Source organism: Camellia sinensis, chromosome 10 (assembly GCF_055761805.1).
Source record: "Camellia sinensis isolate YWXY chromosome 10, ASM5576180v1, whole genome shotgun sequence".
Classification (NCBI taxonomy): domain Eukaryota; kingdom Viridiplantae; phylum Streptophyta; class Magnoliopsida; order Ericales; family Theaceae; genus Camellia; species Camellia sinensis.
In genome coordinates, this window is record NC_138970.1 from 168180998 (window position 1) to 168253086 (window position 72089).

A 72089-nucleotide genomic window follows, 5' to 3' on the forward strand; every position below is an offset into this window, starting at 1 on the left:
GCTAGTCAAAGGTAGGAGGTCTTTAGCTGGTTGATGGATTTGATGTACGAACTTCTGACATTGCTCGCATTGTTTGACATACTTCTCTGCGTCTGCTTGCATGTATGGCCACCAATACTCCTGTGAAATAGCTCGGTAGGCCAGAGATCTCCCTCTTTGGTGGCTTCCGCAAATGCCCTCATGATTTTTGAATAGGAATGCCTCGATCTTTCTAGGATGGACACACTTAAAGTAAGGTCTTGTGAAAGTGCTAGCAATGGAGAGAGCCAAAATCGCTGCAACTTCGCCTTAAGCTTGTAGGTCTCTTTCTTGTTCTCTGAAAAAATGCTATCTTTTAAGAACACAACGATGGGGTCCATTTAAGTGGGACCTTGCTTGGCGCAACATACCTCAACTGCTTCAAGTTCCTCAATGCTCGGTCTTGGCAGGAAGTCTACTAGCAATGAGTGTGGGATAGATGTGTCTACCATCAACGCAAAACCAGCCAGTTCATCTGCCTTGCTATTTTTTTCTCGGCTGATTTGCTCTATTCTCTCACGACTTCGAACTTCATGATCTCCTTTCTGTCTAACTCTTGGTACTTGACCATTCTATCATTCTTCACTTCATAGTCGCCTAATATTTGGTTGACTGCTAGTTAGAAGTCGCTCTACACCATCAGCTCAGTGGCCTTCATTCGGTAAGCTGACTTCAAACCGACTAACAACGCTTCGTACTCCCTCTCATTATTGGATGTTGGAAAACCAAGATTGATAGCTTGCTCAATGGTCGAGCCATCTGGTGAGATGAGGACTATCCCAAGTCCTGCCTTGTGCTTGTTGGACACTCCATCCATAAATAGCTTCCATATCTCTCCTATGAACAGCTTCTAGCAAGTGGAGGGATTTGAGGACGCTTTAAGATTATGGACGTTGACGATGCCTTCTTTTAAGTTTTTTTCCGTCGTTAGGATTTGATCCTCACTACCTGACTGTCTTAACACTTCTCTTTCAGGCGCGTCCTGGCTTGTAGTAGCGCGACTTGCACCTTCTCCCAACATTGATAGGTTGTTAGCACTAGTGGATGACGCAGCCACTGTAAGGCTAAATGGTTCGCTACACCGTTGAGCGACTTGCTGTAGGGGCTTTGCTATTCCCGCGACACTTTCCCCCCTTTACTTGGTTGCCTCTGTCAAGTTGACCGGGCAAACATAGTTATTTCTTGGAGCAAACTCAACCACGAAGTTTGCCAAAGCTTGGGCCTTTATTGTGGTTCTCGACTGGAACTTGATGTCGACTGTCCTAACTCTACAGCCCACTTCAATATTCGCCCAGAAAAGTCTGCCCTTTCAAACAAGGCTTTTAAGGGAAAGGCTGTTAAAATGATCACAATGTGGGCGTGGAAGTAGTGCGACAATTTTATTGAATCCATCATCAAAGCTAAGGCCAGTTTTTCTAAAGGCAAGTACCTTGTTTCGGCGCCCAGCAATGACTTGCTTACATAAAATATAAGCAAGTGTTGTATTCCCTCGGCGCGTACCAACACTGCGCTAATTGCATGCTGGGAAACTGCCAAGTATAGAAAAAGTTCCACTCCTAGTACTGGGATTGCTAATAGCGGCGGAGAGGTTATGTATTCTTTCAAGCTTTCCAGAGCTCGGTTGCATTCGTCATCCCACTCGAACTTAGCATTAAGTGCCTAGAAGAACGGTTGACACCTATTTTACGATTATGAATTGGTTTAGTACGGCAGCTAGGCCCATGAGATGCTGTAGTTCATTGACTGTGTTGGGCCTCTCTAGATCTTGAATGACTTTGAACTGAGAGGGATCGGCTTCTATGCCTCGATTGGTTACTAGAAAGCCAAGAAATTTACTTGACCCCACGCCAAACGCGCATTTGGATGCTTTCAGTCGTAGTTTGTAGGTCTTCAAAATTTGAAACATCTCAGCTAGGTCATTGAGATGGTTTCCCTCGTTCTTACTCTTGACCACCATGTCGTCTGTGTAAGCTTCCATTGTTCTGCCTAACAATGGCTTGAACATTCTGGTGACCATTCACTGGAACGTTGCCCCTGCATTTTAGGCCAAAGGGCATGACCTTGTAGTAATACAATCCCCTAGGTGTTGTAAACGATGTAACCTCCTAGTTCGGTTCATACATAGCAATCTGATGGTATCCAAGATACGCATCAAGAAAGCTAAGTCGGTTATGACCTGCAGTTAGGTCCATCAATTGGTCTATCCGTAGTAGACGAAAATTGTTTTTTGGGCATGCTTTGTTCACTGTCTTATAGTCCACACAAACGCGCCACTTGCTGTTCTTCTTTAGCACCACCATAGTGTTGGAGATGCACTTAGGATAATGAACCTCTCTGATCGCACCTGACTCTAGCAAGTTCCCTACCTCTTCTGCCACTATCTTGGCGTAATGAAGTGCCGATTGGCGAGTTCGCTGTATAATTGGTCTGGCAATTGGTTTGACATTAAGTCGATAGTAGATGAAGTTTCGGTCAATGCCAAGCATGTCATATGGTGTCTAGACAAATACTTTGATATTAGAGATTAAGAATCCCATGATCTCTATTCTCTCGGTGCTGGACAAAGATGAGCTGAGCAAAAAAGAACTTCTCTAGGATTTCTCGTCTATTCTTACCTCCATTAGATTTTCCACTGGTTTTTGTTCGGTTGTCTTGCTAACATCCGCGAATAATTCGTTGCTCTCTAACTTCTTTACTATTTGTATGAAACCTTTGGCAACCAAACTGTCGTTCACTGTCACAAAGCATTGCTTGGACATGATTTGGTCTCCTAAGATTTCTTTAATCACTTTAGTTTCGTTAGGGAATCACATCACCTGATGGTAAGTTAATGCTACTGCTCGCTTGGCGTGCCACCATGCTCTTCCCAAAATAATGTTGTAAGTGGAAGGGACTTTTAGCACCCAAAATTCCATTTGTTTTGTCATCATCCCAGCTATGTCTGGCAAAATTATCTTGCCAACCTGTCATTCCGGTATAGAGTTGAAACTGACCAAGGGAGATATTGTGGGTGTTAAGTCATTGTCCTCCAATTTGAGTTGCTTGAAAGTCTCGTCGTAGTACATTATCTTGCACAAGCTCCCTTTATCTATTAAGATCCGCTTGTTGTCGAAACTCTTGATGCACAGAGTGACCATTAGCGTATCGTTGTAAGGGCTTTACAACCTTGCTAAGTCCCTGTCTAAAAAGGTGATGACGTTTTTTGCTTTTGTCTTCCCTTGGAACGTGTACCAATATCTATCATCGTAGCCCCTTTGCGCTTCTCCCAACTTGACTGGCCGTCGGACGAAGGGTTCGTATCTCGCTAAGAATCTGGTCGATAGGCTTCTTGTACACTATGGTTATGGCGGTGCGAACTCTCAACCTCTTTGTCTGGGAGTCTTCACCATTTGGTGCCTCGACCATTTTTGTTCTGTCGGTCTTCCCGACTGACTGTGTTAACTTTTGCCGCAGGGCTTTTTGTCCGACATCACTGTTGTACCAGACTTTGCCTTGGCGCAAGTGCCATCCTTATCTATCCTGATGTGTTGTGCACTCTCTCCATCAGGGCTTCCATCGTGAGGGGTGGCATCATTATCATTGAATCCCTCAATTTATGGCCTACCGGCAAACCCCGTTTATACTGTGCGATAGCTAGGTTGATGGGGCAATCTGTTATCTAGTTGAAGGTCTCCCAATACCTGTTGTTGTAAACCTTCAACATTTTTTCTCGCTCGTGTCAATAGCGAGCTGTTGGTCTATCTCGACCAGAGTTTTGGTGTTTGTCTTGAGCCTGGTGACAAATGCCTCCGGTAGTTGTGCCTATGAAGTGATGCTACCTTCTGGTAGCCTCTCAAACCAAGTCAAGCCCAGGTTGCCTAAGCTTGACGGAAACAAAATACACGTTAGAGCCTCATTCCATCGATGTATGGCCATAACTTGGCAAAAGTGGCTCAAGTACATGTAGGGGTCTGACTTCCCCTTATAAGTTGTGAACTTAGGCTGGTTAAAGCCCAATGGTAATGGTGTGTTCTCTATTTCTGGAGTGAACGGCGAGCTTTGCAACCTTGCCAACGCTTTGTCTACTGGTTCATAAGCAAGGCGTGATATTGGCATTCCAATCTTGACACTTCCATGTGTCCTAGGCACCAGCCGTTATAGAGCAGAGACCCTTTGGGGGTCGCGCGCCTAGGTGTCTTCTCTCCTTCGAGCCCTTTCTTTTAGCACGGTCCACAAGTCCACTGACCTATGCAACTCGGTGTGCTAAGAAGTGGTTTAATGCGCATGTGAGGGTTGATAACTACTTCCCTCCGCATAAGACCTTTCAGTACTTGTTCTTTCAAACCTAGACTAACGATTCCTAGAGGTTCTTGGTTGTGTGTCGCTTTTTCTGAGGCTTCTAATTTTATGTTGCAATGGTGTGACTTGCCTGTCACAATCCTCTAAGTGGCGAGAACCCGTTCTGCCTTCGTAGATCTCTTTCCCTTCCACCCCTTTGCCTTTCATCTGGCATTTCATAGTCTCTATGTCAGCCACCATTCTCCTTATCAGTTTGTCTTGCTCCTTCATGTGATCCTCCAGAACCTGAGAATCCACTTTCTATCTCTGTCCATCTGGGCTTTGAGAGCGACGAGGACTTGAGCATCGTTTTTCTCGCACTCCTTTCTGTGGGTTTCGTCACTGGGGATCCAATTCTTCCATGTACGGGACAAAAGGAAAATCATTGCGTCTCCTATCCCCTTTTGGAGTTTGTCCATCAATAGCAGAATGAGACAAGTTTTCATTGTGTGCCATTGAACTTAGTTGAAGTAAAACTCAATCAAAAGGTTTGTTTTCTGTGATAACTTCCTACAAACGGCGCCAATTGTACGAGCACAGAATAATTTTCTCATATAATCATGTTGACCAAGTTTGTACTCCTCCAAACGTCATCGCTTTGCTACCTTAAAACACAAACGTGAGCTAGTCGGCAGGTGCATACCAGAAACCCCTCTAATGCCTAAGTCAGCAAGTAGACAATAGACAATAAGCTCTGTGAATTTGAGAATAAGAATTGCAAAACCTGTCCATAGGTTCTGTTATGAGCTTTTATAGATTCCGTCAGACATATTCCTAATAGGACTCTAACTCTCATTAGCAGAGTCCTCATAGGAATCCCAATCCTAAAGGATAATGCTTATCCTTGGAATAGCCTCCTTACTACAAGCAAAGTGGGATGGCAACACCTTGCTCGATTTGTAAATGTTCAATCGAACTATCATGCTTCGGTTCATTCCTGATTGCACCGCGAGTCCGTCTTCCACACAAGCTGTGCCGAGCTAAGGGTAGCTCAGTCCCCTCTACCTGTCCGGTCGTCAGCTAACTAGGTCTAACCCTTTGGTCGGCCTACCATCCAGTTTGCTCAAAACCAACCTGTCTTCCTCAACCCACTGCTTGGCCTAACCACCACTGAGTGTGTAATTCATCTCGGCCCAATTTAATCACACAAATTACCCTCTCAATTTCCTTTTAATTCCATATGTGTAACATGATTGGGATTATTGTTTATCAATCGAGGAATCGATCATGCTAACCAAGATAAAAATTCTGACTTGGCGTCGTGAGCTGCTCGGCTTTCATGAGTCTCATCAATTACCTAGCACGTTCTCATGTTGCTCTGACACCACTATGATCTGGCACACCCCTACTAGCCCCGTACCCCTGGTACAACCGTCAAACACTATCCCAAAATTTGAATGGTCCTGCATTTTCACCTTATGCACATATACCGCCCACGCATACACCCCCATCGCATTCATTGTTCATCGTCTCTTAGCAAAAATCTTGAGCCAGAGCTCTCACTCTTTGCATCTTCGTGCGCCAAGCCCTGCTTCAAGCATTTTGTAAGGCTCTTTTAGAAGATCATATATGCCAAAAATCAATTTAATTGGACACTAGTAATCTTAGATAATATTTATTTGTAAAAAATAAACGGACTACTTTTGAAATCATATTTTCTATTAAATTATTTTTCAGACAAATGTACTCCAGTCAAATGTTTACCAAAGTCCGATCAAACTGATTTTTAGTATGAGTAATCTTCTCAAAAGATCCCCAGAATGACCGGTTTGAATTGTCAAGACAGGCTTGAAATGGGTCCACACTGCACAAACAAATATATTTTACCTTACATCTTCACTTTAATACAATCACAAGTGGAAGGAGAGACAATCAAATTTTTTATCATCTAAGAAGTCATAGGATTAAATCCCACAAAAGTTAAAAAATTCTCACTTATAATTTGACCCAACATTCAACTCAATTTAGGCTTTATTTGGCAAACATTTTAGTTAAAACAATTAGCGATAATTACAAAAAAAATAATAAAAATAATAATAATCCAAGGTTTGAGTCTTTTAACAAAATAAATCCTGAATTTTTAATTTTGTCAATTTAAACATTAAAATTTTGATTTATTTTCAATCTAAACCTGTTTACACTTCTTAGAAATTCCTATTGCCACTCAAAAGATTTTTTGGGTGTAAACACAAAAAAGCTTGTTAATTAAATGCGAGCGTATCAAAACTTGTGAACCTATAGTTCAAAGTGTAGGAATTGTTAAACATTTCTGACTTCTAACACAAAGAAATGACTGTGTTTGGCTAAGAGGAACTGCTACTAGTTCGGATCTTGCCCTAATGAAGAGGACTTTTAACAAATTTACAAGTGCCAAAGATAAACTAGACTAAAATTATAACTTGCATTGATTGAGAATGAAGTACAATTGAGAATCTAAGATAATTAGTCTTCATTTGGAAAGAGCTAAAATCGCCTGGCTTTTTAGCTTTTTGGTTATTTTAGCCTCGTTTGGTTTTTGTTTTTGGTTTTTTTGACTTTTGTGAGAAAAAAAAGTATAATGATTATGGTTTGGATGCGACATTTTGTTTTATTGGCTTATGTGGCTAATTTTGTCTTTTGTGCTTTTTAGCCAAAAAGCCAAAACTAAACATAGCTTTAAGCTATGAAGATAATGTAATTAAGTCATAAAGCTATGATAAGTAAGCTATGAAACTAATTCTGCTCTTTGAGCCCTTTATATAGTGTTAGAGAAGCCTCTATTTCTACTTAACTGCCAGGAACATGATAGCTCTTTCTAGTGACATGGGTCATTGATTCTCCAAGAGTAAGAGCAGTTTTGATCTTCAAAAGCTAATGCCTATCTCCATTACTTTGACTTGGTCCATTGAGCTCTCATAAGCCGCCACATTTCCTTCCATATTTGAATTTGAATTTGAATTTATTTTGCTTGATTTGTGGAAAAAGTCTCCTTTATTGTTGCATGGATCCTCTTCTCTCAAAAATCCAATCCTGCTTCATTTGGGAAAATAATTCCTTGATTGTAGTATCTTGTTGATCTTGCACATCTTGGAAAAAATGATACCACTGTTGTAACCTTCTTGTTGATTTGCATTATCTTCAAATCTTATTCAATTTTTATCCATATCAATCATTTACCAACAAACTATGAGCTAAGACACTTTTTTAAAAGCCTCAACAACCTGCCAAAGCCTCGTTAGGAAACAGTTTTTTTTAGTAATTTTTTGACTTTTTTGTTAAAATGTGATATAAAAGAAACTAGTATGTTTGTGATGACTTTTTGACATTTTACAAAAAAATGTACAAAAAGTAGAGATAAAAGGGAGTTTTTGACTTTTTGGTATAGGTTGTTTGCTTTTTGAATTTTTTAGTAACTTTTTGACTTTTTAACTAAAAAAATCACTTAGCAAACGAGACCTAAATATTATGAGTGGTTAAGACTTGTTTTATCTATCAAATCTAAATTATTTAATTTAATTAATTAATCAACCAATCAACTTAGTTAATTAATTAAATAAAATAAAATAATTCCCTTTTGGTCAGTCAACATTTGACTTTGGTGGTGGGTCCCATAAAATTGTTGACTCTTTATCTTCCACCGCCATGTAGCACAAATAATTTGAGAAAATTGCCACTTGATAATTTTGCCACAAAGGGTACAAATAAAACCATTTGTCTATCTTTATTAAGTGAAATCAATGAAAAAATTAGTATTTTAGTCATTAAACTCAAGAGTAAACTAGGGCAAGTTATCAATAGATCTTAATAGTTGAACTTAATTCTCATAAAGTCCTATTGAAAATAAGTTATAATAAAATTGTTGCTAAAAATATTTTTTTGTGAATTTTTTTTTGCATATATAGCTAAAAAAATTGACAATTAATGACTTTTTTTGTCACGATTTTTATAAATTGTCGCTAAAACTTATAATTAGTGAATTTTTTGTGACAAATTTTTCAAACTGTCGCTGAAAGTTAACAAATAGTGACGTTTTTATGTGACAAATTTTTTAAATTGTTGTTAAAACTTATAATTAGTGACTTTTTTTGTAATAAAATTTTTAAACTGTCGCTGAAAATTAACAATTAATGACTTTTTTAATAGTTTGACGAAAAATGTCATTAATTATCATAGGATATATTGGACAATAAGTCCACCTATTAGGACCTATACGTAAGTCCTTCTAAACTCAATGAAAATTGAATTTTAAACATTTTATATATACCTATATTAATTTTAATGACTAAAAATATTCTTTTTTTGTCAGTTTATTTAATGAAAATAGACGAATAGTTTAAATTAAAAATAACTAAAAGAGTCAAGATTTAAATTGACAAAATTAAAGACTCAAAATTTATTTTGTTATAAAGCTCAAATCTTGAGTTTTTTATTTATTTAAATTATTCCAAACAATGAAAAAGTCAAAAAGTGATTTTAAAAAAAAAATAAGTAAAACATTAGAGTAAATTCGTTAGGTTTAAAAAAGGGAAAATTTTAATATACATTTTTTAAGAAAGTGTGTATAATATTTCACTAATTATATCATTTTCTTATGGGAGCTTTTTTGATAAATCCATTTTCTAAGAGTTTTATTCCATCCAACCCATATTCTTTTTAACTATTCCATTAGGTCCAATTTGAGATAAGAAGACCAAAATACACTTTTCATCTACTTATGTTCAATTTAGTTCACATTATTTTCTTATATTTCAATAAGTCCTATGGGTGACATAATTACCAAAATACCCTTAATGTAAATGTTCACACCGTCAACGTAAATGTTCATATCGTCAATATGTAGGGGCCCGGCCCATGTCGATCCTCGTGGGTGTCCGGAAAAATTCGAGTCGGGCCAGGCCGGCCCACAGGCCAAAAAAATAGGCCCGGCTCGGCCTGTTGATAATATGAATATTCACATTGACAAGTTAACATTCACATTGATGGGAGTGTAAAATTGGTCTGCGGCCCGTGGGCGGCCCGAAACCAGCCCGCCGCCTGGGGCGGGCCCGGACCGGCCCGTTCACAATGTGAATATTCACATTGACATATTAACATTAACAATAACATTGACAAGAGTGTAAAATTGGCCCATGACCCGTGGGCAGCCCAAAGCCCGGGTCGGGTCGGGCGCGGGCCCGGCCTGGCCCATTGACATTGTGAATATTCACATTGATATGTTAACATTCACATTGATAGGAGCGTAAAATTAGCCTGCGGCCTGTGGCCGGCCCGAAACCCGCCCGCGACTCATGGGCTGCCCTGGGCGGGCCCGGCCCGACCCGTTGATAATGTGAATATTCACATTGACATGTTAGCATTCACATTAATAAGAGTATAAAATTAGCCCGCGCCCCGTGACTGCCCGAAACCCGCCCGCTGCCCAGGGCGGGCCCGGCCCGGCTCGTTGACAATGTGAATATTCACATTGACATATTAACATTAACATTGATAAGAGTGTAAAATTGGCCCGTGACTCGTGAGCAGCTCGAAGCCCGGCCCCGGGCCGAGGCGGGCCCGGCCCGTTGACAACGTGAATATTCACATTGACATATTAACATTCATATTGATAAGAGTGTAACATTAGCCCGTGCCCCGTGGCTGCCCGAAATACACCCACGGCCCGTGGGCGGCTCGAGGCGGGCCCGACCCGGCCTGTTGACAATGTAAATATTCACATTGACATGTTAACATTCACATTGATAAAAGTGTAAAATGGACTCGCGTCCCACGGGCGGCCTGAAGCCAGTGGGCGGCCCGGGTTTGGGTCCGGGCATACTCCGGGCCACGGGCGAGTTTCGGGCCACGGGTGAGCTTCGGGCAATGGACAAATTTTACACTCCTATCAATGTTAATGTTAACATGTTAATGTGAATATTCACGTTGTCACGGGTCGGGCCAAGCCCGCCTCGGGTTGCGATCAGGCTTCGAGCCGCCCACGGGCTGCAAGCCAATTTTACACTCCTATCAATGTGAATGTTAACATGTCAATGTGAATATTCACATTGCCAACGAGCCGGGCCCGCCCCGACCTGAGGTCAGGCTTCGGGCTGCACACGGGTCACGGGCCAATTGTACACACTTATCAATGTGAATGTTAACATGTCAATGTGAATATTCACATTGTCAACAGGCCGGGCCGGGCCTGCCCCGGGCCACCCACGGGCCGTGGGTGGGTTTCGGGCAGCCACGGGGCGCAGACTAATTTTACGCTCCTATCAATGTGCATGTTAACATGTCAATATGAATATTCACATTGTCACGAGTCGGGCCAAGCCCGCCTTGGGCTGCGGTCGGGCTTGGGGCTGCCCACGGGCTGCGGGCCAATTTTACACTCTTATCAATGTAAATGTTAACATGTCAATGTGAATATTCACATTGTCAACAGGCCGGGCTGGGCCGGCGGGCTTTTGGCCGTCCATGGGCCGCGGGCCAATTTTATACTCTTATCAATGTGAATGTTAACATGTCAATGTGAATATTCACATTGTCAACGGGCCGGACCGGGCCTGCCCCGGGCCGCCCATGGGCCGCGGGTGGGTTTCGGGCCACCACGGGACGGGGGCCAATTTTACACTCCTATTAATGTGAATGTTAACATGTCAATGTGAATATTCACATTATCAACGGGCCGGGCCGGGTCGGGCCCGCCCTGGGCTGCTGTCTAGTTTTATACTCTTATCAATGTAAATGTTAACATGTCAATGTGAACATTCACATTGTCAACAGGCCGGGCCGTGGGCGGGTTTTGGGCAGCCACGGGGCGCAGGCTAATTTTATACTCCTATCAATGTGAATGTTAACATGTCAATGTGAATATTCACATTGTCAACGGGCCGGGCCGGGCCCGCCTCGGGCCGCGGGCGGGCTTTTGGCCGCCCATGGGCCGCGGCCCAATTTTATGCTCTTATCAATGTGAATGTTAACATGTCAATGTGAATATTCACATTGTCGATGGGCCGGACCGGGACCGCCCCGGGCCGGCCATGGGTCGTGGGCGGGTTTCGCGCCACCACGGGACGGGGGTCAATTTTACACTTCTATTAATGTGAATGTTAATATGTCAATGTAAATATTCACATTGTCAACGGGCCGGGCCCGCCCCGGCTCGAGGCCGGGTTTCGGGCCGCCCACGGGCCAATTTTACATTCTTATCAATGTGAATTTTAAAATATGAATGTTCACATCATTAAATTGCTAATCGTTCAAAAAATATTTATAAGGGTATCAAAATTAAATATAAGGGCATAAGTGTCCAAGAAAATAGTGTCAATCAAGAAAATGGACTTTATGGATTAAAACTATACATACATGGGACTAAATGGGTTAAAAAATTCCTTCATGGACTTCTTGGGTTAAAACACTTCTAAATTGGACTTATCAATAAAAATCTCTTATTAGGGTATTATTTTAATTATAAATCATGAAGACTTTAAAAAAAACATGCATTATGGTATTTCTATACAAAGAATTTCTACAATTCAATCAAACATGACGTGTGTAGCTTTATCACTTATCTTGTAGATATGGATTGATTTTGAAGTCGTGTATCCTTGTTCGCTGATAATGTGGATCATTGCTCATCAATGATATATAGCTTATATATAGAGACAAGGCCAAAAGCAAAAGCGTTTCAGCCATGGCGACTCGGAGGATTTCATCCCTTCTTTCTCGCTCCTTTGTTTCTTCCTCTTCTTCTTCTCTAGGTAGTAATCTCTCTTTCATCTTCATGTGTAATGTCTTGTAATGAAATTTCAGAAATCATTGTGATCTGAGATTGTAATTTGCATGAATTGCCATGAGTTAAACTCCCAATTATATAGACCTAATGGAAAATTATATATATTTCAATAGATGAATTCATGTTTTTTTTTTTTTTCTACGTCCTATGTATATGGATCACATGACAAATCATGTGTGTACATGTAAGACACACAATATTTAGAAATATATATATATATATATATATATATAAAAACTTCTCTTATATTGGGAGAAATCCATTTTGTATTGTGGGCCCTCTATCGATCTCACTTAGACCGATTAATCTGATAATCGTAATCACGTAATCATATGATTTTATCAAATTTGTAGTATTTTTACAATCTTATTTTTAGTCTCTTTTATTTATTTTATTTTTTAAAGACAAATATGATATAATCACATGACTATGACTATTGAATCAATTTGATTTTTTTTATAAGATGAACATGTCAAATTACCAGGATAGGCCTCATGGACAAGTTTAAATCTCTCACTAACTTGAGAGAAGCAAAATCTTTTAGAATATATTTGGATTATAGATTTAGGTAGGAATTTAAAAATAGAAAAAAAATGTGAATAAAATATAAACTTTTTTTCATTTTTTTATTTCTCTCGTCTTTTCTTTGCCTTAGATAAATCTCTACCCAAATTCATGATTCATACACAACTTTAGAAAGTAATGTAACCCACCTTGTCGTTAAGGATTTTCAACTTCTTAATGCTTTTCTTTTCACTTAACATGGAAGTTAAGTTGGTAATGGCATGTCTTATTACTCTTGACACTTATTTTAACCTCTTTAGATCAAACAAAACATTTATTTTGTTTAGGGAAGAATTCATTCCCAGGCAGAGGGCTCTGCAAATATAGCACGACCACTGCGATTGAGGATCCTATCAAGCCGCCCGTGAAGGCAGAGTATACTCAGCTTCTTATCGATGGAAAATTTGTGGATGCGGCATCTGGTGAGATTTTCATGTTCATTGGAAGCTAAAAAAACCAATGTGTTTGGAAAGTTAATGTTTTTTTGTGAGTGGAAAAGTTGAGTTGTTTTTTGGTTTTTTTAGCTGATGACAAACAGACTTCTTAGTTTTTGGACTTATTGACAAAAAATAATTTTTTTAGCTGCACATCGTCTTTTGTCACCTGATGTGGTTACTCTTATAAATCTATAATCAATCATTTGTAGGGAAAAAATTTCCAACATTGGACCCTAGGACAGGGGAGGTGATTGCCCATGTTGCTCAGGGCGATGCAGAAGACATCAACCGAGCAGTCTCTGCAGCCCGCAAGGCTTTTGATGAAGGACCATGGCCAAAAATGACTGCTTATGTAACCATCCTTCATCTTACATCTTTATTTTCTCGTGTTCCACGCATTGTAGGGGGAAAAAAATAAATTTTTGTTGTTATGTCCAGGAAAGATCGCTTATATTGTTGCGCTTTGCTGATTTGGTTGAAAAGCATAGCGATGAAATTGCAGCCCTTGAGACTTGGGATAATGGGAAGCCATATCAACAGTCTGCCAAAATTGAAGTACCAATGTTTGTACGCATCTTTCGATATTATGCTGGTGGGTGACATTAAAAACTACACAACATTGTTATTATTATTTTTTATTTATTTATTTATTTATTTTTGGTAGATGTTCTGAAATTTCTGTCTGCAAACTGCAGGTTGGGCAGATAAAATTCATGGTCTCACAGTTCCTGCTGATGGACCGCTACACGTGCAGACTCTCCACGAACCAATTGGTGTTGCTGGCCAGATTATCCCCTGGAACTTTCCTCTTCTTATGTATGGTTGGAAAGTTGGGCCAGCTTTAGCAACTGGTAACACCGTCGTTCTAAAAACAGCAGAGCAAACGCCCTTGTCTGCTCTCTTTGTGACCAAGTTATTACATGAGGTAGCTTTTGAATCAAACTTTTGTTGTCTTCTTGGTGATAAATAGGATTTGTTTTTTGAGTTTATTTATTTATTTATTTATTATTATTATTTTTAATATATTTGTTTCATAAAAGATTATTTTTGGAACAGGCTGGCCTTCCTCCAGGTGTTCTAAATGTGGTTTCTGGTTTTGGTGCCACTGCTGGTGCAGCTCTTGCCAAGCATATGGATGTGGACAAGGTATCATACACACTAAAAAGTTTCTATTTTAAAATTCTATGATATTTCTTTGCCAAGCATTAGTTCTGATCTCTTTAGTCTTGTTAAAAAGGTCGGTGTAATAATACCAAAATTATGGGTCTTGTGTTTTCTCTAAACCTCAACGGAGGTCAGTGAAATTTACCCTTTTCTTTATTGTAATACTAGTATAATCTAAATATTTATCAGTCCATTTCCATTTTTTTTTTAAACTTTTCCCGATATTTTTAATATGCAAAATCACATGTCTACAAACTATTCCACCTCCCAACATTCATATATCATTTGTCCAATTTTACCAGGGTCATTATGTCAATTTTATGTTCTTCGCCATCAAAATTAGCTTTGAGTACAACTTGTGGCAGACAAGGAATGTTATACCTTCCTCGTTCAGTCCATTAGAACAAACTGTCTTATTGTTGAAGGGAGAATTATAGTATCTTACATATTCATTTCTAATGATGATTAGTATCTTAAGAGTTACCAGGCAATGACATTCTTCTGAACTTGATGTGTCAAAATGGGAATACCCGTACACCCGCCAAAAAAATAAAAATAAAAAAATAAAAAAGAAGAAGAAGAAGTGATTCTTCATCAGACCTTGTACCTTGAAATGAATTGCGTACTTTGTCGCAGATTGCTTTCACTGGGTCAACAGACACTGGAAAAATTGTACTTGAATTGGCATGTAAGAGCAATCTTAAGCCTGTGACTTTGGAGCTTGGAGGAAAATCTCCCTTCATTGTATGTGAGGATGCTGACGTGGACAAGGCTGTTGAAATGGCTCACTTTGCCCTATTCTTTAACCAGGTAGGTCCAATTATATGTCTCTGGTAACAGGTGGCTAATTGGAAGACATAACTCATTGCTTATAAATTTTGTGCTATCTTCAGGGACAATGCTGCTGTGCTGGCTCTCGTACATATGTACACGAGCATGTATATGATGAGTTTGTAGAGAAAGCAAAGGCACGTGCTATGAAACGAGCTGTTGGTGACCCTTTTAAGGATGGTATTGAACAAGGTCCCCAGGTAAAATCTTCAAGAGTTCTTCCCATAGCAATCCTCTTTTCATTCAATTATTCTATCGTTTCATGTTTGACACGAAAAATAAATGAGACATTGATTTTCAAACTCAACTACTGAAATGCGAAACCTGTGTCCACCATATGCTTTTCTAACTTATATGCAAGTATTTACATAGCTACATTTTGTACTTTGGTTAAATAATTTAATTTACTCCATTTTTTTCCCCCAAAAGATGCAAAATCTTGTCAAGTTCATGGTAAATTAAGATTGGTACACATCATTTACTACTGCTGCTTAGTATTAAAATTTAAACATTTAAGTTAAAAATTTTGGGTTTTTTTCTTTTTTCGAACACTGATTGCAGTATTGTTGAAAAATCAGGTTGATTCAGCCCAGTTTGAAAAGATCATGAAGTATATAAGAACTGGCATTGAGAGTGGAGCTACCCTTGAAACCGGAGGTGAGAGACTTGGCACCAAGGGGTACTATATTAGGCCCACTGTTTTCTCGAACGTTAAGGTATATCTCCTTACATCATAGAACTTTTTACCATGAATTTAAATGTATCGCTAAAACTCACAGAATCGCAACTTGTGTCAGGATGACATGTTGATCGCAACGGATGAAATCTTTGGTCCAGTGCAGTCTATCTTAAAATACAAGTGAGTAACAAACAATATTCCCTGTATATTCGGTTTTCGAGTGTGTTCTGCCCTTAAACTTCCATCCGAGGAACAAAATTTCATTCATTTCCCATTGAAACAGCCCAAATGTTTCGGTTTCCTAAGAAATTGAGAAAAAGAGGAGAAAATAAAACAAGGATGTATTTTTGATAATCGGGTATCCGGATAAATCCTCCATGCTACATGCGGATCGGTCAAATCTTGGGCTATTCCCGCGGGCATGGTCTCAAAGGGATTGATAGCACTCAATGAGAGTCAGAACCTCAAACCTGATGCTTCATGAGGCACCAACAGTCAAGTGACTGACCACTTATTGTCTTTCTTTGTTGAGATAAAATATATTTTTTTACAATGACTGCTTGTATTTTTTTTCTTTTCTATTCTCAACGGTAATGCTACTCAAATTTTGCCCTTCTAAAATATTTTTTTATTACAATGAAAATCTCCCTTCCCCAGCTAGGCCATTAAACCTTTTATGTCATGAGTTTCTTATATTCATAGATCTCAACATATTCATTTATTTAATTATTAAGCATGTATCAACATTTATATATGCTTTAGTTTTTCTTTCGAAATATTTTCTTTCTTATGTTTCCAAATTCTCTCATCATTTTTCATATATTTCTGAAATGTTTTCATTTCCAAGCTAACCGAAACGAAATTTTGATTGTTGCTTTCACCATTTTATTTCATGACCGGATTTGTAGGGATATTGATGAAGTGATACAAAGGGCAAATGCCTCGCGTTATGGCCTGGCTGCCGGAATCTTTACACAGAACATTGACACTGCCAACACATTGACTCGGGCATTGAGAGTTGGGTCGGTTTGGATTAATTGCTTCGATGTATTCGACGCCACCATTCCTTTTGGAGGGTATAAGATGAGCGGACAAGGCAGGGAGAAGGGTATCTACAGTCTGAGTAATTACTTGCAAGTGAAGGCTGTCGTTACGCCATTGAAGAATCCAGCTTGGCTTTAAAACCTGCCTGCATTCTTGATTCAGTTCTTTGGAAATAAAAGAGAATGATGCACCAAAATTCCAAGGTTACAATTGCATTGTTTACTTATTTTGTCAAAATTACGTGTTACTGATGATGACGATGATGAAGAAGAATAAATTGTTGTTTATGTTGTGATAGAATTCAATCATGTAACATGGTTGCAAATTTTGTTTAAATTTGGTAGTTAATAATGATATGCAATCTCTGGTTGAGATGAAAATGCTCTTCTGATTTTAGACTGGTTTTTGTTCGGTTTTACGTTGTGTTTGGTTGAGGGATTTAGAGAAAGATTTGAAAACAGAAATGAAATTATATTTCACTTAATTCCACACACATTTTCCCTTTCTTTTTCCAAATCCCTTCTCAACTCTCCCAACCAAACACATCATTAGTGAATTTTATTTTATTTTATTTTCTCTTTAGATACAACAAGATTTTATGCATCTAAAAGGTAAAAAAAATTAATTAAAATATGAACAACAAATTACTAAAATTAAACAAAAATCAGAACAAAAATACACTCTGATTTTTGTTTGAATTTTCGTTTATTTTTAATGAACTTGTTTCATATTTTAGTCAATTTATTTTACTTTTTAAATACATCTAGATTTAGATAAAATTGACTAAAATATAAATAAATAAAAGTTCACTAAAGACAAACGGAAATCGATCTAAAAATAATTTTTGAAAAATAAAATTGGTACTTTTAACATAAATATACAAGGTTTTCTGGAAAACCTTCACAGATTGTTTAACTCATTTTAATCCCATCACTTGATAACAAAGAAATTTTACTGTTCTCAAATTTTCATTTTTAGTTTGAGACTTAGGCCTCGTTTGGGAACTCTCCCATTTAGTTAAAAAGTCAAAAAGTTACTAAATTAGCCAAAAAGTCAACAACCCATACCAAAAAGTTAAAGATTCTCTTTTCTCTCTATTTTTTGCACATCTTTTCGTAAAAAGTCAAAAAGTCATCCCAAACATACTAGTTTTTTTAGCTCATATTTTAGCCAAATAGTCAAAAAATTACTAAATTAACCTGTTCCCAAACGAGACCTTAATACTTACTTTTAGCATAATAAGAGAGAGAGAGAGAGAGAGAGTAGAAATTCAAATATTACATATAATAGAGTTCATCAATATTTACATAAACAAAAAGAGTTTTATAAACGTAAATGTAAATGTGAAATATGTTAGAGATAGAATCAAAGAGCCAAGTATAGTCATGAAATGTTTTAGGATCATACAACAAATTGAGTTAATAATCATTCAAGTGTTGACAAAGTATTCAATATCATTTTTTTTAATAAATACAAAATAAAAATGAATGGACAAGATTTTATAGAAGATTAATGCGGCAGACCCCAGTTTCCCCGGACCCCAGTGACCCCCAGCCCACGTGGCTGTGGGTGATTGGAAAGAAAGAAAAAAAAAAAAAAAAAAAAATTCTGGACCAATGAAAAAAAACTGGGGTGCTGGGGGTGCCCCCACTGGGTCCCTAGCACCGTTGTTTATAGAATTTGTTAGTAAGATCTACTTTTAAAAATCTTATACATCGGTATACTTTTTGTATTTGGTTCTTTGATAAAATTATGTATTCCTAAACTTAATCGTTCAAAACATTAGATGTGACAAAAGTATGAGTTTGGACAAGCCAAAATGAAATATGAATCAAAACAACTCAACCCAAATTCGTTCATTTTAAAAAAGTATTTCAACAAATTGGATTGAATTGATTACGAATTAGACATATCAATCTAATTAATCTATTTATTTTATTAAACTCTTTTTCAATGGATGGTGGAAATAGGGGGGCTGTGGAGGGGGAGATGGTGGTAGACTTATAGAAGAGGCATGGTAATGGTGGTGATGATGGGATTGATTGTTGAGACGATTCCTTGCTTTATTGCTTCAATCCATTTAAATTCAATTTTATAAATTCTTAATATGCCTAGCTTGTTTATAAATTTGAACAAGGTGCTCAAGTCTGCAAAATAATAGGTAAGATGACAACCAAATTATTAAGGTAACTTATTCCATGTTCAAATTATTTTAGTGTACTTTATCTCAAGTTATGACCATTAAGGTGTCGATAATTTTAATTTGATTATTTCCATTTATCATATTTTATAGTCACTTGATAAAAACATATTAGTTATTAGAAGAAAATTTATTTAGTAGTTCAACATCCTCAATTTCAATTTTATTTTATTTTTATAGTTGACCGCATAAAAGAAATTTGAGATTAATCTCAGTTTCGAAGATCTATCTTTTTGGAAGTAAAAAAAGGTGGGACTTCAAAATTTTATTTTTAGCCTCCGTTTGAGAAGTGAGTTGGCTTTTTGGCTTTTTGACTTTTTTGACTATATGAGCCTGGGCTCAAAAGCTTGGTTTGGGAAGGGCTTTTGGCTTTTTGACTTTTTTGATTTTTTTGTGAGAGAAGAGTGTAATGATTATGGGGTTGGATGGGATGTTTTGTCTGTTGTGGCTCATGAGCCTATTCTGTCTTTTATGGCTCATTGAGCCAAAAAAGCCCAATGAGCCCTTGCCAAACCAACCCTTAGCCAGTTATGACTTTGTTTCGGGAAATAGGTTGATTTTTTAATTATTTGACTTTTTGACTATTTTAATTTAGGGTTAAAAATTTTGTTCGACTTAGATTTTTTAACTTTTATAAAAAAAAAAATAATAATTATGATTTAAATGTACCATTTTATCTAATTGACTTTTTAATCTATTATACTATTTTATAACTATTTTAGCCGCCCCCAAATAACTATTCTCACAACATTTTTCTACTACTTTTCATTCCTCTAAATACACTATACTCTTTTTATATTTTATAATTTTTTTACTTTGATCTGTTACATTTTAAGTTTTTTCTTTTTAATTTACTTTTAAAGTTAATTCAAAATTAAATAAAAAATACCACATTGGCTATCACTTGATGTAAAAAAATATATATTATTAGGTTTGATTTTAGGATAAATTACAAATACACTCCCTGAAGTTTACTTAAAATACTAATTGCTCCCTAAAATACTAATTATCCCCTATGATTTGAAAAATTACAAATACCTCCCTGTCAGAATTTTTTATTTAACATAATTAATTGAAAAAGTAAAATTTCTAACTGTTCATCTATACAATAATAAAATTATCTGAATTATTAATTAAAATAAAATTTTAACATTATTAAAAGAACTATTAATTAACTTGATGATTTATTAATAAAATAACCTATTTATTATGAAATTAAAAATCTTAAGAGATATAATACTATTTCTAGAACCAAAAGAATAATTTGTAATTTAAATAAATCTCAGTTTGTAATTTACCCTTGATTTTAAGGCCTGGAAGGATCAAGGGCTCCCCTAGCTTTTAATATTTATACTATTACCCTTATATATAAAGTTTATATCTTTTTGTCCTTTATAAAATTATAATAGTGTACCTACTTAAATCATGTAAAAATTTTTATATTTTTAAATTTTAAAAGTGTTTTATTATATATATATATTTCGTCATTTTTGTACACTTTTAATTGGAAAGCCAATGGTCAAAATTGAATCAATTGATCATTTATTTCTCATTGTAGGGTTTGTTTAAATTGATTGTTTTTCTCCATTATGGGATACTTTGTTAGGTTGATACTGACTTGTTAATCATAAATTTAGTTGAATTGTTGATTGTGAATTTATAAACCACGTTGATGTAATTATTATGAATCTCAACAATTGGTCCCAAAAAATATATAAATTTACGATATAGATATAGCGTTGTCTCTTATTGTAGTTTTTTTTTTTTTAAATTTTATTTTAATGCTATGAATAATATGTGCTCATTCTACCTTGAATTTCTAGCTCCGCTACTATTAAATGTATAGGTTTTACGTGTAATTGTTAATGTGACATTTCTTATCTAATTTTAAATAAAGATTAGCTTGAAAAATAAATTTTTTAAAAAATAAAATTTAAGTACTAAACTGAAAAAATAATAAAAATAGGGTAAATTACATTGACACTCCTGAAATTTGGTCTGATTACATCTCATCTCCTGACATTATAGAAATTACATTTCACTCCCGTGGTTAATAGTTTCATTTCACAAACCTCTTACTTATATAAAAGGCAACAACTCCTGATAGAAAAATAGAAGAAATTATATTTTAAAAAAAAAGTAAAGCAAAGGAAAGAAGAAAAAAAAAACAGAAAAGTAAAGTAAAATAAGAAAAGAAAGAGTGTATGAATTTAATGTCTTTTTGATACCAACGTTAATTCTGTCTAAATAATTACAATGACAATGGGGTAAGTGTAGTTTTCTAAACGTTAATGAGTAATATGTATTAAACTTAAGCCTGAGGGAGTGTAAGTGTAATTTACCCATAAAAATAAAAAGAATTAATTACATAAAAGTTTTATTTACAAAGGTTATGGTAGCTTAAGTCCTGTCAAAGTTTTTTGAACCAATAAGACTTATTTAGTAAACAACAATGATTCAGAGCACTAATTTTAGTGCTCTAATGGAGCATTAATGACATGGCAATGAGCAAAAAAGAATAAAATAAAAACAAATTAAGACTAAAATATCACATCACTGTGGGTGGAGTCCACTGCTAACTCATTAGAGCTAGCTTTCGAGCTCAAGAATTAGAGTTCCAAAGCATTTTTCTTTAGCAAAACTGAGAATATTATTATTATTTTTTTAATTTTTAAAATTAAGAACATTATCAATTTTGTATAGTAATGTTTCAGAAAATTATTTCACTAATTGATGAAAAAATACAGAGTACGAGATTAAACGTTTTTGCCTTTCTACTTGTTGGTTTGATTCAACTATCTAATAAAACCGACAACATTATCAATTTTTTTTTTCAGTTTTAAAACTGAGAATATCATCAGTTTTTTCATTTTTAATTTTTTTTTTTCAGTTTTGCACATCAATGTTTAATCATCATATATCTTTATAGACACAAAATTTTCAATTTTACAAAATAATAATAATAATAATAATAATAATAATAATAATAATAATAATAATAATAATAATAATAATAATTCAGTTTTTTCAAAATTTTCAAAACAAAACATTTTTGTTTTTGCACATAATTTTTTTAATTTGAAAGCTGATGTTTTAAAGTTTTGAAAATTAAAATAAATGTTAACTCATCATGTTACTTTATAGATAATCATAAATGTTAAATAATCATTGTTTGAAGAGTAATTCTGACTATCAAAAATTTAATGAGACTTGAAAGTCTAAAAAATCTTAATAGTATTCATTTGGGATGTGGGTTGACTTTTTGACTTTTTATACCTGGAGTTAGAAAGCCTCATTTGAGATAGACTATGATTTGGATGTAACATTTTGTCTTATTGAATTAAAAAACCTATTTTATCTTTTTATGATTATTTTAGCCAAAAAGCCTGATTGTAACTTATACCAAACGAAGGCTTAATGGAATATAAGGTCTCGTTTGGCCTACAAGAGTTTTAGGTCTCTTTTGAGAAGTGGGTTATAATTCACTTCCTGGATCATAACTCACTTTCTTTCTCACAAAAAAATTGCTTATAACCATCTTTCCAAAATAGTCGTTAGTCAAAAATTTACTAAAAAAATTAAAAAATCTATAATCTATATCAAAAAATTAAAAATTTTATTTTTTTTTATTTTTTACACATCTTTTTATAAAAATGTAAAAAATTATTTTCAATATATTAATTTTTTTATCTCATATTTTAATTAAAAAATTATTAAAATAATCTATTTTTAAACTACGCTTAAATTTATAAATTAAAACTTGTATAGATGTTTCGAATAAAAAGGAAAGTTTACCCTTTTGGTACACACACACTCACACACATAAATAAATAAATAAATAAATAACAGACATGCCAAAAAAATCAACAGCATGATAATTTTGACTTCACGTAAATTATCATTCAAATTATTTTTTCTTTTTCCGTTTAAACCAAAAAAAAAAAAAAAAAAAAACACAAATATATAATGCTAAGACCATCCCAACGCTTCAGCAAACCTGATATCAAATTCAAAATTTGATGAAAAAGTCACTTTTTTGAGCTCCAACGGTTTCACCAAATCGATATCAAATCCAGAATTCAGCAAATCTTGTACCAAAATGAGAACAGGCGAAGTATTTTACCAAATCACTGTTCCTAACCGTTGGGAGAGACCAACCGGTCAACCAGCCGGTTGCCCGGCCGGTTGACCAACCGGTTGACCGGCTAAAGGTTCAAACGGTTCGAAGAAAAAGGTTCAAACAGTAAAAAAAAAAAAAAATTTTTTTTTTTGCCTAACCGGTCGACCAGCCGGTCGACCACTAAAAGGTTCAAAAAGTTCAAAAAAAAAAAAAATCAAAAAAAAAAAAAAAAAAAATTTCGCTTAACTGGTCGACCGGTTGGTCGACCGGCCGGTCGACCAACCGGTTGTCCTTGGCACAAATTTGATGAAAGTGCACCGTTGGAGCGAGTGGTATCAAATTGATAAAATAAATCATTTTTTACTCAAATTTAATGAAAAATCTAAGTAACCGTTGGAGATGCTCTAATAATTCAGTTACTCTCTCCGTCCCAAAATATTAGTCCCTTATTCCATTTTTCATTGTCCCAAAATATTAGTCCCTCTTTATAAATGAAGTACAAAAATATTGTAAATTTCCTATTTTGCCCTTCTTTTAAATTAATAAACAATTTAAAAAGTACAATTATGACATTGATATTCCCAAAAAATGTACTATCAAAAGGGCAATTTTGGAAAATCAACTTTTTTCAAATGTAATGAGTGTACTACCAAAAAAAGTTGGATTCCCCAAAAGAGACCAATATTTTGGGACGGAGGGAGTAATAATTTCTTGCTAATAATTCCACACCACGATATATCACAAGCAAATGTCGGCTACGTCCCATTACGTTGCTTCAATACTGCTCTGTACGTGTAACTCTCTTATTGGTTCCCTCCATCCCGCGAAAGTCCTTACGAAACCCCTCAATTCCAAATCCCCATTCAATCCCACGTTTCTCTGCCACGTGTTCGGTCTACAATTCTACTGTACCCACCCCACTCTCTGACACTCATCACCTTCCTTTAATCTCTCAACACGTGTCCTACCTCTAAATTTCAAACTACATCACCTATATAAATAGGCACTAAATTCCACACTTCTATGCAAATCCAAATCCAAATACCAAATCTTCAACTGCCAAAATCTCAAAGAAGTAAAATAACTGTTTGGGTTTTTTAGATTTATTTCTATTTCCAATCTTTGTGGTTGTGTTTTTTTTTTTTTTTTTTTGGTCAATGATTTGTAAATCGGATGTTTCGACTCGCCGGAATCTGACTTTTCCGGCAGTTCGTCCCTGCGAATCCGTACCTCCGGTCACCCTTCTTGATTCACTGATCACTCTCGCATCGAATATATGCGAGTACAGATCAAAATTATTCTCAACAAACATTCGAAATGCGCGAGAATCGATTCGATTGATCGGAATTCTCTCGATTTTCTTCGAAGAAATCCGAGGAAATCGATCCGATCTCTGCGACTCAGTTGTCCTGAGCTTCTCCGAGCTTCACTTCATCTTCCAGAAGCTTCTGTTCTTGTTGGAAGATTGCACTCGGAGTGGTACTAGACTGTGGATGCTGATGAAGTCCAAGCACGTAGCGAGTCAGTTTCGAGTGATGATGAGAGCGATCGCAACCGCTCTCGATGTTCTTCCTTTGAGTTCCATTGATGTCTCGGTTGAAGCTATTGAATTTATTCAGCTGGCGATGAATCAAGTTCGGAAGACGAGATTTGTCGTCGATCCAGATGACAAATCAGCTTCCGAGCTTGTTTTATCGATTTTGGGGCAATTTGAAGGTAGAAATGTTCCGGATTCGAGTGATTTGAGGCGAGTTCTGAATCAATTGGGGATTCGAAGCTGGAACGAATGCAACAGAGAGATCAAGTTCTTGGACTCTGAATTGAATTTGGAGTATTTGAGTTCAGAGAAGAGAGATTTGGGGCTTCTGAGCAGTCTAATTGGGCTCATGAGCTACTGTCGAGGCGTGCTGTTCGACATCGTTGACACTGTATCCACTCATAAATCTACCCAAAAATCCAGCAATTTGGTGGTTAAACATGTTAACTTGGATGATTTTCTTTGTCCGATCTCTCTGGAGATCATGATCGACCCTGTGACCGTATCGACCGGGCATACCTACGATCGGTCTTCGATTCTGAAATGGTTCAAGGCAGGAAATTCAACTTGTCCGAAAACCGGTGAGAAGCTCAAGAGCACAGATCTAGTCCCAAATTTGGCTCTAAAGCGGTTAATTTCGCAGTACTGTTACGAATTTGCTATTCCAGTTGCTGAGAAGAGTAGCAAGAAAAAGGACATAACGAGGACTGTTCTTGCAGGGAGTGTAGCGGCCGGAGAAGCCATGAAAATGCTCGCCGATTTCCTCGTCGGCAGGCTTGAAACCGGGACCGACGTAGAGAGAAACAAAGCCGCTTTCGAGACTCGGCTTCTCACCAAAACAAGCATTTTTAACAGGTCTTGTTTGGCGGAGGCGGGTTCGATCCCACACCTATTGAAACTGCTCTCTTCAGCACATTCTTTAAGCCAAGAGAATGCAATTGCAGCTTTGTTAAACCTTTCGAAGCATTCGAAAAGCAAAAACATTATGGTTGAAAATGGGGGTGTGGAATCAATAATTCAGGTTTTAAGGGAAGGAGTGAAGATCGAAGCTCGACAAAACGCTGCGGGTGCTCTGTTTTACCTTGCATCGGTGGAGGACTACCGGGTTTTGATCGGAGAAACTCCGGGGGCTATTCAAGCTCTAACGGAGCTATTAAAAGACGTTGCTGATCGGAGCAAAAAGAACGCATTGGTTGCGATTTTCGGGCTCCTTATGTACCCCGACAACCACCGGAGAGTGCTTTCAGCTGGGCTAGTCCCGTTGCTCGCGAATCTTCTGAAATCTTTCGATAGAGAAGATCGCATTACAGATTCTCTAGCAGTTCTTGCAACAATAGCAGAGAAACAAGACGGAACGATAGCGATTCTCAGAACTGGAGCTCTGCCCGTGATCGTGGAAATTTTAAATTCCATCGCTTCTCGGGCAGGAAAAGAGTACTGTGTTTCGCTGTTGCTCGCTCTGTGCGTAAATGGCGGAGACAATGTGGTTCGTGTTTTAGTAAAGAACCAATCTCTCATGGCTCCATTATATTCCCTCCTCACTGGAGGCACGTCTCGGGCGAGCAAGAAAGCAAATTCACTCATTAGAATCCTCCATGAATTCCAGGAAAGAACCTCTTCCAGTCCGATGACTCGGGCTTTGCCCCGGGATCGATTCATCCATGTTTGGTAGTATATATATAATCATCGTGTCCATGTGAATACATGGAGATTTGTTTGAGTGAAATTAGCTCTGTTTTTTTTTTCAAGAGCTAATTTTTACTTGTGCAGCTTCTGTTTTTTTGATGAAGCATTGTACAAAATTATATACAGTTGTAATCATGATACTTTTTTCTCAGTTCAATAGCAATAAGATTGTGTTTTGGTGTAAAAATTTCATCACCAACAAAAGCAACCACCATTGTAAAGCTTCACCTGCAGTCCCTTACATTTTGCCGCTTGAGTCATTTTAATTCTTATAGTTTTAATTGATTCAATTCTATTTCTTAATTGTCCAATTGATAACACTATTAAGGTTTTGGACAAAAAAATTTCACTAAATTGATCGGTGTTAAGTCACTGAATTTATCATGTTTATAATTTTATTTATCAAGTTATTCATGCGCGCATTTATCATGAAAATTGTCAACATTTAGAATTAATTGGACCAATTTGAAACAAAGTAAAAATTAAAGTTTAAAATCAATCCAATTGAAAGTATATAAATTAAAATGACCCCAGAGACAAAATATAGGGACTAACAGTGTATTTTGTCTCTTTTTTCCCACAAGCTGATTCATAGTGCTTGCGGGTTCTGGTTCTGTTTTTTCTGTTTTTCAAATGAAGTTTAGTACACAAACTCATTCTTTCATGCTAACAACAATCATATCATGTATGGTTGCTAAAAAGCTTCCCATTGATGAACAGTCGCCGTGCACGAGATTCTTGTCACTAAGGGATTGAGAAGGATCGAGATGTAAGGCAGCCGTACCGTTCTCTGAAATTAGGGAACAAGAAGCTTCACCATTGATGAAATCTCTAGAGCCTTCTCTAATCTTTCAACCACTTGTTCCATGGACGGTCGTTGCTGCTTAATTCCGGTACACGACAAAGACAACTTGAATACGAGCTCAAAAGCTTCAACCGAGTACTCCCCGTTGAGTTTAGGATCAGCAAATTCTGTTATTTTCCCACCCCTTGTGAGAAATTTTGCCTGGGAATTAAGCAAAGACAAGCACATGAGGGAGAGTCAGAAGGATTAAAATTCAGTTAAACAGACACAATTCGGAAACATATGAAAATATTTTTAAATAAAAACTAAAACCTATATAAATGTTAAAGACATTCTTAATAATTAAATAATTGAACATGATGCAGTTTGTTTCTTTATCTAAAATTCGAATGAGATCTTTGAACATTAAAAACTCATAACACAAAAATTCAGAGGGTTAGTTAGGGAAAAAACCGTAAAAAATTGCTTAATTCGAGTCAAAGAAAGTACTTTATGGTAATAAAGGAATATCAAAAGTGATTAATTATGTTTGTTTTATCTTTTCCTCTCTATCACTACTGTTCTCCTTTCTAATTCTTTAGATTTTCTAATAAATACAAAGATTGATTTCTCTTTTCTTTTGACAAAAAGGTAAACCAAAATGACCATTGTTGAATGTTCCAAGTAAGTAGTATTGAAACAACTCATTGTCTCGATATGTTTCCTAGTATTATGGTGTCATTCTATGAGGATATTAGTGTTTTGATATTCTACGAAAGTTTTGTTTCAATTGTCCAAAAAATGAACACATTTTGCAGTTTTGATAGAAAAGAAATTGCAATAGCTGAGAGAAAATTTTGTCTCACCAGTTTCTCAATAGGCATTGGTTTGTTCAAATCCAAATTGATTGCCCGCTGCCCGGAGAGGATTTGGAGAAGTACTATTCCGAAACTGTAAACATCACCGGAGGAATTAACACGGTGGTTCTTTCGGTACTCAGGATCCACATAACCAAATGTTCCTCTCACTTCTGAGCTCACAAAGGATTGGCCCATGTTCATCACTTTAGATAATCCAAAGTCAGACAGTTTCCCTCGAAAGTTACTACAGATGAGAATGTTTGTTGGCTGCCAAAAGTAGACAATTTAAGTTCAAAAAATAAAATCCATGAGTTGGAATTTTAAGTGGTAAATGACTGGGAAGGAAAGACAAATCCACCGAGCAACCTCTGGGAGATTGGGAGGAGAATAACAAGTTCCCTGAAGGGCCAATATTTGACATGTGAAACGCATCCTAATAATGGTGATCGACAAAAGTGTAAACAGGCCCGAAGAGTGAATTACTCTCCAAGCAGACAAAGTAGGGTACTAAGGGGGGCAGGCTGCACAATATGGAATAGCATCTGGTTTGTCCCCTCAAAGTAGCCCAGTGTTAAGAATTGATATACCTAACTAAGATCAATGAAACACAAAACACAAATCTAAATCAAGTACAAAAGAATACAATGATTTACGTGGTTCATTTTAAAATAGGCTACATCCACAACTGCTATGATTTCACTATGATCTAAAAGAGCGGCACTTCAACTATATAATACATAGTATGAGGACAATATGGCAAAACTATGAAATACCAAAAACACCCTTAATTTGGATGGTTAGTGTTTACTTATCAAAATCCACATTACCCAACACCCAGCAGAGTTGACATCTCTGATGGAGAGAAATTACTTGATTTGTATAAAGAGGAGTTTGATATTGAAGAAGGATACAAACAGAACACCCTAAAAGCTAATAGTCCTAGTTATCTTCCTTCACCACCTTGCCAAGTAACTAACTTGACAGTCAGAGTGCCCTCCAGCCGATATTTATCAGCCGGGCAGTTCCAACAAGTTTGTATTCACACAAGGATCATAGGCTTGTGAGGTGTCATCTTGATTTCTACTTTATGTAAGGAATTTTCCTCAGCACAGTGGTAAATGAGAGAATTTTTTTAGTCTTTTTTAAATTCACAATATTGAGCCTACCTTAATATCTCGGTGTATAATGGCACCTTCGGGGTATGTGTGGAGAAACCAGAGACCCCTAGCACAATCAACAGCGATCTCAAGTCTTTGGCTCCAAAACAAAATCTTATCTTTACCTGTTGTTCATCATTGAATCCCCATTAAAAATATTTTTAAAAAATAAATAACTGAAAAATAGATAAAGTTGACAAATGGAGATAGTAGGGTACCAAATAGCCACCCTGAGAGGTTCCCCTTGTGACAAAGCTCATAAACTAGAAAACACTCATCTTCTCCCTCACAATGTCCCAACAAAGCTACGAGGTTCGGATGTCTGACATGAGATAGGCTTCTAACTTCCCGGACAAATGTCTCCATTTGTCCATCGTTGAGTATGTGCTTAACTGCAACATGCTGACCATTTGATAGAATGCCTTTGTACACCTTCCCTGGTATAAAATAATTATAATAATAAATAAATAACAGAAATCGCCCAAAAATCAAACTTTTAAACACAAAATTCCTTAATTTGTGTTACTTTAGATTGAGGTTTATATATCAGAAATGCAAATATGTAGTGTAGATATGGCTTTACCTCACACCTGTTCTCCTAACATGGTTTTTACACAGTGACACATTTTTAAACCAGTATTCTGAAAAATGAGCAACATTACGCCTTGCCAATCAAGTAAAAACAAAAGCTATTTTTTCTTACTAGCTGTGTTCATTTCTGGAGTTTGATTGGCATACGGTGCCTTCTCCTCCATTTTATGAGCACAACAGTTTTGTTAACATCCTAATTTGCTGCCACAACTTCGATAGAACAACCAATTTCCCATAAACTTCTTTTCTATGCTCATTATTATGTTGTTTGACGTTAATCTGTGAAGGTTTTGAGCTTCTTCTAGGCTTCTCTGTCTCTGAACATCTTGAATTTACCAATCCTGAATTCTTGATTAATAAAACACAGAAGCGAAGCTAGTAACCTCCATGAAGGAAATAACTACTTACCAGCTATTCCTTGTCCAATGAAGTTTGATTCACTAAGATTGTTTGTTGCAGCATAAACTTCCTTAATTGGTATCTTCTGACTGCTGGATTCATCAGCTAGTAAATAACTTGATGCTGTCAAGCAAAACAAGAACAAGAATAATGTAATTTTATTTATTTTTAATTTCCTGATAAGCAATTCACAACTGTGGTCAATCAAGAGCAATACCAGATTTTTGTTTGAAGAATCGTGGTTTTATAGATTTCCTAAACAAGATCCACGATGCAGCAATCACAATAACGATAATCCCCACTACACCTCCTCCAATCAGAATCCATAGACCTGAAATCATAAACAAAGTTGTGTAAAATTGGACAGCATAAACAAGGTGAAAATAGTAGATTTGCAAAAGTTGGATGACTAATGTGGTGATTAGATCACCTGTGTTGGCCTTCTTTTTGACTCCAACTCCTTGACCATTTGCAGAAGAAACTGGATTGCCTATAATTGATCAAGATTTGAACAACAATATCAAACGACAAAGATGATGCGTCACAAAATAAAAGAAAATTGAATTCAAATATGCAAAAATCTTGTTTTACTTTTACCAACTGGATTGATTATAATCGATCATGATTTGAACAACAATATCAAATGACAAAGATGATTCATCAACATTGACAAAGAAAGGGAAAATTGAATTGAAATATGCAAAAGTCTTGTTTTTCTTTTACCAATTGGAAGGCTTTTCTCTCCGAGGCATTTATATACTGCCTGGATCCATTTCTCATTGCCAATCCTACTGCTTGTCAACGACACAAGCACTGCAAACCTGCAAATGTCAGCTTCAACTACAACCGGATCTCTGCTATTGTTTGATGACGCGCCCATTTCTTCCCATCTCCTCAAACATGTGCTGCACGCTTTATCCGATTGGTTATCCAAACCTAAATTCTTGCAATCTTCGTCAAAAGTTGTTAGCCTGTTTCCAAGATTATTGACAACATCTGGAACAGAGTAGTCAGAGCATCCACCAGCTCCACTGCTCAGCTTCTCGATGCCACAGTTTAGAACATCGCCCTCGACACTCTTCATTGAAAGTAAGCATTGAATTTGCCCGGTGGAATTCAAGAATATTTGTCCTGTTTGGTTGGCCCGCTGTGCTAAAGCTTGAAGATACCCGTCAAAAGCATTTCCACAACAATTGTCATTCAGAAAGCCGCCCCAATTGCCTTGTGTGCAATTTGAGCCATTCCCTGATGAGGAAAGTTGAATATCTAGAATGCAATCACTGTTTGGATTTTGGGAAAGTACTAAATTAATGGTGGTGAATAAGGTGAGAATACATAACATGGAGGAACATTTTTGATACATTATTGCTTTAGAAATGTGGAAATTCAACAAAGATATATAGTCATGGAAGGTTGATTGTCTAGAGATATTGAAGAGTAAATAAAAAATATGGGATCATATTCGATCATACTTTTCATTTTGGAGAAAAACTCCATTGCAGTGGCGTGAAAAATCGGTTTTCTCAAAACTGGAATGTCATATAGATTGGAAATATCAACCACAAGAGAGAGAAAGAGACCGTAGTTATTATATGAACTTGATGTATATAGAAGGCAAATGGCTCAAGGGGTGAGGAGTTAGTAGAATAATAGTTGTTTGGTATCTGAGAAAATTATGTTATGCCAATTTTCAGCATGGTTTTGAAAATGATTTGACAAAGTCCTTTTGCATCATCCAAATAGATACTAATTTTTGAACCAACATTTTGTATATTGTCCCCATTGTTGACGAGAGAAAAAGGACAATTGCCGGAGAGGGAAAAGTCAAGAGGAGTTAGGATGCTGAGGTTGGTTTCTAGTTTAGTTTAGGATAAATTACACGACCCTCCCTCGAAAGTTGGCATAATTACACCTACATCTCATTAATATGAGATAATTATATTGAACTCCCCTCAAGCATGTTAGATGAAGAGTGTTACTATTAGCATCCCATCAATTACTTTGGACCCCCAATTTTTTAGTTTTTTTTTATTACAATAATAACCTCAAATGAAATTAATACAAAGAACATCAATAATTTTGGAGCACCCCATAATACAATTAAGCCTACACACCCATTACATCATGAGTTAGGGTTTATAAGAGCACCTACCTTCATCACCACCCATCCATCTTCCCCAAATCCCACCTTCAAAACCTATGCACGCTCAAAACCTTAAAAACTCTTTGGCAACAATATTCAAGTGGTAACGGTGACAACTATTTGATTACATACATTTCTCCGACAATGACAATGAGTGAAATTTTTTTCGGCAACCACAACTCCATGAAACGAGAGCAGTACAATAATAAAAACTCAGAAGAGATTCATAACTTTGATGATGTTCTTAGTTCAAAGAAGATTGGCTTTGGGTAAGTTTCTTTAAAAAAAAGGCAAAAATAATAAAAAATATTCGTCATTTTTTCGAAACTGAACTCTCGAACATATGACTGAAATTTAGGAACACAAGGCTGAACATTGTCTATTTGTTTGAGAACAAGTAATCGAATATTTCTTATTTGTTCGGGAATAGATAACAGCAAAAGCAAAAGCAAGCGCAAGCGCAAGTAAACAAAGGAAGTCAGACCACCCTTGGGTGGTCGACTAAGGGGTCGACCCCTTGGTCGACCAGTGGGTGAAATCTTACCCAGTTTTGCTCACATGAAAATCATACATGTACAGTGAGGCCATGGATGAATGACAGAAAACCAACTAGAGAAGCATGAAAGTGGATTATGTTGTGTGTGTGTGAAAAGAAGTAATAGAAAAAAAAAATCAAACAGATTGACAAACCTCGTAATGAAGCAAAGAAAAAATTTCTTAATCACCATAAATTTTTTCCGCTGGTTTTGGGAGATTCCACCATTGTGGGTTTTGTTAGGGTTTTAGAAGATAGGCTTTTTGGGGATATGGGGGGGGTGTGGGGGTGTACATTTGAATGGGTGGAATGTTTTTACAAAAATAATTTTGGTATTATGTGGAAAGAGAAAAGAAATTTTAAAGGTTTTACAATTTATAAGTGGAGTTCAGAGAAATGGGATGTCCAAAATAATTGATAAGGTGCTAATAGCAGCACTCTAGAAGAATTAATAGATTCTAGAATTAGCAAAATGACAAAATTATCCTTATATAATTCTCTATCTTCTCATTTCTTTTTCTCTCTCTTCTTTTTTTCATTTTCTTTATTTTTAACTTCTCTGTATTTTCTCTACTCCCTCCTACATAACCAACCCCCTCATTTTTTCCTCACCTCTCTCCATAGTTTCTGGTGATCCCATTACAATCAACTTACAGCCCCGTCACCACCCCTCTTTTTTGCTACCTCCATACTACCCACAACCCCATCACTACCAAAAGCTTCGCACCATCACTACAAAGCACTACTAACACAAAAGGTGCGCATAGTCAGGGCTAGCCTAACTTTTATTAGGTCTAGACAAATGTCACAATCCAAACCCGTCCCTTAAGGTTTAGCGTCGTAACTGGCCAGTAATTCTCGGATTATCAAAGGCCTCTAACTTGAATAACAACTATAATGGGCTAGCAGAAGCAAATATGGAAACATACATAGTCCATAGAGTTGTGTAAACATATATGAGACATAAACAATTAAAACTGATATACATAAACCCACATATGACGTCATTTACATATCTATTCTTCATCGTCATAATACAAAGTAAGGCAAAAGAACTGTTTACAAAACAACAAAAGTTCACAAAACTTAACCACTAAACTCTTTTCGGAACCTCCTTGGGAGACACAATGGTTGGTCGACAAAACAGAGACTCCATGTCATTAACTCTGAATCTGGTCACCTACATACATAATATATATATAATGAACGAAAGCTCAGTGAATAATAACAGAGTAAAGATTTTAATGAATGATATCCAGTTTCGTATCATATCCATCAGAGATAAGCATAGTCGTATAAAAAATAAAGCCATGTTCATATTCGTATTCAAATCACGTGTGGTACATCTATTAGCATTAATATATCACTTTGGTCAAGCATATCAAGTTCCATAATGGAACCTCCGGTACTGGGTAACACATCTCATACATGGGCCACGGCATTATTTCCCCCGGGCGAGGGCCTGGCCACGACATTCTTTCCCCCGGGCAAGGGCCTTATGACCATAAGCCTTAGTATTATATCCCCTGGGCGAGGGCCTCTGCTAAGGATACCACAAATACTTGTCAAAGATATGGATCATCATTCATGGAATCACAAAATAGCCTTTTGTATCATTTAGAAATAGCTCATATCATATCGTAATGTCCAGAAAGTACTTCATATAAAATATAGCTTTACTACGTTGTTACTCATTGATAGTTGCACAGATAACTTGATAGCAACCAATGGATCAACAGCTCACGGCGCGTGCCCTACACAAACATAACAAATACACATACTGAAACATGCTCAGAACGTACTTAACTTATTTCATTTCGTTCTTCGTGTATTTGTAAGTCTTTTCCTCATTATTATGTCTTAATCTTGACCTAGGAATGCCTAGGATGCAATGAGGATGATAAAATGCACTTAAAAACACTTAGGGTATGTTTGGTTTGGTTTTGAGAGAGTAGTTTTTAAAAATTGTTTTGGGGAGATGTAGACGCGCCTGAGGGCTCCCGAGCTCCGCACTACGAAAAGGCGCGGAATTCGTTTGCTTTCTAGCTACTACAGTTCGGACTCAATGTCATGGTTCTGAATCTAATCTCACAAAGTGCAATGTGAGACTGATAAATCACCAAAGAGTCCAAATCCGGCAAATCGTTTTGGAAAACTGATTTTTAAAAAGAAGTGCCAAACATGGACTGCTTTGCTAGATACAGAGTCGCCACCTAAATATTTTATTTTGGGAGAAATTTAGGAAACCCTGACTCGTGCCGAAAGCCACGTGTCCGTCATCACCAAAGTTGCCTCGGCTTGGGAACTTGGGTACGAGAGGGGAAGGTCATGCAATGAGCACCCCCGCTCGCCCGATCAAAGATCGGCCTTTACTAACATGATATTTTGTTTTTGAAAACACATGTGTTCTTATTCCGGTTAATTAGCTAATCTTACTACGTGATGCGCTCAGCATACAAGTATAGACTAGATCGCCTAATTTGGAATAAAACATTGCACGTTCGTTTGTGAAAATGATTTGAAGTTTGCTACTCGCAAGTAGGCTAAATCGGATATTTGATGAATTGTTCCAATTCAAGCAATCCAACCTTCACCTACAGACATTCAGGCAGTTATATCAATTAAGTAGTTAGCCTCATGGCAAGCATGCTTTCATGGCAACATTAACACACATGCAGTATGTTAAAGCGTAAACACTCACAGTGTACTCCGAGCCAAAACAGAGAACTAATTAGAAATCATGCATGATCCTAGTTCATGTTAAGATGGCTAATGCAACACATGCAAAATGCAACTAAGATAGGCTCGGCTATCCTAAGATGTCATGTGAAATGCAGCTTGATAACATGCTGTTGAACACGTATTCAAGTAAATGTATTGAAAATACAATGCAGTTAGTATGATGCGCCAAGCCCGGTGCATGCAATACAGACGAATGATGCACGCATGCGAGCATAAGGTATGTTAATTGAAGCATGCCCTAAAACTAACCATCGTAAGCGATTAAGTAAAAAGGAGAAAGAAATGGGGGTTGGAAGACATGCATCACACACACGCACGCTTGATACAACAATGTGCCCTCTCAAGGGAGGGACCAAAATAAGAAGCTAACTAGCTAATCTAAGCTAATAAACTAATTATTACAACACAATTAATTAATTAATCCTAATTAACTAATTATTACAAAACAAATTGAAATAGCTAATGCATTAACTATTAAAGTACAAAACAAAGCATAAGCTAGCTATCTAAGCATGGCAACTAAGGAAAGCAATAAAACAAGAGCCTCGAGGAGAGGAGTTTATGCATGCCCTGTCCTGTCGCTTCGTTTGGAAATCCAATACGATGCCCCGATTTGCCTCTATTTTCATTTGTTCTCAGAACACTGCACCAAGCTCCAGAAAGCTGAAACTTCACCTTGGGAGTCCTGTGGGAGGGTGGCCGACCACTTTTGGTCTCTGCAGCCACCTGTCGACCACTTTCTTTGTTGAAAGCTAGAAAAAGTGGTCGGCCAGCTATTTTTTCTGGCTGGCCGACCCGTTGTTGCTGCCAAGCTCCAATTTTCTGTAACAGAGAGCAAGAAAGGGCATGGCAATGTATTTGCATGACATGTGTGCACAGCCACCCTCCCTATCATGTCATGAACTCAAGGGAGTGCGGTTCTCGACCCTCGGGCCACCAATCGCGCATTTCAATACATGATGATCGAGAGGCGAAGTTGCACAATTCAATATGAAATGAATACACAAGTAAACACATAAGGCCTAAAACTTTATCATGCATGATCAAGAGCGTCGGTAACCGAGAATTGAGGCACGTTTCATCACTTCAAGTATGAAACGTCCTTCATTTCTCGTGTTTAGACTAACACCTATTCCAAATGCAATGCAACACATAACATGGCATAGACAATGCGACTGAAGCATGCAACTCAATGCAATACAACTTAAGCATGCAAACATGCAAGGGACAAATGTGCAAACATGCAATTAGTATCCTAGCATACACAATGCTATGAACTACATGGCATACACAATGCTCATGACAACTAGCATACGCAATGCAATGAACATGACACACTCAATGCAATGTGACCTAGACATGCTCAATAACATGGCATACTCAATGCGATGAACTATATGGCATACACAATGCACAATGGACTTAAACCAAAATGGATAGGCCTCAACCATGCCCAAATTAGTTGCCATAATGATGAAACAAATGCACAAAATGGGAAGGCAAACATGCACAATGCCATGGCCAACCAACTAGGCCTAAGAGCACACTTCTCAAGAGGGCTCAATGAGTGATAAATGCGGAAGTGTAACAACACTAAATGCACTGAAATAGAGTAAGAAATGATGCCAAATCATTCAAATCAAACAAGTATAGCATGCAAAGGTCCTAAAGCACGACAGCTAATAAAGAGGACTACAAAGAAAACATGCAATACATGGCAAATATGCATGAACCGACCACAAACAGAGCTCAAGTAGGTCAAAACATGGACCAAAACATGCTAAGTTGGAGGATCAAAGGCTTAGGAAAGATGGCATACATGCTAGGCCATAAGTAAGGCAACAATGCACAACACTTAAAGGCATTCAAAGTATGAAATAAGTGGGAACATGGGAATGCTATAAACTCTGAAATGCAATATTAAATGATGCCAAATCATCTAAATAGCTCAAAGATAGCATGCATGAGTCAACAAAACACAAAGCTAGCAAGGCCAATTGCACTACAGCTATACAAAGCATGAAGGATATGGCAAAGGCAACCCAAGACAGTCCTAGAACATGCCAAAATGATACCAAAACATGCATGGAAGGAAGCCAAAATAAGCTAGCATGGAGGGCATAAGGCATGATGCATACAAGACAAATAAGGTGGATTACACTACACCTATTAAGACCAAGCATGGAATGACTTAAGCAACAAAAATCAGAGTTATGGCAAAATAACCCCAAATAAGCACTGAAATGATGGCTCGCAAGCTAAGGCATGAAGGCATACACAACGGTTCGTGTTAAGGCATAAAGGGGCCAACCCTCCAACGCATTGAATGAATGATAAATGCAAGTGCATGAGCATGAAACGTGGACTGAAATCACATATGAAATGATGTCAAATCATTCAAATAGGCCAAGTAAAGCATGCTAGTGGACTTGATACACAAAGCTAACAAGCTAGAATGCACTATAGCTATACAAAGCAAGTCATGCATGGTCAAAAAAACACAAATCAGAGCTAAAGCACGTTAGAACATGGACAAAAGCTTCATGAAGTTAAGCCAAAAGCATGCTAGAATGACATGTGAAAGCATGATGCCTGTTAGGCTATTTCATGGAATTGCACTACAAGTGCAAGGAGTATGCAAGGGCCAACCAAACCAAACCAAACCAAAACAGAGTCATGACATGGCAAAATATCACCTAAAGCATGCTGAAATGGAAACAAAACAACCTAGAATAACATGCTTCTTCATGAAGCATACAAGACTAGTTTGTAAGATTTACACTACAAGTGTATTGGGCATGCATGGAGTGACCAAAGCAAGTAAAAACAGTGACATGCCTCAGCAAAATAAGCCCAAATAGAAGCTAAGATATGGCCAACATAAACTTAACAAACATGCTCACATATGAGGCCTTTAAGACAAGTATTGAAAATAGAAGGAGAGGGAATGACCCTCTCATATTTAGGACTCCAAAACCACCTTTCCACCACTAAAAATCCTCTGGATTTCGGTGGTAGAAAGGTCATGCAAAGGCTACAACAAGAGCCTAAAGGGGTGGCTCAAAACAAGGCCTAACAAGGCCTAAGAGGAGGTAGATCACCCCCAATGAAAAAGTGACCTTAAACAAACCTTTTAAGCATGCAAAAACAAAACTTTTTCAGTTAAGAGCTAAGCTTAAAACAGTATGCAAATAGGCTCAAAAGCTTAAGCAAGAATGGGGGTTTTAAGGGTTAGAAACTCACCCTTGATTACCACCTTTACAACTGCAACTCCAGCAGGTTTTTCAAGCTCAAACCAACCCAAGAACACCAAAACCAGCTCCTAAGCACCTCAGTAGCAAAAGGATGGTGTTTGAGTGTGTGTTTGTGTGTTAAAGTAAGACAAAATGACACTTTAAGGCACAAAAATGAAGAACCAAGGCAAGATAGATACAAAGCTATATGTATAACTCAAACCCTAATTTTTTGAACCTAGAGGAGGCAGGAGGAGCCTCCCTCTTATAGAGAACAAAAAGGCAAAGCTTCTCCAAGAAGCTAAGGGCCAAGGCAATCCCTCTATACATGTGTATAGAGGATGGCCTCAGTGCCCTCCAACTGTGCTAACTGGAGGAAAATATCTTCAAAAGGGTGCCAAAAAGTAGCCGACCACTTAAAGTGGTCGACCAACTACTTAAGTGGTCGGCCGACCACTTTAAGTGGTCTCCCAGAACAACAACTAGTCGGCCATGGTGGGAGAGAGTCCAGAGGATGAAAACAAGCAAATGGTGTGGTGGCCGACCACTTTTGATGATCCAAAGACCAAGGAGACTAGTTGTCAGACCAGAAAACTGGCTGGTAGGAGGAAAAGTGGTCTCCAAGGGAAAATACTGGTCTCCCACCCTTGTATCACCTTCCAAACAAGGAAAACAAGGTTTGTACCAAAAACAAACCAAAACGGATGTAAGACAAAAGTTCGGGAGGCAAAGCACGCTGCCGGGAGCCTCGAAAACTAGCTGACAAGCACCAAAAGTGATTTGCAACCACAAAAGTGGTCTCCCAAACCACAGTGGCCCTTTAGGCCAAGGAAACAAGGTGTGGTTCAAAAATCACGCCAAACGGAGAACGTTAAGCAGTCCCGAGACAAGGCGCGTAGCCAAAGGCTCCAAAAATCAAAAGTTGGTCTCCAAACAGGAAAAGTGGTCTACGACCACAGAAAGTGATCTACGACCACAAAAGAGTGGTCTACAAGACTTCTCCCTCCCTCCAGGGAAAAGAAACAAGGCCTGGTCCATAAACCGAGGCGAAGCACAAAGAGTTAAGAGGCCCGAGGCAAGGCTCTCAGCCAAAACTCTGAAACCTCGAAACGAGCACAATATGCACTATCACTGAGCGCTCAATCGATAACGTCTGAGTCTTAAGGTTGGTCAAAAATGGGATGTCTACAGGAAGGAGTTTAGAAATTTTTTTGGTTTGTTTGGTTATGTATTTTGAAAGTAGTTTTGGAGTTTGAGAGTTTGAAATGATTTGATATTTTGTTGTAATTGAGTAGATGTGTGTGAGAGAAAAAGTGATTAAGAATGAGAGAGGAGAGAAAAAAAGTGATTGATTGATATGTGAAAGAGAGAAAGTGATTTTGAAAATTGTTTTGGAAAAATTACAAACCAAACAAGTTTTTTAGAATTTTTTTCTCAAAATCACTCTACAAAGCCAAACTAAACATACCCTTTATCAATTTTGCTAAAAATAGGGGCCTCGCTCAAGCGCAACTTCCTTCGCTCGAGCGGATGTTCAAAAATGTGAGAGGTTGCTCAAGCGCAATTATGGTCGCTCGAGCGGTCTGTAAATTTTGTAAAAGTACTGGTTACATGATTTTTTTCGCTTGACGCACACTCGACGATCGCTCAAGTGTGAGATTGAGGTCTTCGCTTGAGCGCAACTCTTGTCGCTCGAGCGGTTTGTAAAATATGGAAACTTCTGGGAGCATGCAATTTATACTCGAGCCAACTTTTGGTCGCTCGAGCGGAGCTGCAAAAATAAAAGTGGTCGCTCAAGTGCAGAATCTATTGCTCGAGCGAAGGAGTAGAATTCTGGAATTTCAAGATTGCACTCCCAAGATCAAAACTCGAATTTAACAGATCAAAACTCATCCTCTTGGGCCAAAACTCAAGAAAACATTTGGAAATTTATAGATTATCAAAAATTGAAGATCATTTTGCAAAAATCAAGGCCTAAAAGCATGTCAATTGTATGAAATCAAACTTGATGTTTCATGAACATAACATGTGTGAAGGTTCTTGGCTTCAAAGGTTTAATCCTTGTTCAAATGAGGTGTTAAACACAAAAACATGTTGAATTTTTAAAACAAAAGCAAGAGAAGCACATGCATGTGAGAATTCTTTGAAATCAAACTCAAATTGTGATGAAATGAACATGCATGCATGATATGATCTTCCTACCAACTTATTAGCTCAATTCTTCTATTACACAACTTAATTATCTAGAATTCATGTCTTAAACATCATAATTGTACAATCTAAGGGTTGAATTCTTACCTAGGCTTTCCAAAGTGAGAGCTAGAGGCTTAATTCTTGAATCTCTAAGTCCAATGCCTTCACTTTATAGCCATTCCCTTAACTTGAGCTTAATTACTTTCCAAAATGACTCTAAGCTCACTCTTCTCACTCACCCTCACGTTTGGAGCTCAAACAGATTGAAATGAAGGTGCAAAATGAACTCATGGAGTCAAATTAGCCTTATATAGACACAATTAATGAAACTTAATTAATTTGTGTTAAAGATAACTAATTGGAATCAGTTTATTCTAATTATTTGGTTCCAAATCAAATTTCAATTCAACGTACCATAAAATTTAAAAAATTTCAAATAACACATAAATCAAGGCAATTTCATGATCGGATGCCGATAAGGCCTTCAATTCACAGAATCAAACAGAGACACAAACAGGTACTTCTACGATAAACAGATATAAATGCAATTGACATATAATTCATACATTTAACACATGATTTCCTCTGAATTACGTATTGAGAGGGAGATTTATGATCTGGAATTGGGCCGAGGCAACGGCCGAGCAGGTTGAGAGCCTAATGGTGCATGGGGCCGAGATGACCGGCGATCCGCCCGGAGACGGGCTGCCAGGATTTGGGCCGGGCAGGAGTTGGGCCAAGTATGTGCCGCCCCAGACCGTAAAGAAGCTGCTCGGCAAGGTAGTGCTCGGTTGGAACGAGCTGCTTGATCAGGCGATGGTGGAGCCAGTCAAGCTGAGTGACCGGCGCCCAGAAAGGCGTGGTCAGCCGAGGTAATCGTTTGATCGGCAGGAAGGCCGACTACAGGAGGTGCCCCGGGCTAGGCTTTGCCGAGATGCCGCCTAGCCCGGTCCTCCTTGGGCTTAGCCAGTGAAATGCTTGGGTATGAAGCATAGCACGGCCACGGATAGAGAAGCTCGGCTGCCAAGCTCCAGCTGAGAAGGCAGGCAGTTGAGATTAGGTGATGTTCAGCAAGGTTTATGCTGACAGATGGGATAGTGGAGCCACGTGTCAGGAGATGACTGGGAGTGGATTTGGGGCGCAGAGGGTATATAAGCATGTCTGCGCCCCCCATACAAAAAGGACGAACATTCTGTAAGGAATTCCTACACTCCAACACTCTTCTCTCTCTCTCTCTCTTTATCCTAAGGTGTGTGCTAACTTGACCGTCGGAGGGGTTTTCCGGCCACACACCGCCGGGTAGCTCACCGTTACTTGCTCGCAGGTGATCGGACAGAAACGGAGCTCGGAAGAAAGGAGTACGGGCTTGCCGGAATATTTGCTCCCCGTACAATTGGCGCCGTCTGTGGGAAACTTGACAGACAAAACCTTGTCTTCCAGGTTCATTTGATCGCCGTCCATGGCGAACAACGATGAGTTTCCGTTGTCTGCCATAGACGGAGCCACCCCGGAGTTCACCCGAAGGAGAGAAGGCCCTCCCGCCATCCATCCAATGGCGGACTTGGGGACACCCACCGGAGGACAGTCAGGAGAAGCGCGGGATAAGCGCGGAAGAAGTCATGGTCATTCACGGAGTCCAGACGGTCACCGGCAGAGGAGAGACTCACACGCCAGACGTTTGGAAAATAAGTTGAGGGACCAAGACGCTGTCATCCGGCGAATGGCGGCGGAGATGGAGGATCTGAAGCGGCATGTCAAAGGGAAAGGTGTAGCTGGAGTGGGTGACCACAGTGAGTGCACCCCATCCCGCCGTTCAGGCGGTCAGAGTCAGCGACGCACTCAGTCCATATCTATTACCAGAAGTTACTAGGTTGGTGATTCCGATGCGCATGCAGAAAAGTCTAGCGCGCAAGATAGCACCTACAAACCCTCACGTCCGGTGACGACGACGAGGTACTCTTACTCCGCTCATTCAGGGGATTTACGGGCGGTCTTAAAGGAGCGGGCTCGTCGGCGCGAAGCTCAAAGAATACCGGCTTTCCAGCGGCTATCCTACGGGGTTCACGCCAGCGAGGAGGTCGGAATGCCTCTACCCCGCCAAGCAGTGCCACTCTTTGAAGATACGGACTTGGCCAGGCTGAGTGCCACCCCTTTTTCCCTGGAAATAGAAACAACGCCGCTTCCGGCAGGCTTCCACCAGCCTAAGTTCACACTCTACGACGGAAAAACCGATCCTTACGTGTATGTGAGCCACTTCCGACAGGTTATGGCCGGACATAGGCGAAATGACGGACTTATGTGCCTGATCTTCCCGTCAAGTTTAGGCGAGCTGGGCTTGAAGTGGTTCGAAAGGTTGCCGGAAGGGAGCATACAACGGTGGAATCAGTTGGCCGAAGCCTTTGTGACGCGCTTCAAAACCAACACCAAAATACCAAAGGAAGTCGATCATTTACTTAGTGTCAAGATGGAACCGAGCGACACACTGAAGGCATACAATTCAAGGTATTGGGAAACCTTCAACGAGATCTTGGATTGCCCGGTCAACCTTGCAATCACGCAATATAAGCGTGGTCTCCCGGTCGGACATAGACTGCGGGACTCGCTTACCATGCACCAGCCGACGTCCATGGGCCAGCTTATGCAGTGCATCAATGAGCACATCCGAGTAAAAGATGACGCGTCAGCATCTACCGTGAAGACAACTCCGGTAGCAACGGACAAGAAGACAGCAGGCAAAGTGCACGCAGTTGGGCAAGAGTCTAGCCGCTCAAGTGACCGAGCAGAGGAATCGGACCGTGGCTCGAATCGCAAAAACTGGGGTAGAGGACGTCGGAATGATCGGGATGACTACCCCCGAGATGACGTAGCGGATGCAAACAGAAGATTGAAGGCACGAACTGGCGTAACCACGATCTTCAAGATCCCAATTTATCGCATACTTAGTGAAATCCAAGACGAGGAGTATGTCCAGTTTCCTGCTAAGTTGGGCGATGGACAGAAGGGCTACAATCCGCGGTATCGTTGCACATTCCACTGGGAGAGAGGCCACCGGACTGAGGATTGTTTGCCTTTGAGGCAACATTTAGAAGAGCTGGTCGCGGCCGGGCACCTCGACCTTTACATTGATGGCGGCGTGAAGCCGAATCAGGCTCCGATTGATCCCAGGGGACAAGATGACCGAGACGCACCACCACAGAGAGTTATTAATGTCATCCACGGCATCGTGGAACCGGAGCGTGTTTGCGAACTCCGGGGCATGATAAAAAAGGTAGAACATATGAGGGAAGTTCTGTCGGTACAGCCTGCCATCAAAAGGGGGAAGACTGAAGAAAAAGACGTGATTAGTTTCACCTCAAGGGATCTAGAGCGTATCCAGACGCCGCACAACGATGCCCTAGTAGTAACACTACACGTCAAGGAATTTGATGTTAAACGGATCTTGATCGATCAGGGAAGCTCGGTCGAGATCATGTATTATGATGCGTTCAAGCAGCTCAAACTCCGGGAGACAGACTTGGCTCCGACAACTTTGCCACTGGTTGGATTCAACTCACAGCCGGAGTGGCCCTTGGGAAAGATTATCCTGCCGGTCAAAGCGGGATCCGTGGTCAAGCAATTGGAGTTTTGGGTGCTGCAAGTACCTTCGACGTACAACCTTATCCTTGGAAGGGGATGGCTTCATGCTATGCAAGCTGTAGCGTCGACCTACCACCAGGTGATGAGATTCCCCTCGGCTATGGGGGCAATCGAGGAAATCTGGGGGGATCAAGTCATGTCCAAACAGTGCTTCGTGGCGGTGAACGGCAGCTGGGCTGCCAAAGGGTTCGTGCAAATGATAGAAGGACCGGAGGACCTAGGAGTTCTGGAGGATGTGGGCACTAAGGCAGAGGACAAAGCTGTGGAAGACCTGGTTGAAGTGCGACTCGATATAGAGCGGCCGGATAAGTTCTTCCTGCTCGGTTCCAGCCTTACTGCCCAAGAGAGGGCCGAGATGGTTGAGTTTTTGATGACCAACATCGAAGTCTTCGCGTGGTCGCCTTACGACATGCCTGGCCTCGATCCAAGTTTTATCTGCCATCACCTCAACGTCTTCCCTGGAGCAAAGCCAGTCATCCAGCGAACAAGGAGATCGACACTGCATCACGCTGAGGTAGTTGTAGAGGAGGTGAAGAACCTGCTTGAGGCACGAGCAATTCAGGAAGTGCACTACCCTCGGTGGATTTCCAACACAGTAGTGGTGCCCAAGAAGAATGGAAAGTGGCGAGTTTGTGTCGACTATAAGACAGTCAACTGAGCTTGTCCCAAAGATAGCTTCCCTTTGCCGCGAATTGACCAGCTTGTGGACTTGACGGCTGGACATAATAGGCTTAGTTTCTTGGATGCCTACCGCGGCTACCATCATATCGCCATGCATGGGCCTGACCGAGAGATCACCTCTTTCACGACTCCAAGGGGACTCTTCTGCTACCAAGTCATGCCTTTTGGTTTGAAGAATGCCGGGGCAACCTTTCAGAGGATGGTGACCAAAATGTTTGCTCCTTTGCTTGGCCGGACAATGGAGGCTTACATCGATGATATGGTGGTAAAGAGCCGACATGAGGCAAACCATTTGTCCGACTTAGCCGAGATGTTTGCCATTCTAAAGAAGCACAAGCTGCGCTTGAATGCGTCAAAGTGTGCCTTTGGCGTGGGATCCAGAAAATTTTTGGGGTTCCTAGGCACGAACCGAGGCATTGAAGCAGACCCTACTCAGATCAGAGCCGTGCAAGAGTTGAAGCAGCCTAGCTCGGCTAAAGACGTGCAACATCTGGCCGGGATGGCCGCCGCGCTTAATCGGTTTATAAGTCGGTCGTCAGATCGCTGCCGCCCTTTCTTTCAAGCATTGAAGTCAAAGTTCTCGTGGGATGAAGAGTGTGACCGAGCTTTGGCAGAGCTCAAGGAATATCTGTCTACTCCGCCACTGTTGGTTACACCACAGCTGGGTGAGGAACTCTACCTTTACCTGGCCGTCTCCCAGCACGCAGTCAGTGCGGTGCTAGTCAGCGCTAAAGGAATCAAGCACCTCCCAATCTTTTATGTCAGCAAAACTTTGCTACCGGTAGAGTCGAGATACTTGCTGTTGGAGAAGCTTGCTTTGGCATTAATGATGGCTTCAAGAAAATTGGCGCACTATTTCCATGCACATACCATCATCGTCTTGACCGAGTTCCCCCTCAAAGCCTTATTCGAACGGGCAAACTTCTCCGGTCGGATTCTTAAGTGGGCGGTCGAGTTGGGACAGTTTGATGTGAAGTTCCAGCTGCGCACTGCTATCAAAACCCAGACTTTGGCCGACTTCGTCACCAAATTCTCACCTGGCACTCATCCGGTATGCCCAGTCGATATTACCGTGGCAGATGATGAGATGCACGCACGACCATCCGAGATACAACCAGTTGGTGGAAGTAGCGACGCGGAGTTTGCACGCACCATTGAAGCGCCCTCAGTTTGCACGGTTTTACCACCCAGTGATGCGATGACGGAGTCGAGTATCACCGACCCATCTGCTCTGTCCGGTCTCGCATCACCAAGGGAGGAAGAAATGGAACCACACAGCTCAGAACCTGCGGCCAGCATAGCACCGCAACCTGGTGATTCGCCTACGGACTTGAGCATTACAGATCAACTTGCTGAGTCCGGTGCCGAATCATCAAGGAGGACTGAAGTGGAACCAATCAACACGGAACTTGAAACCAGACTGCCAAGAAACCGTGATCCCATTGTCCTTCGCAACTCTCAAGACCCGTCAGACTGCTGGCAGCTTTTTGTGGGGGAAATGTGGAAGCTTTTTGTTGATGGAGCGTCCAACCGTCATGGTGCCGGCCTAGGTATCGTTCTTATCTCCCCGGATGGCCTCACCATTGAACATTCTATCACGCTTGGCTTCCCAGCATCTAACAACGAGGCTGAGTACGAGGCTCTTCTTGCCGGGCTCAAGAGCGCTATTCAAATGAAGGCTGCCGAGCTACTGGTGTATAGTGATTCCCAGATTGTGGTTAACCAAGTCTCTGGGATTTACGAAGCAAAGGATGACAGAATGGCGAAGTACCAAGCTCTGGTCAGGGAACACATCAAGCAGTTTCAGGCAATCAGAGTCCAACAGATTGGCCGTGAAAAAAACAGCCAAGTTGATGAGTTGGCCGGCCTCGCTTCGATGGTAGATAGTACGTCTCCAAACCCCTTGTTAATTGACTTTCTTCCACGGCCAAGCATTGAAGACGCCGGGCAGACGGATGTACTCTGCCCCGTGCTAGGTCCTTCCTGGATGGACCCCTTAATCTTGTTCCTCAGAGACCGGACTCTACCAACTGACAAGAAAGAAGCACACAAAGTCCGGGTGAAGTCAGAGTGGTTTTGGCTCTCTCCATGTGGTGCGTTGTATAAAAAGTCCTTCACTAGTCCTTATCTAAAGTGCGTGCACCCGAGTAGTGTGGCGGCCTACTTGTACGAAATTCACGAAGGGATTTGTGGCAGCCACATAGGGGGCAGGTCCTTGGCCTACCGAGCTATTTCGCAGGGATACTGGTGGACGTGCATGCAGGCCGACGTACAAAAATACGTCCGCAAGTGCGAAAAATGCCAGAAATTCGCCCATCAGATCCATCAGCCTGCTAGGGAACTTCTTCTCCTCACCAGTCCTTGGCCCTTCGCCATGTGGGGGCTAGATATAGTGGGGCCACTGCCAACAGCACCGGGCAACCGAAAATTCTTCATTACGGCCACAGATTACTTCACGAAATGGGTTGAAGCTAAGCCCTTGGCAACAATCAAAGAGAAAGACGTGAAGCGGTTTGTCTGGCAGAACGTGGTCACGCGGTTTGGCATCCCCAAGATCTTGATCTCTGACAACGGCACCCAGTTTGACGGTCGCCTATTCAGAGGATTTTGTGAAGATTTGAAGATTGAATTCTACAACTCCACCCCGGCTTACCCGCAGTGTAATGGTCAAGCCGAGGCATCGAACAAGACTATACTGGATGGGTTGAAGAAACGACTGGAGAAGGCAAAGGGAAAATGGGCTGAGGAACTACCCAGCGTCCTTTGGGCATACCGAACAACCCCGCGGCGATCTACCGGGGAAACTCCATTTGCTTTGGCTTATGGCATGGAGGCGGTCATACCTCTGGAAGTTGGCATGCCCACCCTAAGAAGTGAGAGTTTCGTGCCCGAACTGAATGCCGAGGCTATTGCCTTGGAGCTGGACCTAGTGGAAGAGCGTCGGGAGAAGGCCCTCATTCATGTGGCTGCATACCAACAAGAGCTCTCAAAGAAGTACAACAAGACGGTGCACCCCAGACCGTTCAAAGTTGGTGATTGGGTTTTGAGGAAAGTTATGGGCAACACCCTGGTGCCAGGTGAAGGCAAACTAGGGGCAAATTGGGAAGGACCTTACAAGATCACCGGTCTGGCGAGCAAGGGGGCTTACCACTTGGAGGATCTAGAGGGAAGAGCAATACCCCGGCCATGGAATGCCGCCAACCTGAAACTGTACTATTTCTAAGTTTTTGCTTTCTTTTCTTGTGCAAAGGAATTTTTTGGCTTGCACTTCAAAATGTAATTATTTTTGTCAATATATAGAAGTCATTTTGCTTTAGCACTTGGACTGTTGTTTTAATGTAAAAACCGAGATGATTTACTCCGATTGGAAGAGTTGGTGTTTTGTCCAACTTAGGATTCCTAACCGAGATGGTTTACTCCGGTTGGAAGGGTTGGTGTCTTGTCCAACTTAGGATTCCCAACCAAGATGGTTCACTCCGGCTGGAAGAGTTGGCGTTTTGTCCAACTTAGTATTCCCAATCGAGATGGTTTACTCCGGTTGGAAGAGTTGGTGTTTTGTCCAACTTAGGATTCCCAACCGAGATGGTTTACTCCGGTTGGAAGAGTTGGTGTTTTGTCCAACTTGGGAATCCCAACCGAGATGATTTATCCCGGTTGGAAGAGTTGGTGATTTGTTCAACTGCTATTCCCAACCGAGATGATTTACTCCGGTTGGAAGAGTTGGTGATTTGTTCAACTTTGTTATTACCAACCGAGATGGTTATTTCTGTTTAGGAAGTTGTTGTTTTGTTCTGCTTAAGTACTTCAACCGCTGAAGATGGAATTGATGACAACCGTGCAAACACTTGGCAAAATTAGAGTTTTTCATTGATAGAAAGTCAATACAAAAGGTGGGGACAGAGCCCGGTTACATCAGAAACGCAGAAAGCAAACATACAAAAAGAAAAGAAAACTAAACTGAGGGGGAGAGATTGGTAAACTCATCCTCGTCGGCCTCAAGGTTGATGGTTGGACTTTTGTCTTGGGCACCAGGCTCGTCATGGCCGGGCTGCTCCTGCACCTCGGCATCCTCTGCCTCTGCATCTGTCTCGGCGTCTCCCTCTTCAAGCCCTTCCTCGGCCTCAGCTTGCAACGCGCTGAAGACGTCGTTTGCGTAAGGCACGAGGTAGACCGGTAGGAACGCAGGAGGAGGATTGGCAAATACGTCGGTGTCAGAGCCCTGGCCGAGATGCTCGCAGGTGGATTTCCAGCCAGCTTTGAAGTAAATGTCTTGTGTTGCAAAGACTTGTTTTTTATAGCTCTCCTCGGCTTCGTTGAAGCCGGCGTTGTTAGCAGCCTGGCAGTCTTTCTTCCGCGACTTTTTGAGGGCGTTTAGCTCGGTCTGGAGCTCATCCTGTTTTTTCACGGCTGCATCCAGCCGACCGAGCAGTCTGTTGTTGTTTGCATTAGCCATCTCAAGTGAAGACTTTGCCCGGTCGAGCTCGGCTTGGAGGCTCTGGACTTGGCTGACTGTGTCATTGGCCTTTTGCCGAAGTCTATGGATGCGCTCCATTACCAGGTGTTGTTTCTGAATGGCCTGTGAGAGGGTGATTTATGATCTGGAGTTGGGCCGAGATATCGACCGATCAGGTTGAGGGCCCAGCAGTGCATTGGGCCGAGATGATCCACTGTTCGCCCAGAGAAGGGCAGCCAAAACTTGGGCCGGGCAGAGTTTGAACCGAGTGTGTGCCACCCCGGACCGTACAGAAATTGCTCGGCCAGAAAGTGACCGGTCAGACCAGGATGCTCGGTCCGAGGATGGTCGAAGCCAGACAGGCTGAGAGACCGGCGCCCGGAAAGGCACGGTCAGCCGAGGTAGTTGATTGACCGGCAGGAAGGCCAACCAAAGGAGGTGCCCGGGCTACGCTTTGCCGAGATGCCGCCTAGCCCGGTCATCCGCGTGTTTGTCCGGCTAGGCGCATGAGTATGAAGCATGACATGGCCGAGGAAGAGCAGCTCGGCTGCCAAGCTCCAGCTGCGAAGTCAGGCAGTTGAGGTTAGGTGGTGAATGACATGGTTTATGCTGACAGATGGGATAGCAGAGCCACGTGTCAGGAGACGACTGGGAGTGGATATGGGGGTCAGAAGGTATATAAGCATGTCTGCGCCCCCCATACGCAACACACGAACACATCTGTAAGGATTTCTTACACTCAAACACTCTCTCCCTTCTCTCTATCCATCCTAAGGTGTGTGCTAACTTGATCGTCGGAGGGTTTTTCCGGCCACACACCGCCGGGTAGCTCACAGTTACTTGCTCGCAGGTGATCGGACATCGACGGAGCTCGGAAGAAAGGAATACGGGCACGCTGAAATATTTGCTCCCCGTACAATTGGCGCCGTCTGTGGGAAATTCTCAGACAAAACCTTGTCTTCCAGGTTCATCTGATCGCCGTCCATGGCGAACAACGACGAGTTCCCGTTGTCCGCCATCGACGGAGCCACCCCGGAGTATACCCGAAGGAGAGAGGGACCTCCTGCCGTCCATCCAATGGCAGACTTGGGGACGCCCACTGGAGGACAGTCAGGAGACGCGCGGGATAAGCGCGGAAGGAGTCATGGGCGTTCACGGAGTCCGGACGGTCACCGGCGGAGAGACTCACACGCCAGGCGACTGGAGAGCAAGTTAAAGGACCAAGACGCTGTTATCAGGCGGATGGCGGCGGAGATGGAGGATCTTAAGCGGCATGTCAAAGGGAAAGGTGTAGCTGGAGTGGGAGACCACAGTGAGCGCACCCCGTCCCGCCGGTCAGGCGATCAGAGTCAGCGACGTACTCAGTCCATTTCCATCACCAGGAGTTACCAGGTTGGTGATTCCGACATGCATGCAGAAAAGTCTAGCGCGCAAGACAGTACCTACAAACCCTCACGTCCGGCGACGACGTCGAGGTACTCTTATTCTACTCATTCAGAGGGCCTACGGGCAGTGTTAAGGGAGCGGGCTCGCCGGCGCGAAGCTCAGAGAATACCAGCTTTCCAGCGGCTCTCCTACGGGGTTCATGCCAGCGAGGAGGTCGGAATGCCTCCACCCTGCCAAACAGTGCCAATATTTGAAGATACAGACCTGGCCAGACTGAGTGCCACCCCTTTTTCCCTGGAGATAGAAACAACGCCGCTTCCGGCAGGTTTCCACCAGCCTAAGTTCACGCTCTACGACGGCAAAACCGATCCTTATATGCATGTGAGCCATTTCCAACAGGTCATGGCCGGACATAGGCAAAATGACGGACTTATGTGCCTAATCTTCCCGTCCAGTTTAGGTGAGCTGGGCTTAAAGTGGTTTGAGAGGTTGCCGGAAGGGAGCATACAACGGTGGCATCAGTTGGCCGAAACGTTCGTTATGCGCTTTAAAACCAACACAAAAACACCAAAGGAAGTCGATCACTTGCTGAGTGTCAAGATGGAACCGTGCGACACACTGAAGGCATACAATTCAAGGTATTGGGAAACCTTCAACGAGATCCTAGATTGCCCGGTCAACCTTGCAATCACGCAATATAAGCGTGGTCTCCCGGTCGGACATAGACTGCGGGACTCGCTTACCATGCACCAACCGACCTCCATGGGCCAGCTCATGCAGCGCATCAATGAGCACATCCGAGTAGAGGATGATGCGTCAGCTTCTACCGTGAAGGCCACTCCGGTCGGAACAGACAAGAAGACAGCAGGCAAAGTGCACGCAGTTGGGCAAGAGTCCAGCCGCTCAAATGACCGAGCAGAGGAATCAGACCGAGGTACAAATCGTAAAAACCGGGGTAGAGGACGTCGGAATGACCGGGATGACTACCCCCGAGATGACGTTGAGGACGCAAACAGGAGAATGAAGGCAAGGACTGGCATAACCACGGTCTTCAAGATTCCAATCTATCGCATACTTAGCGAAATCCGAGACGAGGAGTATGTCCGGTTTCCTGCTAAGTTGGGCGATGGACAAAAGGGGTACAATCCGCGGTATCGTTGTACGTTTCACCGGGAGAGGGGCCACCGGACTGAGGATTGTTTGCCTTTGCGACAACATTTGGAAGAATTGGTTGCGGCCGGGCATCTGGACCTTTACATTGATGGCGACGTGAAACCAAATCAGGCTCCGGTCGATCCCAGGGGACAGGATGACCGAGATGCACCACCACAAGGAGTTATTAATGTCATCCACGGCATCGTGGAACCGGAGCGCGTTTGCGAGCTCCGGGGCATGATCAAGAAGGCAGAGCATATGAGGGAAGTTTTGTCAGTACAGCCTGCCATCAAAAGGGGGAAGACAGAGGAGAAAGATGTGATTAGTTTCACCTCAAGGGATTTAGAGCGTATCCAGACGCCGCACAACGATGCTCTTGTAGTAACATTACGCGTCAAAGAATTTGATGTTAGACGGATCTTGATCGATCAGGGAAGCTCGGTCGAGATCATGTATTATGATGCGTTCAAACAGCTCAAACTCCGTGAGACAGACTTGGCTCCGGCCACTTCGCCACTGGTTGGATTTAACTCGCAGCCGGAGTGGCCATTGGGAAAGATTATCCTGCCGGTCAAAGCGGGATCCGTGGTCAAGCAAGTGGAGTTTTGGGTGCTACAAGTGCCTTCAACGTACAACCTTATCCTTGGAAGAGGATGGCTTCACGCCATGCAAGCCGTAGCATCGACCTACCACCAGGTGATGAGATTCCCCTCGGCTATGGGGGCAATCGAGGAGATTTGGGGTGATCAGGTCATGTCCAAGCAGTGCTTCGTGGCGGTCAACGGGAGCCGGGCTGCCAAAGGATTCGTTCAAATGATCGAGGGACCGGAGGACCGGAGTGTCTTGGATGATGTTGGCACCAAAGCAGAAGACAAGGCTGTTGAAGAATTGGTTGAGGTGCGGATTGATGCCGAGCAGCCGGACAGATTCTTCTTGCTCGGTTCAAGTCTCTCGGCCATGGAGAGAACCGAGATGATTGAGTTTTTGATGGCGAACATCGAAGTCTTTGCATGGTCGCCCTACGACATGCCTGGTCTTGACCCAAGCTTTATCTGCCATCACCTCAATGTCTTCCCTGGAGCAAAGCCAGTCATCCAGCGAACAAGGAGATCGGCGCTGCATCACGCCGAGGTGGGGGCCAGAGGAGGTAAAGAACTTGCTTGAGGCGCGAGCAATACAGGAAGTGCACTACCCTCGGTGGATTTCCAACACGGTAGTGGTGCCCAAGAAAAATGGAAAGTGGCGAGTTTGTGTCGACTACAAGACAGTCAACCGAGCTTGTCCGAAAGATAGCTTCCCTTTGCCGCGCATTGACCAGCTAGTGGATTTGACGGCTGGACACAATCGGCTCATTTTCTTGGATGCGTACCGCGGCTATCACCAGATTGCCATGCATGAGCCTGACCAAGAGATCACCTCTTTCACGACTCCAAGGGGACTTTTCTGCTATCGAGTTATGCCCTTTGGTTTGAAAAACGCCGGGGCAACCTTTCAGAGGATGGTGACCAAAATGTTCGCTCCTTTGCTCGGCCGGACAATGGAGGCTTACATCGATGATATGGTGGTAAAGAGCCGACATGAGGCAAACCATTTGTCCGACTTAGCCGAGATGTTCGCCATTCTGAAGAAGCACAAGATGCGCTTGAACGCCTCGAAGTGTGCCTTTGGCGTGGGATCCGGGAAATTTTTGGGATTCTTAGTCACGAACCGAGGCATCGAAGCAGACCCTGCTCAGATCAGAGCCGTGCAAGAATTGAAACAACCCAGCTCGGCTAAGGACGTGCAACATCTGGCCGGGATGGCCGCCGCGCTTAATCGATTTATAAGCTGGTCATCAGATCGCTGCCGCCCTTTCTTTCAAGCATTGAAGTCAAAGTTCTCATGGGATGACGAATGTGACCGAGCTTTGGCCGAGCTCAAAGATTATTTGTCTTCTCCGCCGCTGTTGGTTACACCAGAGCCCGGTGAGGAACTCTACCTTTACCTTGCCGTCTCCCAGCACGCAGTAAGTGCGGTGTTAGTCCGGGCTGAAGGAATCAAGCACCTCCCAATCTTTTACGTAAGTAAGACCTTGCTGCCGGCTGAGACGAGGTACTTGCCGCTGGAAAAGCTTGCGTTGGCACTGATGATGGCTTCGAGGAAATTGGCACATTATTTTCACGCCCATACCATCGTCGTACTGACCGAGTTCCCCCTCAAGGCCTTGTTTGAGCGCGCAGACTTTTCAAGCCGAATATTAAAATGGGCGGTCGAGTTGGGACAGTTCGATGTGAAGTTCCAGCCGCGCACCGCAATCAAAGCCCAAACCTTGGCCGATTTTGTTGCCGAGTTCTCACCTGGCACTCATCCGGTATGCCCGGTCGACATTGCCGAGGCAGATGATGAGACGCCCACAATGCCAACCGAGGAACTACCAGCTGCAGAAGGTCGCGCCGCGGAGTTAGCGCGCACCATCGAAATTCCCTCAGTTTGCACGGTAATACCTCCCGGTGCTGCGATGACGGAGTTGTGTATCACCAACCCATCCACTCTGTCCGGTACCGCATCACTAAGGGGGGCAGGAATGGTTCCACACAGCTCAGAACTTGATGATTCGCCTACGGACTTGGGCATTCTGAACCAACTTGCTGAGTCCGGTGCCGAATCCTCAAGGGGGGGAGGAATGGTTCCAGGCAGCTCAGAACCTGCGGCCGGCTTCACACCACAACCTGGTGATTCGCCTACGGACTTGGGCATTACGGACCAACTTGCTGAGTCCGGTGTCGAATCACCAAGGGGTACTGAATTTGAACCGATCAACACCAAACTTGACACCGCACAGCCGAGCAGTTGTGATCCCATTGCCCTTCGCAACTCTCAGGACCCATCTGACTGCTGGAAGCTTTTTTTGGGGGACATGTGGAATCTTTTTGTTGATGGAGCGTCCAACCGTCATGGTGCCGGCCTAGGTATCGTTCTTATATCCCCGGACGGCCTAACCATTGAGCATTCTATCACACTCGGCTTCCCGGCGTCTAACAACGAGGCTGAGTACAAGGCGCTTCTTGCTGGGCTCAAGAGCGCAATTCAAATGAAGGCTGCCGAGCTTCTGGTATATAGTGATTCCCAGCTTGTGGTTAACCAAGTTTCAGGGATTTATGAAGCGAAGGACGACAGGATGGCGAAGTACCAAGCTCTGGTTAGGGACCATATCAAGCAGTTTGAGGCAATCAGAGTCCAGCGGATTGGCCAGGACGAAAACAGCCGGGCTGATGAACTCGCCGGCCTCGCTTCCATGGTAGATAGCACGTCTCCAAACCCCCTGTTGATTGACTTTCTTCCGCGGCCAAGCATTGAAAACGCCGGGCAGACGGATGTACTCTGCGCCGAGCTAGGTCCTTCATGGATGGACCCCTTGATCTTGTTCCTCAGAGACCGAACTCTTCCAGCAGACAAGAAAGAAGCACACAAAATCCGGGTGAAGTCAGAGCGGTTTTGGCTCTCTCCATCAGGCGCGTTGTATAAGAAGTCCTTCACCGGTCCGTATCTCAAGTGCGTGCACCCGAACAGTGTGGAGGCCTTCTTGTTTGAAATTCATGAAGGCATTTGTGGCAGCCACATCGGGGGCAGGTCCTTGGCCTACCGAGCTATTTCGCAGGGGTACTGGTGGCCGTGCATGCAGGCCGACGCGCAAAAATATGTCCGCAGGTGCGAGAAATGCCAGAAATTCGCCCATCAGATCCACCAGCCTGCCAGGGAACTTCTTCCCCTCACCAGTCCTTGGCCTTTCGCCATGTGGGGGCTAGATATAGTGGGACCATTGCCAACAGCACCGGGCAACCGGAAATTCTTCATCGCGGCCACAGATTACTTCACAAAGTGGGTTGAAGCTGAGCCCTTGGCAACCATCAAAGAGAAAGACGTGAAGCGATTTGTCTGGCAGAACGTTGTCACGCGGTTTCGCGTCCCCAAGATTTTGATCTCTGACAATGGCACCCAGTTTGACGGTCGCCTATTCAGAGGATTTTGTGAAGATCTGAAGATAGAATTCTACAACTCCACCCCGGCCTACCCGCAGTCCAATGGTCAAGCCGAAGCGTTGAACAAGACTATCCTGGATGGGTTGAAGAAACGGCTGGAAAAGGCCAAGGGAAAGTGGGCTGAGGAATTGCCCAGTGTACTTTGGGCATACCGAACAACCCCGCGACGTTCAACCGGAGAAACTCCATTTGCTTTGGCTTACGGCATGGAGGCGGTCATACCCTTGGAAGTTGAAATACCTACCCTCAGAACCGAGAGTTTTGAGCCCGAGCTAAATGCCGAGGCTATTGCCTTGGAGCTGGACCTAGCGGAAGAGCGCCGGGAGAAAGCCCTCATCCATGTGGCCGCCTACCAACAAGAGCTCTCCAAGAAGTATAACAAGACAGTGCACCCCAGACCGTTCAAAGTTGGAGATTGGGTTTTGAGGAAGATTATGGGCAACACCCTGGTGCCAGGAGAAGGCAAACTAGGGGCAAATTGGGAAGGACCCTACAAGATCACTGGTCTGGCTGGCAAGGGGGCTTACCACTTGGAGGATCTAGAGGGAAGAGCCATACCCCGGCCATGGAATGCGGCCAACTTGAAATTGTATTATTTTTAAGCTTTTTACTTTCCTCTTTTTGTAAAGAAATTTTTTGGCTGGCAAAGCGGAATGTAATTCTTTTTGTCAAATTATAGAAGTCATTTTGCTTTAGCACTTGGATTATTGTTTTAATGTTACAGACCGAGATGGTGTACTCCGGTTGGAAGAGTTGGTGTTTTGTCCAACTTAGGATTCCCAACCGAGATGGTGTACTCCGGTTGGAAGCGTTGGTGTTTTGTCCAACTTAGAATTCCCAACCGAGATGGTGTACTCCGGTTGGAAGAGTTGGTGTTTTGTCCAACTTAGAATTCCCAACCGAGATGGTGTACTCCGGTTGGAAGAGTTGGTGTTTTGTCCAACTTAGGATTCCCAACCGAGATGGTGTACTCCGGTTGGAAGAGTTGGTGTTTTGTCCAACTTAGAATTCCCAACCGAGATGGTGTACTCCGGTTGGAAGAGTTGGTGTTTTGTCCAACTTAGAATTCCCAACCGAGATGGTGTACTCCGGTTGGAAGAGTTGGTGTCTTGTCCAACTTTGGATTCCCAACCGAGATGATCTACTCCGGTTGGAAGTGTTGATTTGTTCGACTTAGTTACAGCCGAAGTGGCTACTTCGGTTCATGAATTTGTCTTGTTCTGTTGAAGTGCTTAGACCGTGTTATGTATTCCGGTTCGATGAGTTATACTGAGATGTTTTGCTGAAGACAGAACTGATTACAACCGTGCATACACTTGCAAAAATTTGAATTTTCATTGATAAGAAATTCATTACAAACGGAGGGGACAGAGCCCGGTTACATCAAAAGAGTTGATAGCAAAAATACAAAAACAAGGTAAAAGCAACCTAAACTAAGGGGGAAAGATTGGTGAACGCATCCTCGGCAGCATCAGCATCAAGGTCAATAGCTTGGCTTGCTTCTTGGGCGCCGGGCTCATCGTTGCCGGGCTGCTCAGGCACCTCGGCCTCTTCTTCCTCAGAATCTGTCTCCCCGTCCCCGTCTTCAAGTCCCTCCTCGGCCTCAGCCTGTAAAGCGCTGAAAACATCGTTTGCATATGGCACAAGGTAGACCGGTAGAGAAGCTGGAGGAGGGTTGGCAAATACGTCGGTGTCAGAACTTTGGCCGAGGTGTTCGCAGGCGGACTTCCAACCGGCCTTAAAGTAGATGTCTTGGGTTGCAAAGACCTGCTTTTTGTAGCTTTCCTCGGCCTCGTTGAAGCCAGCAGTGTTTGCAGCCCGGCAAGCTTTTTTCTTCGACTTCTTCAGAGCGTCCACCTCGGCTTGGAGCTCATCTCGTTTTTTCTCGGCTGCATCCAGCTGGCCGAGCAGTCTGTTGTTATCATTGTTGGCCATCTCGAGAGAGGCTTTAGCCCGGCCGAGCTCGGCTTGAAGGCTTTCAACCTGGCTGGCAGTATCGTTGGCTTTCTGCCTAAGCCGGTGGATGCGCTCCAAAACCAAGTGTTGTTTTTGAATGGCCTGCACGAAGAAGCAAAGTTGATCAGAAAGGAGACCGAGCACAAAGGAAACCGAACAAACACTTATGAAATTTTTCAAAGCAATATCCACTTACCCTGGCCATGGACTTGATTGAGGATTTCACCAGCCGGGTGTCAGGGACGTGGTCGCTACCGACCACGTCGCCCGGTAGGAGAAATGCTTTGGAGAGATCAAAGGCAAGCAAATGTTCTTTGTCAGCCTTGATTGAAGCCGTCGCCGGGATGTCCTGTCCCCGGTGCTTCAGCTGAGGACGCCAAGCGGGCACGGGAGCAGGAGTTTCAGCTGGATGTTCGGTTGTCAGCTCGGCGACGAGCTCGGCGGAGGGATCTGCCCTTGGTCTTTTTCCAGCCCGGCGCGCTTCTCTGGCTGATTGCCCGGCAGCTGGAGCTGGGGACGCAAGGGCGACCACAGCGCTGCTGGATTGGCCGGCGGCTGGCGACCGGGTTACAACGCTCGGTATCTCGGCTGAGGTAGCGGTCAGAAGGTTTTTGATTCTGCTGCGCTTTGCCATCTCTTGCTCCTCGGTCAGTCGGATTAGCGGGACGTCGGGTAGGGTTGGATCTGGAGGTGGCGAAGGAGCTCTGAGGAAGTCGGTTACTCTACTCCGGCGCGGGGCAGAGTACCTGTACGTCGGGGTATAGCCGAGTAAATCGTTGCAATCCCGGTGGCGGTACCTAAGCACGGCCCGAATTGCTTCGACGTTGGGGAACTGGTAGTTGGCTTGCAAGGCTTGGATAGCTGCAAAAGAAACAGGGAAACCGGTTAGTTAAACTAAAGAATTAAGTTCACCGAGCAAGTTTGAGTGGCTTACATGAAGAACCGAAGTCCTTGCTTATGCGCCAGCCCGGTACCTCGGCTGTTTCGTAATTGCCGGACACCCAGAAAAAATCATCGTCGTGCATATCTTTATCTGGGGTGCCGGTTATGATTTTTTCCTTGCCCGGTCTTATTTTCAAGTAGTAAGCTAGGCCGTCACCGGTGTGGCCCATTGTGTATTGCCTCAATATCTCGGCTAGGCCTAAGTTGGTGCCTAGCCGTTTGTTCAATTCGTGAACGCCGTTGATTATTCTATAAGTGTTGGTGGACACCTGTGTGGGTGCCAGCCCGGTGCGGCGGAGGAACTCGGTTATAAGAGGGTTGAGCGGGAAACGAAGGCCCCCTTCGACAATAGATAGCACGGTGAAGGGGCATTCCTCCCTACCCCAAGACGACGTACTCCTCTCTGAAAGCGGCGAGCGCGGCCGGAGTATCCACTAGGAAGCGGAATTTCCCCATTTTTGGCCGGCTTAGTGTATCCCGGCTGAGGGGTTTGGCTCTGGGTATTGGATGTTGCCCGGTCCTGAGAGCCTCAGGAATGACAGTGGTCCCCTTGGACTCTGCAGGAAAAGGATGGCAAGTGTTAAGTGTTAGCGCGGTCACGTGAAAGGTGCTGAATTTTAGCTCGGTCATTAAGGGCGCCAAACCACCTCGGTTGTCTATTCTATCTAAGGAGCCCGGTCGCCCAAGCGGACCAGATGTTAGCCCGGTTGAACGGCCAAGTCCTTTTGTTAACTCGGTTTTCGCTGGGGTTGAAACAAACATGTTGTTTGCCCGGTTTGGTTGGTTTTTTGGATCAAAAGAAGGCTCAGAGCCCGGTTCACCCCAGTTCATCAGTGTTCTTTAGAAATATGAAGAACACCAAGAACAGAGGAAGGTTTTAATACAGATTCTACGACCTATGCCCTAATAGCTATGTTTTTGTACCCTAAGGTGTGTAATATGAAGGAACATAACAACGAAATGAGGGTGGAATGACTTACCAGTGAAGAGTAGGACCTAATCCTTCAAGCACGAAGAATGGCAGCGAGTCTGGATGAGGATGCAAGAGCTCTGGGATCGAATGTCGAAATGGCAGTAGGAGGATTTGGAGTTCGAGCAGGGCATGTATGTATAAGCAAAGAAAACCGCCCAAATTCAAATTCTGGCAAAAACGGCGGGTTGGCTGCCCGATGACCAATGGCAGACCGCCACGTGTCCCCATTTATGGCTTTGACAGGACTGAAGCGACGGGTTGAAAAGACGAAGAGCCAACCGAGCTACTTTCAACGAGAATAGGTCAGCCGAGGAATATAACCGGTCAAATCTGCGGACAATTACGTCAACTAGCTCGGTCGAGGCTTGGCATCTTGACGACCGGAGAAACGTTGTCTCGGTCGAGGTGAGTAATCCCAGTCACGCTTCCGCGGACGGAATTAAGGGGCAATTGAGAGGGTGATTTATGATCTGGAGTTGGGCCGAGATATCGACCGATCAGGTTGAGGGCCCAACAGTGCATTGGGCCGAGATGATCCACTGTTCGCCCAGAGAAGGGCAGCCAAAACTTGGACCGGGCAGAGTTTGAACCGAGTGTGTGCCACCCCGGACCGTACAGAAATTGATCGGCCAGGAAGTGACCGGTCAGACCAGGATGCTCGGTCCGAGGATGGTCGAAGCCAGACAGGCTGAGAGACCGGCGCCCGGAAAGGCGCGGTCAGTCGAGGTAGTTGATTGACCGGCAGGAAGGCCAACCAAAGGAGGTGCCCGGGCTACGCTTTGCCGAGATGCCGCCTAGCCCGGTCATCCGCGTGTTTGTCCGGCTAGGCGCATGAGTATGAAGCATGACATGGCCGAGGAAGAGCAGCTCGGCTGCCGAGCTCCAGCTACAAAGTCAGGCAGTTGAGGTTAGGTGGTGAATGGCATGGTTTATGCTGACAGATGGGATAGCAGAGCCACGTGTCAGGAGACGACTGGGAGTGGATATGGGGTCAGAAGGTATATAAGCATGTCTGCGCCCCCCATACGCAACACACGAACACATCTGTAAGGATTTCTTACACTCAAACACTCTCTCCCTTCTCTCTATCCATCCTAAGGTGTGTGCTAACTTGACCGTCGGAGGGTTTTTCCGGCCACACACCGCCGGGTAGCTCACCATTACTTGCTCGCAGGTGATCGGACATCGACGGAGCTCGGAAGAAAGGAATACGGGCACGCTGAAATATTTGCTCCCCGTACAGCCTGCAAGAAGCAAAGTTGATTAGAGAAGGAACCGGGCAAACACTTGTGAAAATTTAAGAGGCACATTGACTGACCCTAGCCATAGACTTCACTGATGATTTTATCAACCGAGTGTCAGGGACGTGATCGCTGCCAATCACGTCGCTCGGTAGAAGAAGAGCTTTGGTAAGATCGAAGGCGAGCAAATGCTCTTTATCGCCCTTGATCGAAGCCGTGGCCGGGATGTCTTGACCCCGGTGCTTCAGCTGCGACCGCCATGCTGGGATGGGGCTGACCGTTTCGACAGGTTGCTCGGTTGTCAGTTCGGCGACGAGCTCGGCAGAGGGATCTGCCCGTGGTCTTTTGCCAGCCCGGCGTGTTTCTTTGCTAGACTGCCCGGCGGCTGGAGAAGCTAAGGCGACCACGGCGGCACCTGATTGACCGGTAGCCGGGGAGCGGGCGACGACGCTCGGTATCTCGGCCGAGGTTGCAGTGAGAAGGTTTTTTATTTTACTTCTTTTGGCTCTTTCTTGTTCGTCTGTCAACCGGATTAAGGGGACGTCAGGAAGGGTAAGATCTGGAGGTGGCGATGGAGCACGGAGGAAGTCTGTTACTTTACTCCGGCGCGGAGCAGAGTACCTGTAGGTTGGGGTGTAACCGAGCAGTTCGTTGCAGTCTCGGTGACGATGGCAGAGCACGGTCCGTATTGCCTCTACGTTGGGAAATTGATAGTTGGCCTGCAAGGCTTGGATTGCTGCAAAGGAAACAGGAAAACCGGTTAATTACAGAATAAAGAAGTAAGCTGACCGAGCAAGTCTGAGCGGCTTACATGAGGAACCGAAGTCCTTGCTTATAAACCAGCCCGGTACCTCGGCTGTTTCGTAATTGCCCGACACCCAGAAAAAATCATCGTCGTGCAAATCTTTATCCAGGGTGCCGCTTACAATTTTCTCCTTGCCCGGTTTGATTTTCAAGTAATAGGCTAGGCCGTCACCGGTGTGACCCATCGTATATTGCCTCAATATCTCGGCTAGACCTAAATTGGTGCCTAGCCGATTGTTCAGTTCATGGACACCATTGATAATTCGATAAGTGTTGGTGGACACTTGTGTGGGTGCCAGCCCGGTGTGGCGGAGGAACTCGGTGATAAGTGGGTTCAGTGGGAAGCGGAGGCCTCCTTCGACGATCGACAGCACGGTGAAGGGGCATTGTTCTGTTCTACCCCAAGGCGTGGTCTCTTCTTCTGCGAGCTCCAGGTGGACATCGGCCGGGATGCCGTACTCCTCCCTGAACACAACCAGCGCGGCCGGAGTATCCACTAAGAAGCAGAATTTCCCATTTGTGGCCAGACTAGGGTAGCTCGGCTGAGGGGTTTGGCACTGTGATAATTGGTTGTTGCTCGGCCCTGAGAGCCTCAGAAATGGACAGTGGTCCCCTTGGACTCTGCAGGAAAATGATGGCAAGTGTAAGTGTGAGCGCGGTCGTGCGAAGGGAGCTGGACTTTAGCTCGGTCATTAAGAGTGCCAAACCACCTCGGTCATCTAAGTTAACTAAGGAGCTTAGTCGCCCAAGCAGACCAGATGTTAACCCGGTTGAGCAACCAATTCCCTTCGTTATCTCGGTTTTTGCTGGGGTTGAGACAAACATGTTATTTGCTCGGTTAGGTTGGCTTTTTGGATCAAATGAAGACCAGGAGCCCGGTCCGCCCTAGTTCTTCAGTGTTCTTCAGGAAAAATGAAGAACACCAAGAACAGTGGGAGGTTTGGGACGGTTTCTATGGCCTATGCCCTAAGAACTAAGTTTTAGTGCCCTAATGTGTGAAATATTAAAGAAGATAGCAACAAAAGAGGGATTGAAGGTCTTACCAGTGAGGGGTAATTACTTTTCCTTCGAGCACAAACGCAAAGAATGGCAAGCGGGGCTTGGAGGAAGATGCTAGAGCTCTGGCGAGTCGGATTGCAGAAAAACAGTAGGAGGAAAATGAGGACGAAGGGTCTTATGTGTATAGACAAAAGAGACCGCCCAAATTCAAATTCTGGCAAAACGGCGGGTTGGCTGCTCGAGAACCAATGGCAGCCCGCCACGTGTCCCCATTTATGGCGACGTCAGAACTGAAAAGACAGGTTGAAGAGTCGAAGAGCCAACCGGGCTACTTTCAAAGAAGAGGGTGCCAGCCGAGGAGTATAACCGGGCAAGTTTACGGACAGTAATGTTAACTAGCCCGGTCGCCCGGCATTTTGAAGACCGAAGAAATGTTACCCCGGTCGAAATATAGGTAATCCCAGTCACGCTCACGCAGACGGAATTAAGGGGCAATTGAGAGGGAGATTTATGATCTGGAATTAGGCCGAGGCAACGGCCGAGCAGGTTGAGAGCCTAATGGTGCATGGGGCCGAGATGACCGGCGATCCGCCCGGAGACGGGCTGCCAGGATTTGGGCCGGGCAGGAGTTGGACCAAGTATGTGCCGCCCCAGACCGTAAAGAAGCTGCTCGGCAAGGCAGTGCTCGGTTGGAACAAGCTGCTTGATCAGGCGATGGTGGAGCCAGTCAAGCTGAGTGACCGGCGCCCGGAAAGGCATGGTTAGCTAAGGTAATCGTTTGATCGGCAGGAAGGCCAACCACAAGAGGTGCCCTGGGCTAGGCTTTGCCGAGATGCCGCCTAGCCCGGTCCTCCTTGGGCTTAGCCAGTGAAGTGCTTGGGTATGAAGCATAGCACGGCCGTGGATAGAGAAGCTCGGCTGCCGAGCTCCAACTGAGAAGGCAGGCAGTTGAGATTAGGTGATGTTCAGCAAGGTTTATGCTGACAGATGGGATAGCGGAGCCACGTGTCAGGAGATGACTGGGAGTGGATATGGGGCGCAGAGGGTATATAAGCATGTCTGCGCCCCCCATACAAAAAGGACGAACATTCTGTAAGGAATTCCTACACTCCAACACTCTTCTCTCTCTCTCTTTATCCTAAGGTGTGTGCTAACTTGACCGTCGGAGGGGTTTTCCGGCCACACACCGCCGGGTAGCTCACCGTTACTTGCTCGCAAGTGATCGGACAGAAATGGAGCTCGGAATAAAGGAGTACGGGCTTGCCGGAATATTTGCTCCCCGTACACGTATAATTATGGATTAATAGTTAATCACGGGTCGGGATTGTTACAACAAACTTCAAACATGAGGCCCTCATACATAAAAAACAACGCTTAATCAATACAGATTAATGTATATTTGGAAGGAGAAAGATTGAAAGGCCTCATACATATTAAAAACAAATAAAATTTATCAATAAATTGGATAGTATCCATAAGTATGAATAAATCATTATAAAAACTCAAAAAGAAGACAAAAATATGATCTTGTTACTTTACAACAACAACAACAACAACAACAAAAAAATTCTAATTATTTGCTTTATAGTTTGACTAAATCCAATTTACAAGCAATAAAACAAAAACATCATGAAATTTTAAAACTATAATACCAAAAGAAAAATTAAACCAACTATAGCAAAATATCACTTAAATATTACTCTTTTTTGTATTTTTAATTGTAAAATTACTATTTGAACTTGCATAATCTAACTTCTTTATCATTTTTTTTTAATAGATAGCATAACTAATCTTATTAATCTTTCAAAAGTCTTAACATTGAAAAGTTTATTTCTCTAGAGGTATGGACAATGTTCTATAACAATCTATGCATTTGACAATTAATTATTCATTAATAATTTTTTTTGAACGGCAAATATTCATTAATAATTGACTGTTAATGCTTTGAAAATCAGATCGGTGAGCGAGCCAAAAAAGGAACCGGGTAGACGGGTCACCGGTTAAACTGTCGAGTCAAAGCAAATGTTGAATTGTGATGTCATAATTAATATTATATAATTAAAAAAATATAATTATAAATTATAAATAAATAAAAAAATATATAAATACTCAAATACAAATAAAAATTGTTGCATAGTATTTATTAATAATATTTAATAAAATCATAACTGATAAGAAAAAGTCACTTATTTTAAAAAAATTAATTTTTTTTTAATATTCCTTCCAAACAAAATTGATTGAATGCTAGATTTAATTTTGGAGGGAAATAAAATTTTCAACTCTCCCTCCAGTCAATATGATTCAAATAATTTGATTGAATCCCACATAGAATTTTGTAGATTCTTTTTGAAAAATCTTTTAGTATAAATAGCAATAAACTTTCATAATCTACTCAAACTTTCAATGAGACTCCTCCTTATGAGAGGAAGCTCTAGAAGTAAAAATTTTTAGTCAAATTTTTTTTAAAAATATATATATATATATATATATATATATGTAAGACAGAAAGAAAAGAAGAAAAAAAAAATTAAAGATAGAATTTAAAAATAAAAATAAAAATAAAAATAAAAATAAAAAAAATGGGTCGACCCTCAAAACTAGGTTTGGGTTGCCGGTTCAATCGCTGGGTTTGTCGGTTTTTCAATTTTATACCGATTTTACCCTTAGTCCGGGTTTAGAAGGTTTTCCGGACCAGAACAAAGTCCAATTCCTGGTCCGACTAGTCGGTCCGGTCCGTATTTCTAAACAATGTACCAACACAAATGTTTATTTAAAAAATTATTTTGAAATTATTAATAAAATAAAAATTAAAATTATTTAAGAACGTACTTTTAAACAAACTTTCCCCAAAGCAGCGTCACCCCGACCTTTTTATCTCCTCCAGCTGCCACCAGCATCTTCACAGCCACCATGTTGGCTCCATCCACTACCCACATGGTAATGAGCCCACCATTCACATAGTGTAGGTAGCACCATGTTGTAAAAGAAGGTGGTGGAGGGCTACACCAACTCACTAAAGGAAGATAGTCAGGGTGGCACTACCTTGGCCAATTATGGCTAGCACTTCACCTACTTCTCCTCTCTTGGTTATAAATTGAGATGAGTGAGGAGAGGTTTGAATCATCAGAAATTGGAGAGTGAGAGCTGTGAGTTGAGTGAGTTTCATCTCCTCCTCTGTAATTGTATTTTGGCTCCATTTTAGTGATAATTCTCATTTCTGTCCGTGGATGTAGGCATTGGGCCGAACCACGTAAATATTGTGTTCTCTGTGTGTGTGAGATAATTCTCTGGGTGTCATTGATCCTAACAAGTGGTATCAGAGCCTCGTTGGTGGCGTTTCGGAACAAAAACAGCGTGTTGTTCGAAACCGCCCAGAAATCGTATTGCTCGAAATCAGTTTTTGAGCATACTAGGAGCAAGGGCTCGACGAGAGGAGTCCAGAAATATAAAGCAGACACCCAACGGAGGCTGGACGCACCCTCACGCGCCCCTGGAAGTTGGCGCGTGAATCCCAGTCGTGACACGCGCCTCCACGCGCCGTTCAGGCACCCGGCGCGTGATCCCAGTCTCACCCACGCGCTCCACGCGCGGACAGAGGAAGACGACGCGTGATTGCACGGAGTTCCCTCAACTACAGCAGTTGCAGTGCATTCCTCTAACGATGAAGAGGTGATGCTTACAATCTCGTCAGAGTTGGAAACACCCGGCTGGATTTTGGATTCAGGGTGTACGTTCCACATATGTGCGGATAGGAAGCTTTTCTCCACTTACCGAAGAGTCAGCGGTAGCATTATCCGGATGGCCAACAACACAGTGAACAGAGTTGTCGGCATAGGGACAGTGCGATTCCTTACTAAGGATGGAAGAAAAGTAATTTTATCTGAGGTCCGACATGGGCCAGGAGTACGGAGGAATCTAATCTCCCTGAGTATGCTAGATCTAAAAGGAAATTGTTTCTCATCTAGTGGCGGGGTTCTTCATGTACACAGAGGTGATAAAGAATTGTTGCAAGGCAAATTGTGCAACAAATTGTACAGACTGGAAGGAGAAGTTTTGACAAAGATGAGTGTTGTCAAATGCCAGTCGAAGGGTACAAAGAGAGAACATACGCAACCAAAGCGTATGATTGAGCAAGGCTTTCATCAGGAATGGCGAAAACGGTACACGGGAACGCAAGGAGGCAGTTCAAAGGTGCACAGAGCTGAGCCAGTGAAGCCAATCTTGAAGAAAGTTCAGAGCAAAGAAACCAAGTCTGTAGAGACTATGCCAGTGAAGAAGAGAGTTTCTTTTGCTTCCGTGTTAGAGACATTTTGCAACCTCTCAAAAGATGCATGGAAAGGAGGGATGCAATCTCGAGTCGCAAAGTGAGCGTTGCAATGCACTCCAATAAGGGGGTGCGAGCACTATGCACGGAGTTGCATAGTGATAACTTGTACAGACCGATGGAAGTTGTCTTGGCAGAAGGGCTAACTGTCAAACATCAGTACGGACGTACAAGTGAGACTGAACCGAACATCAGGGATTGCAGCACAGACAACGGGCGTATGAGATCGCTGGGAAGTTGTTCTAAAGTGCAGAAAGCAAAGGCTGGTTGTTCAGAAATAAGCTCTGAGTAAGGAAAATTGAGGATGTTGATGTGTCACACTCTGAAGTTTTCTAGTTGCTCCCGTGTTCATCATGCAAGGAGTTGCACGGTAATGCAAGGGTATCCCGAGCAGGGGGTACAGGGCATCCAATCAGGGGGAGCTGTGTCTTGGCAGTCCAAGCTGAGAAGTCAGTTGTCCATGTGGGCGTGGAGGGGGAGAATTGTTGGCTCCATCCACTACCCACATGGTAATGAGCCCACTATTCACATAGTATAGGTAGCACCATGTTGTAAAAGAAGGTGGTGGAGGACTACACCAACTCACTAAAGGAAGATAGTCAGGGTGGCACTACCTTGGCCAATTATGGCTAGCACTTCACCTACTCCTCCTTTCTTGGTTATAAATTGAGATGAGTGAGGAGAGGTTTGAATCATCAGAAATTGGAGAGTGAGAGCTGTGAGTTGAGTGAGTTTCATCTCCTCCTCTGTAATTGTATTTTTGCTCCATTTTAGTGATAATTCTCATTTCTGTCCGTGGATGTAGGCATTGGGCCGAACCACGTAAATATTGTGTTCTCTGTGTGTGTGAGATAATTCTCTGGGTGTCTTTGATCCTAACAAGCTACACCACCACTTCTCTCTCCCCCCATTGCACAACACCTCCCTCGATTGATACATCATCCAAACCCACATTCGATCGAGAAATCCATAGCTTGCAAGTTCCAACCCACCTTCGACTGAGCCACCCCAACCTTTCTCTCACCCCCTACACAGTGTTTCTTCTTCTGAGAGAGGTAGAGAGAGCAAAGAAAGGCTGGGAAAAAAATATGAGGTGGGTGGGGGGTTAGGTACCGGTTGGGTCGGGTTGGGTCGGGTTGGGTCACCTTTTTGTTTGGAAATTGGAATAGTGTTTCAAAGGGTAACATAAGAATTTAATTTATTTTGAGATTAATTACACTAAGCTGTTTTGGATCTTTCAAATGAGTCATTTTGTTTTTCCAATTTTTTAAATTTATTTTTAGTGACTTTTTTTTAAAAAAACTTTTCGATCAATCTTATACAGGCAAATCAAAAAAGTAATTATTTTAAAAAAATTTAAAGGAAAAAAAGTCAGAATAAGCTTAAAAAATCCACTATTTTTTACTTCTTTTTGTATTTTCTAAAACTTTTTTAATTAGTCCCGTTAAGTAGAATCTCCTAAAACTTTTTAAAAAAATCACTGATGACGAAAATAAGCCAACAAAAAATCTACTTGTTTGGAAAGGACTAAAATGACTAAATAAGTACCAAAAGACAAAATAAGTTAATTTAATCAATAAAGTAAAATATCACATTTAAATTATAATCATTTCAGTCAGTCTTAGCCAAAAGGTCAAGTTAAATTAGATCTTTCCAAACGAGAAAAGCAAACTCCAACGAAACATCAGTAAAATGCCTTAACTATCGACGAATATCATGTTACCCCATCTATGAAATCATACATACCAATTGATCAATTATAAAAATTCTTACAAATGTTCCATTTTGAAGGTGGTTTAAATATGGTAAAAAAAAGGTTAAATTCTTTCCAGTTGGGATATTCAACTACACTGTCTAGCTCGGCCCACTGTAAGCTCATTTTGAATCTGTCTCGATAATTTAAATTGTTCATTTTGTAGAGTTTTTCGAAGAGATCATGCATACTAGAAATCAAGTCAATTAGATATATATGTTTAAAAAGGTAAGTTAATATTTACTAATAAATGAGGAGATATTGGTATAATTTGCCCTACATATATATTTTTTCTAATGTTATGGTTAATGGTGACTTAACCATGTGGGTGAAATTGTTATGCAATTGTATAATGAATAGAACACTGTGTAATTATTCTATAATAATAGATCTTACTGTATTTATGTCAATTATCAGGGAAGATTTGTGTAATTTGTTCTTTAATTTATGCTCAATGAGGCAAAGGACAAACAGAAAACAATAAACTGAATTATTCATTTATGTTGTTTATGCATATTGTTTGGATCTTAGTATGACCTGATCAAACAAGAAATTTAGATTCAATGCATTAATTATATGGTGCACACATCTGTACCTAAGGACTATACATTTATATATTCATAAACACACAATTCATAATAATTTTGAAGCTTTGTTACTTTTTTTTTTTTTTTTAAGAATGTGTTGCTAGTTGTTCCAATAATAATTTTAAAATTTAACTCAATTTTTTTATTCATTAAATTGTCAATAATATATATTAAAATAAAATTACATTTTTTTGCACCTATCACTAATACATATACATATACATTATATTATAAATGATACACAATGTACACTTTATATATTTATATTTGATTTGAATTTCGTATGAACTTAAAGACAAGCACGAAAGTTGAAATATTTAAACTATTAATTTCCTAATGATATAGGAGTTTGTAACCAAGGGAGCTCTATTGGTTAATCTTACTACCTTCAAATTTAATAAATTCATATTTTCACTTAACACCTTCACCATACTCACGAATCAATTATGAGGTAAATTACACTGATTACTTATGAAGTTTTAAAAAAGACAATAAATTCCACAACTTTAGCAGAGGTACTTTATCCATTAGGCAATTTAGCCTGTCAGTTAAGGCCACTAAGAAAATCTTTAAAAATTATTATTGTCAAAAGATTAAAATTTTCAAAGACGTAATAAAATAAGGCTTCACTTTTATACTTAATCTAAGATATGAAAAAACAGAACCGCTATGTAGCTCGAAAAAAGTTTCCCTGAATCGCCCGAATTTGAAAAAAGTGAGTTTTGAAAAGGTGAGTTTTGAATGTTTGGCTCAGTTGCAACAACATTGGTCATGTGACACCACGCGCGAGAAATAGAAGAAAAGAGAGGAGAGGAGAGAGAGAGGAACCAGTTAAAGAAAAATAGGCGAGAGCGACCACCGCCGAGGTTGACCGGTGTTGACACTACCAACCTGGGTGACCATCGATGACCAACGAAAAACTCTGCCCACCGTCAGTGCTGTTCGTCGACCAACGAAATACCACATCGACGTGAATCTGGATTACGCATTGTACTCACCTGAATCTGCTGGTCCGTCAATCTGTCAATGTTGCTTAATCACCTGAATCTGCTGGTGTGTTTTTTTGTTTTTTTTCTTCTTATAAATTTATATTTTTTTGTTAGAAGAATGGTTACTCACCTGAATCTGAATTTGATCTGGTCCGTCAATTTGGTGCGAAATACCACTCTGTCAATAATTCACTTCACCTAAATCTGAATCTGGTCCTTCAATTTATAATTTTTTTTGTTTTTACTCACATGAATCTGAATATGGGTGATTAGAAGAATGGTTATCCATGTTTGGGTCTATGTGGGTAGATGATTTCAATTAAAAAATATGTTTGGGGGTCTATGTTTGATCTTGTTGAAGTGAAATCTATATTTGGGGTCGATATTTTACAGGGGATTAGAAGACCATATTAAGGAATGCAGACCATATTTGTTGTATAGCTTGGCTCACTTATCTTGAATGGAATTTCCAATTTTTTCATCAGTTATGTTTTCTAGACTTCTATGCACAGCACTTCGCAATACTCAAAGTAAAATTGCTATGTGTGTGATGTATAGCATATAATTATTCTGCTATGTGTGATGTATATGTGTGTTTTCAACTTGTGATGTACTCACTGAATCTGTGATGTGTCTAAATCTATAGATGGTTCAACTTGTGATGTACTCACTGAATATGTGATGTCTCTAAGTGGTGTTTAACATCCACTTTAACCTTATTTATGTGAATATGTGAATCTTTGAATCTGTGATGTCTGAATCTGAATCTAAGTGGTGTTTAACATCACTGAATCTGAATCTGTGAATCTGTGATGTCTCTAACCTTATTTATGAGTTGTTGTGCATTTCATTCTGCTGATTTTATACAAATTACAGTAGAGTGTTTCACATAATGGATATTGATTCAAACAATCCTACATTGAGTGGGGGTGAGGAAGTTGAGGAAGCAGAGAACAATCCTTCATTAAATGAGAGTGGTGAAACTGAAGAACCTAAGAAAGGGATGTGTTTTACCTCAAAGCAAGAAGTGCCTGAGTTTTATGCAAAATATGCTAAAAACCTTGGATTTGCTATAGCTTACAGAACATAGAATGTTAGAGCAGATGGAAAGGTGAAATACTTTGGAATTGAATGTACTCGGGCGCAGAACAGGACAAAAAGATCAGAAGTAAACCCTCTTAAACCATCTTTGTCATCAAAA

The 72089-nt window shown here is 41.9% G+C and overlaps 4 protein-coding genes across 4 annotated transcripts in view; 3 read left to right on the plus strand and 1 right to left on the minus strand.

Annotated features, from left to right (window-relative positions):
• The first annotated feature begins 11793 nt into the window (after positions 1-11793).
• Positions 11794-17190, plus strand: LOC114274455 (benzaldehyde dehydrogenase, mitochondrial). The gene is made up of 11 exons (XM_082892805.1): positions 11794-12056; positions 12943-13077; positions 13302-13444; positions 13531-13684; positions 13788-14017; positions 14149-14238; positions 14893-15066; positions 15150-15287; positions 15666-15803; positions 15885-15946; positions 16675-17190. The coding sequence occupies exons 1-11, from the start codon at positions 11990-11992 to the stop codon at positions 16946-16948; spliced, it is 1605 nt and encodes a 534-aa protein (XP_082748931.1). The 5' UTR covers positions 11794-11989; the 3' UTR covers positions 16949-17190.
• A 6968-nt stretch (positions 17191-24158) lies between these two features.
• Positions 24159-26561, plus strand: LOC114274453 (U-box domain-containing protein 19). The gene has a single exon (XM_028216377.2). The coding sequence runs from the start codon at positions 24288-24290 to the stop codon at positions 26337-26339; it is 2052 nt and encodes a 683-aa protein (XP_028072178.2). The 5' UTR covers positions 24159-24287; the 3' UTR covers positions 26340-26561.
• Positions 26391-31707, minus strand: LOC114274454 (putative receptor-like protein kinase At2g39360). Its single transcript, XM_028216378.2, has 8 exons — positions 30868-31707; positions 30575-30634; positions 30362-30475; positions 30154-30267; positions 29373-29591; positions 29164-29279; positions 28004-28264; positions 26391-27359 (listed from the first exon to the last, which is right to left on the minus strand). Exons 1-8 carry the CDS (start codon positions 31505-31507, stop codon positions 27150-27152), a joined length of 1734 nt encoding a protein of 577 aa, XP_028072179.2. The 5' UTR covers positions 31508-31707; the 3' UTR covers positions 26391-27149.
• Positions 31708-70582: 38875 nt separating this feature from the next.
• Positions 70583-72089, plus strand: part of LOC114274451 (protein FAR1-RELATED SEQUENCE 6-like) — a 3910-nt gene continuing 2403 nt past the window's right edge. The window contains exon 1 of the mRNA XM_028216376.2: positions 70583-72089. This exon is cut by the window's right edge and continues 1988 nt beyond it. The gene's annotated coding sequence lies outside the window, so the exon portion shown is untranslated.

Bases quoted from the DNA above. Each gene is read 5' to 3' on its own strand.
- LOC114274455 (XM_082892805.1), top strand. From the start codon at position 11,990: ATGGCGACTCGGAGGATTTCATCCCTTCTTTCTCGCTCCTTTGTTTCT. The intron at 12,057-12,942 runs GTAGTAATCTCT...TATTTTGTTTAG, and splicing joins TTCCTCTTCTTCTTCTCTAG to GGAAGAATTCATTCCCAGGC. The intron at 13,685-13,787 runs GTGGGTGACATT...TGCAAACTGCAG, and splicing joins CATCTTTCGATATTATGCTG to GTTGGGCAGATAAAATTCAT.
- LOC114274453 (XM_028216377.2), top strand. From the start codon at position 24,288: ATGATTTGTAAATCGGATGTTTCGACTCGCCGGAATCTGACTTTTCCG.
- LOC114274454 (XM_028216378.2), bottom strand. From the start codon at position 31,507: ATGTATCAAAAATGTTCCTCCATGTTATGTATTCTCACCTTATTCACC. The intron at 30,476-30,574 runs GTGATCTAATCA...TTATGATTTCAG, and splicing joins CAAAAAGAAGGCCAACACAG to GTCTATGGATTCTGATTGGA. The intron at 28,265-29,163 runs GTAGGCTCAATA...TACTTTTGGCAG, and splicing joins TTATACACCGAGATATTAAG to CCAACAAACATTCTCATCTG.